At 35.1% G+C, this 72,089-nt stretch overlaps 4 protein-coding genes across 7 annotated transcripts; 2 read left to right on the forward strand and 2 right to left on the reverse strand.

Moving 5' to 3' along the window:
• Positions 1-18,687: 18,687 nt before the first annotated feature.
• Positions 18,688-21,815, forward strand: LOC114714839 (receptor-like protein EIX1). Of its 4 annotated transcripts, XM_028899616.1 has the most exons (4): positions 18,688-20,655; positions 20,770-20,828; positions 20,931-21,459; positions 21,574-21,815. In XM_028899616.1, the coding sequence occupies exons 1-3, from the start codon at positions 18,744-18,746 to the stop codon at positions 21,405-21,407; spliced, it is 2,448 nt and encodes an 815-aa protein (XP_028755449.1). In that variant the 5' UTR covers positions 18,688-18,743; the 3' UTR covers positions 21,408-21,459; positions 21,574-21,815. The 4 variants fall into 4 exon arrangements, with proteins under 4 accessions (XP_028755449.1, XP_028755447.1, XP_028755448.1 ...); XM_028899614.1 differs by having other exon boundaries at positions 18,688-20,828; XM_028899615.1 differs by having other exon boundaries at positions 20,770-21,459.
• A 7,682-nt stretch (positions 21,816-29,497) lies between these two features.
• LOC114714818 (uncharacterized) lies at positions 29,498-32,539 on the forward strand. Its single transcript, XM_028899589.1, has one exon. It carries the CDS (start codon positions 29,498-29,500, stop codon positions 32,537-32,539), a length of 3,042 nt encoding a protein of 1,013 aa, XP_028755422.1.
• Positions 32,540-46,729: 14,190 nt separating this feature from the next.
• LOC114714819 (receptor-like protein EIX2) lies at positions 46,730-49,420 on the reverse strand. Its single transcript, XM_028899590.1, has one exon. It carries the CDS (start codon positions 49,418-49,420, stop codon positions 46,730-46,732), a length of 2,691 nt encoding a protein of 896 aa, XP_028755423.1.
• Positions 49,421-68,267: 18,847 nt separating this feature from the next.
• On the reverse strand, positions 68,268-70,340 carry LOC114714838 (protein GRAVITROPIC IN THE LIGHT 1-like). Its single transcript, XM_028899612.1, has one exon. It carries the CDS (start codon positions 69,784-69,786, stop codon positions 68,383-68,385), a length of 1,404 nt encoding a protein of 467 aa, XP_028755445.1. The 5' UTR covers positions 69,787-70,340; the 3' UTR covers positions 68,268-68,382.
• Between the last annotated feature and the right edge of the window lie 1,749 nt (positions 70,341-72,089).

A 72,089-nucleotide genomic window follows, 5' to 3' on the forward strand; every position in this document is an offset into this window, starting at 1 on the left:
TAGGCCTAGAAGTATCAGAAATAGCCTAAATGAGATAGGCTACCAGACCCCTTTTTAGTAGAGGTCTTAAAGATGAGAAAGAAAGTTAAAGCAGTTTTAGGGACTAAACTGCAAAGTGAATGTTTTAAGGGGCTAAAGGGTAATCAAAGTTAGAGGCTCCAGTAAAGTCTCAAAGGCCCAGAAAGAGAAAAGAGGCTAGATACAGACCAAAGGTTAAGTTAGAAGCCTCAAAGAGATTGTTTTATGAGGTTGAGCCTAAGCAGGGGTAAAACCGTAAATTCAGAAAGTTACGGCCATCAGGGGTAAAAATGGAAAGTACTTAGAAAATTCTAAGAAAATCCCAGAAAATGGGAAATAATATTCTAAGACTCTTTTGTGAAGAGAGATGATGAAAATACCCCTGAGGTAACTTAAAAGGAATTTAGAAGTTTATGGCTCAATTTAAGATGTAGAGGTAGATTTAATTGTTTGAGTCATAAGGAAACCTCAGAAAATTATGGTAAAATGGGGATGTATGATCTAAGAGACTGTAGAAAATTATAAAATTAGTCTCATCCCTAGAAGACAAGCAAAATGGCTTTAAGAATACTTAAAAGCCAGTTGTGCCCAAAAAAGGCATTTTAAAGAATGATTTTTAAGTGGGGCTATAGGTTGAGTTATGACCTGAGAAAATTCACAGATTTTCTCTAGAATAGGAGGAATTTTATGATATTTTTGGATGAATTTTTGGAGCTCTGGACTGAATAAAATGCTCCAGTCAAATATTAAATAATTTTGTCCCCTAAATAGGAGACAAAACCAAAGAAAATATCTAAAAGCCATCATGACGATGCTGAGTCAGCATGCTGAGTCATCAAGCGTAATCATGACACCTACGAGTCATCATGCTGAGTCACCAGAAGATATTTATGGACAGCATAAAAATCAGAACGCAGTATGGGAATATTTTAGACAATCTTTTGTCTACCCATTATAGCGAAATCTCTACTGCATGACTCAGTAAGGTTAAGTAGCCTGTCAGTAGAGCTAATTATTTTTATCTATGCTCCTCTAAGGTGGCACCATATATGTACTTAATTAAGATGAGAAAATAGTGTCAGAACATGTCCTGGTGGTACAGGGTAAGTCAGGACCCGAAAAGTATCTGATATGGTGCAAGATTGGCTTGATAGGTGGAGAAATAATTAAGGAGATATTTTTGCACGAATTTCCATTTATTTTCTCCCTATTTTAATGCCATAAATGATGAAAGGACATAAAAGTGACAAGTGTACGGTTAGATGAGAAAAAGAAAATATTACGTGTACGGCTAGATGGAAGACACGTGTACGGTCGGATGCAAGGCACGTGTGCGGTCGGATTAAAGACATGTGGCTTGATGATGTAAGCATGATGTCATCATGATGAGGTAAGCATGATGTCATAGGACACTTGTCACCGTAAGATCAAAAGAGAAAATGGACGGTCCAGATCGAGCCACGTATTTTTAAGATCAACGGTCCAGATTCGGTCTGTTTTTCTATAAATACCCCCTCCCCTCCCTACCATTTCGTCCAAGCATAAGGAATCCATGGGGAAGCTCTTGCAAAATGGTTTCTAGAGAGAGAAAGAAGAGGGAGAAAGAAAGGCCAAGTGGTTCCAAGCCAGATCAAACTCTAAAACACGGTATGTGGTGGTTATAGCACCTGATTTTATGCCTATTTCGGATTAGTTACTGTGCGTATCTGATTCTGAAATTTTGCATGCTTAAAGTACACTCTGTGAGCTTTAAATCCATAGGTAGAACACTTCATTTGGATATGTGTACGATTTATGGTGATTTTTCAAAGTTAGGGTTTGAAATCTGGAAACAGTGTTGAACTTTTGGAAGAGTTTCAAGTTCCGTACAGTTCCGGTACTGTTCGGCGTAGAACTGGTTCCTGAAACTATTTTTCATTTAAATTTAACTTAAGGATCTTTCAGTGAGACTTGGAAGCACTCAATTTGGAGTTTTCTAGAATTAATTATGAATTTTCAAAGTTGAGCAAAAATTCTGGAAATTCTGCGTGAACAGTACCCGCGAAGCAAAATTTCCAGATTTGGTATTCTTGAATCTAAGGCCATCTAAAGTGGTCCTAATTGACAAGAAATGGATCTTAAGGATGGGAAATGATAAGATTTATGTTAGAAAAGTTGGAAAGAAAACCCTAAGACTAAGAGAAAGGGTTGAGGTTCAAGAAAGCTAGTCTTGAACTTTATGTAATCTAGTGGTCCTAATGGTTTGTATGATCAATGTGACTATGTTTAGGACCTTTGGAACATCCAAGAGGATGTTTGGTGATGTTGACGGAATGTCCACATGGTTGGAAAGAAGGAAACCAAAGGAAAAGCAAGGGGAAAGCCATGTTACAAGGTAGTGAACTTACCTATACTGTGTGCTTGATATGTATGCTTGCATGATGTGATTGTGTTGCCATGATGTGACTAAGCTATGATGAAATGTTTGCAAAGTTATGTTTGCAAGTTTATGTTATGTTTTGCCTTGGCAATATGTTATGGAAGCATGAAATGCTTTAGCTTACTTTCCATGGCATTCATGTGTTAATGTTATAACATGTCATGCATGTGCATTATGTCTTGCATGCTTATGGGTAGTGTTTGCTACTGAGATTCTCCCGAATCTCACCCCTCCCTAACCAACCATTTAGGTCAATCAATGACGGGCAATAATGGCATGAGAAGCAAGGAGAAGTAAGCGGAGAATTATTCTTGTTAATGGATGAGACTGTTGATAAATGTATAATTCTACTATTTTGTGAACTATGTTATGGATGCCAATGATACCATGTATTTAATTATAATATTTATGGCATGAATGAAATTGTATGAGCATGAACGGGAAAGAGTAAGGCCATGTTATGTATGCCAAAGAAATAAAAAGAATTAAAGAGATGTTAAGGGATAAAACGTAAGTCCTGGAGCAGTGAGTTTGTAGCTCCAGTTTGACCTATCAACGAGTGAGTTAGGTCATAAGATTTGGCAAGCAAAGAGATCTGATGTTTCTATTTAAAATGAGGGGTAGTTTGCCCGATTCCGATAACCGAGCAGAAAGTTATGCCTTTCCAAAGTTAGGCAAAAATACAGTAAAATCCGAAAATGACCAAATGAACAGTAACTTTTTCAAAGGAAATTGAGCTCGAATTTCAAGGCAATCAGTTCAGAAACTATTTTTCCTCAAAATTTTATCCAAAGAGCTTTCTGTAGAACTTGGAATCACTCAATTTCAATTTTTCTACAATTAGTTATGAATTTTTGAAGTTTGTCACATTTTAAGGTGACAATGAATAGTAACCCGTAAATGAAAATTTTCAAACTTGATTTTTCATCAATTGTAGCCTTCAAAAGTGATTCCAAATGCTTCCGCAAGGAAAGTTAATTGGTATAAACATAAGGTGTTACATTTTTGGTATCAGAGCAAATGGTTCTGGCAACCAGAACAAATTTTAAATTTAAAATTTTTATGCTCTGAATTTTGAGGAAAATAATTTACACTGTTCATTAATAAATTTATTTGGTCATTTGGATTACAGAAAGCTTAGGTGTTTTCTCCGAAAGAAATAGACATAGAAGAGAAGTAAGGAATGATAGAGAGTAACCTGAGAAATAGGTAGTCGTTGCTAAGAGACTCCCCCTCAGGAGAGGAATGGTTGAGCTGAAAGAGCTTGACCAAGGAATGAGTTAAAGTTGAAAGACGTCTCCAGAGGGTAATGGCTAAGAGTATGGTAAGCCAGTAAAGAATAGGAGTCTAGACCCAAATAAGGAAGCAGGGTGACAACCTAGCCTCGGGTGATTGGTTAAAGGTGCCTGACTGGAATGTCACACAACGGAGGTGTTTTAATGGTCAATGCCTGTTGTGTAATATGGTCAGTTTATGATTAGCATATGACCATAGAAATGAATGGTTAAGGGTACAGTAAGCCAGTCAGAGGTATAAGTCAATGCCCTAGTAAGGGAACTGAATGTCAACCTGTACCTTAAGTAATCGATGTGACCTCGATAGAGGCAAGGTAACAGGATGAGATGTTTGAGGTTTGTTCAAATCCCTGAATAGAGATAGAAATCCCTAAGGGATAGTGAACCAAGAGAGACAGAGATAATGATAATGAATGAAGGGTCAATGATGACCTAGGTGCCAGACCTAGATACCACACAGCAAAGTGATTAAATATTCACTGTGTAATGTGATGAGAATATGGTGATCAATACCTGACCATAAGAATAATTGGTCAAGAGGTAAAGGAAGTTAGAAAGAGTAAAGTGAGGCAAGATCCCTCTTGAGGATAGAGATGAAAGGAAATGAATAAAAACATGATAGTGGATGGTTGCATTGGAAACTAATGAACAGAGAGAGATAAGCAAGTTCCTAGTATTACCTAGAGCTCGATGATGCTTAGATACATGATAATGTTAGGGACTAAACAATATTCTTTTATGTCCCTAAGTCATCTGAGAGCGTGCAACCATGGTACATAGGCCATTAAGGAATCTAAGAGATGAGATTCCTATAGATAGATGCCATTGCCTACATGATTGAATAATCTAGTGGAGAGGCTCCCTTTAATGGGGATATGGTATTCAAGGAGTGTACCCTAGAAGAGATTGTATATAAGCGAAGTCTTGACCATGAAGTACCTCTCTAAGATTGGGAAGTGGTTCTCCAGATCAGAGTGACGCTGCTCTAGTAAGAGTAAGCTATCCTCTGAAGGAATGAAACAGAAAGCAAGTGGTTGAGTTGATGATGCTTCAATTAAAGCAATTTGTCCTCCCACAAGAAAAGTAGAAGCAGCCGAGGCAAGGCACAGGACGAACCTTACCCCAGAGAGAGAGAGTGAAACTGGTTAAGACAATAGAAGCGTGATATGCAAACAGATGCTCTTTGAGCTTAACAGGGTACTACAAGATACTGAAGGATAATGAGAATGTGATAAGTCCTCTCCCGAAGCTGTCCAAATTATTAAGAGACAGCAAGGACTGTAGAGTCCTAAGACAAGACAGGCTGGCATTGATACAATGGCAAGTTAATAAGCCCTAGAGATGAGCCAGTGCCTAGGAATTCGAAAGGCACAAAGAAAGGAAAGTGACCTAAGGAAGCTAAAACTAAGGGCTAAAGAAATATGGAAAGGCTAAGAATTCCAAGAGTTGACAGAAAGGATTGAGTAAGGCCTAAGAAGACAATACTGATATCTGTGATCAGTCTTGGGGAATAATCAGTCAAGTTACTAGCTGAGTGGAGGTGACTTATTTTATTACTCAACTCTATGGTCTAGAGTCTCCTAGAGATCCTAAGATGGTTCAGATTGATGATAGTATTCTAGGGTCATGATGGATCCTGAAAAGGCTTATGGTAGAGCGCAGTAGCTCCCAAGGTCGTGAAAGACCAAGCCTAAGAGAAAGTGTCTGAGCCATAAGGGTAAGAGTACAGTACCTCTTTGGGAAGACGATGACCAGAGATGAGTTTAAGATAGTGAAATCTCCTTCAGCGGTGGACTAATATAGAGAGAGTACCCTTGACTTGTTCCAGACACCTTTATTGTTGATTAGACTGAGCTCAATTCTGTTCTAGTTAATGAATGAAAGAAAGGAGATATGCCCTTAAAGTAAAGAGGAATGGCAAGGTATACAGCAAAGAATAGATAAAGGTTGTATTAAGAGAACCCAAAATGCCATGGTGTAGTAAAATACCATGAAGACAGGCACACTGTCATGGTATTATTATGAAAGAATGAGCCTAAAGGAGAGGAAGAAGGTGAGCAGTGGTGACAAAATGCTTAAAAGCAAAGGCCATGCTCATGAAAATGACAGAAAAGTATAGAACGACAAGTTATGTAAGTATGGAACCATGGTTGAAACCTGGAAATGAGTATAATGAAAAGTTGAAGAGGTCAAAATTTAGTATAAGTGGGGATATTCTCCTTAGTTAACCTCTCATTAAGGGTAAGAATAGAGGTTTGACTCGGAATTTCGAGGACGAAATTCTTTTGAGAGGGGGAGAATTGTAACATCCTGATTTTTAGGCCTAGAAGTATCAGAAATAGCCTAAATGAGATAGGCTACCAGACCCCTTTTTAGTAGAGGTCTTAAAGATGAGAAAGAAAGTTAAAGCAGTTTTAGGGACTAAACTGCAAAGTGAATGTTTTAAGGGGCTAAAGGGTAATCAAAGTTAGAGGCTCCAGTAAAGTCTCAAAGGCCCAGAAAGAGAAAAGAGGCTAGATACAGACCAAAGGTTAAGTTAGAAGCCTCAAAGAGATTGTTTTATGAGGTTGAGCCTAAGCAGGGGTAAAACCGTAAATTCAGAAAGTTACGGCCATCAGGGGTAAAAATGGAAAGTACTTAGAAAATTCTAAGAAAATCCCAGAAAATGGGAAATAATATTCTAAGACTCTTTTGTGAAGAGAGATGATGAAAATACCCCTGAGGTAACTTAAAAGGAATTTAGAAGTTTATGGCTCAATTTAAGATGTAGAGGTAGATTTAATTGTTTGAGTCATAAGGAAACCTCAGAAAATTATGGTAAAATGGGGATGTATGATCTAAGAGACTGTAGAAAATTATAAAATTAGTCTCATCCCTAGAAGACAAGCAAAATGGCTTTAAGAATACTTAAAAGCCAGTTGTGCCCAAAAAAGGCATTTTAAAGAATGATTTTTAAGTGGGGCTATAGGTTGAGTTATGACCTGAGAAAATTCACAGATTTTCTCTAGAATAGGAGGAATTTTATGATATTTTTGGATGAATTTTTGGAGCTCTGGACTGAATAAAATGCTCCAGTCAAATATTAAATAATTTTGTCCCCTAAATAGGAGACAAAACCAAAGAAAATATCTAAAAGCCATCATGACGATGCTGAGTCAGCATGCTGAGTCATCAAGCGTAATCATGACACCTACGAGTCATCATGCTGAGTCACCAGAAGATATTTATGGACAGCATAAAAATCAGAACGCAGTATGGGAATATTTTAGACAATCTTTTGTCTACCCATTATAGCGAAATCTCTACTGCATGACTCAGTAAGGTTAAGTAGCCTGTCAGTAGAGCTAATTATTTTTATCTATGCTCCTCTAAGGTGGCACCATATATGTACTTAATTAAGATGAGAAAATAGTGTCAGAACATGTCCTGGTGGTACAGGGTAAGTCAGGACCCGAAAAGTATCTGATATGGTGCAAGATTGGCTTGATAGGTGGAGAAATAATTAAGGAGATATTTTTGCACGAATTTCCATTTATTTTCTCCCTATTTTAATGCCATAAATGATGAAAGGACATAAAAGTGACAAGTGTACGGTTAGATGAGAAAAAGAAAATATTACGTGTACGGCTAGATGGAAGACACGTGTACGGTCGGATGCAAGGCACGTGTGCGGTCGGATTAAAGACATGTGGCTTGATGATGTAAGCATGATGTCATCATGATGAGGTAAGCATGATGTCATAGGACACTTGTCACCGTAAGATCAAAAGAGAAAATGGACGGTCCAGATCGAGCCACGTATTTTTAAGATCAACGGTCCAGATTCGGTCTGTTTTTCTATAAATACCCCCTCCCCTCCCTACCATTTCGTCCAAGCATAAGGAATCCATGGGGAAGCTCTTGCAAAATGGTTTCTAGAGAGAGAAAGAAGAGGGAGAAAGAAAGGCCAAGTGGTTCCAAGCCAGATCAAACTCTAAAACACGGTATGTGGTGGTTATAGCACCTGATTTTATGCCTATTTCGGATTAGTTACTGTGCGTATCTGATTCTGAAATTTTGCATGCTTAAAGTACACTCTGTGAGCTTTAAATCCATAGGTAGAACACTTCATTTGGATATGTGTACGATTTATGGTGATTTTTCAAAGTTAGGGTTTGAAATCTGGAAACAGTGTTGAACTTTTGGAAGAGTTTCGAGTTCCGTACATTTCCGGTACTGTTCGGCGTAGAACTGGTTCCTGAAACTATTTTTCATTTAAATTTAACTTAAGGATCTTTCAGTGAGACTTGGAAGCACTCAATTTGGAGTTTTCTAGAATTAATTATGAATTTTCAAAGTTGAGCAAAAATTCTGGAAATTCTGCGTGAACAGTACCCGCGAAGCAAAATTTCCAGATTTGGTATTCTTGAATCTAAGGCCATCTAAAGTGGTCCTAATTGACAAGAAATGGATCTTAAGGATGGGAAATGATAAGATTTATGTTAGAAAAGTTGGAAAGAAAACCCTAAGACTAAGAGAAAGGGTTGAGGTTCAAGAAAGCTAGTCTTGAACTTTATGTAATCTAGTGGTCCTAATGGTTTGTATGATCAATGTGACTATGTTTAGGACCTTTGGAACATCCAAGAGGATGTTTGGTGATGTTGACGGAATGTCCACATGGTTGGAAAGGCAAGGAAACCAAAGGAAAAGCAAGGGGAAAGCCATGTTACAAGGTAGTGAACTTACCTATACTGTGTGCTTGATATGTATGCTTGCATGATGTGATTGTGTTGCCATGATGTGACTAAGCTATGATGAAATGTTTGCAAAGTTATGTTTGCAAGTTTATGTTATGTTTTGCCTTGGCAATATGTTATGGAAGCATGAAATGCTTTAGCTTACTTTCCATGGCATTCATGTGTTAATGTTATAACATGTCATGCATGTGCATTATGTCTTGCATGCTTATGGGTAGTGTTTGCTACTGAGATTCTCCCGAATCTCACCCCTCCCTAACCAACCATTTAGGTCAATCAATGACGGGCAATAATGGCATGAGAAGCAAGGAGAAGTAAGCGGAGAATTATTCTTGTTAATGGATGAGACTGTTAATAAATGTATAATTCTACTATTTTGTGAACTATGTTATGGATGCCAATGATACCATGTATTTAATTATAATATTTATGGCATGAATGAAAGTGTATGAGCATGAACGGGAAAGAGTAAGGCCATGTTATGTATGCCAAAGAAATAAAAAGAATTAAAGAGATGTTGAGGGCTAAAACGTAAGTCCTGGAGCAGTGAGTTTGTAGCTCCAGTTTGACCTATCAACGAGTTAGTTAGGTCATAAGATTTGGCAAGCAAAGAGATCTGATGTTTCTATTTAAAATGAGGGGTAGTTTGCCCAATTCCGATAACCGAGCAGAAAGTTATGCCTTTCCAAAGTTAGGCAAAAATACAGTAAAATCCGAAAATGACCCAAATGAACAGTAACTTTTTCAAAGGAAATTGAGCTCGAATTTCAAGGCAATCAGTTCAGAAACTATTTTTCCTCAAAATTTTATCCAAAGAGCTTTCTGTAGAACTTGGAATCACTCAATTTCAATTTTTCTATAATTAGTTATGAATTTTTGAAGTTTGTCACATTTTAAGGTGACAATGAATAGTAACCCGTAAATGAAAATTTTCAAACTTGATTTTTCATCAATTGTAGCCTTCAAAAGTGATTCCAAATGCTTCCGCAAGGAAAGTTAATTGGTATAAACATAAGGTGTTACACAGGCCAAGTCATAGACCCCTGACAGGCCGCCTGACCTGTTTCCACTTTTACCCAAAATGACAGGCCTATTTGCGCTCAGTCCGCCTTCAAGAATTAGTGAAATGATGTCGTTCAAGCGAGGCAGAGAGGCTCCTTCATGGGCGCAAAACCATGCCGTTGTGTGTGCCTTTCCCCAAGGAGTCGGATTAACCTACCCGACCCAATTCGCCTTTGCGACCCGCAGCCTCTAATTTCCAGGCAACTTCTCACGGCTATTCTGACGCCGTTTTCCAGTGATTTTAATGGCAGAACGAATAGAAAATGTTAAACAATGATTTTGCTATTTGAGGAACAAAATCATAAATTCACAAGCAAATTTTTTTTTTAAATGAACGTGTTTTTCGTTTTGACAATTGAATCTAACCACCAAAACAGTCCGCGATCACTTGGGAATGAAGCATTTCATTCTCCTCTTAGGCTCGAAACTTCCCAGAGATCAATCACAATGTGAAACCGAGTGGAAAAATAAATTGAAAATTTTCTCCTTGAAACCCATAACCAAAAAAAAAAAAATTTGCTCTCCAGGAAGTTTAGTAATTTCACGGAAAAGAAAAATCGAAATTCAAATCTGAAACGGAATGAATCCAAATAATTCATTAATTTAAAACAGTTAGTCGCATATTGTCCGCAACACGTGAATTGCGAAGTCAAATTTGAGTCCGATTTCAAAAGGCACTTCAATAGTTCAATTAGAGAAAATTGCAACAAAGTTATCAAAAAAGAAGAAGAAGAAGAAGAAGAATTCTTGGTCGGCGGAGAAAACAATCACGCGATGTCGCGAAAGGTTGTTGCGTGTGAAAATCCGAAGCAAAGAGAAAGATGGCAGTGGAAATGGAGACGCGGCATTAACTGACGCGGCATTCAAAATGAAAGTCATCATTTCCCACGACGGATGGAAACGGATGGAGTATGTGTGATAGTCAATGGTTTGAAAGCCGGACCGGCTCGGACAGTCAGACCGGTCCAACCGTCACCGCTCATCTTCCCGGCTCGGTTGGGATGTTTTAACCAATGAAAAATAACCGGACCGGACTGGCCGGTTCAACTAGAAAACCAGTGAACCGGCTTCCAGTCCGGTCTGGTTTGAAGAAGGAACTGGCTTCAAATCGAACCGGAACGGACAGGAAAAAACCGGTGAAAACCGGAAAAACCTTTGTGTTGGTGGGTCACCGGTTTTCTTTTTTTTCCCTCCCCTTACCAGATCCCTTAACAGAAAAACTCCATCGCCGTCATCTTTCTGGAAAGTCGTCACTCTAACTCCTCTTCTCTTCTTGCCTGCGTTGCGATTGCTCTCAGCTTCAGCCACTTCTCATTTCATTACTGTTGCTCTTTTCTGGTAAGGCCATGCTCAAGTTGTTGCTCCCTAAGCTCCATTATTTTCTTTCATTGTCTAGACAAGTGAAAGATGGAGAAGGATGAAGAGAGTAAAGAGAAGTAAAAGAGCGGTTGAAGGAAGAAACTGGAAAGTGATTGAGATGATAGAAAGATACCATACCGTCAGTCTGCTCACTGTTGCACATTGAGAAAAGAAAAAATAATGACATCAAAAAAATTGCTGGAACATGGGAAACCACAACGGTTAATTTAAAATCCAAGCCCATACTTCCTATTTCCTGTGAATAATTTAAATGTGTAGCAGGCTAGTAGCTGTAGTCTGTAGGTGACTATGACATAGCGCTGTTCCATTTAAACTTTTTTAGAAGTGTTAGAATGATATGATTGATTGCTTGATTTTCGACGTGTGTGATCTCCCAATGCTTGGCTTGGATGATTTGAATTTTGGTGTCCTGACACTCGTGCTTTCTTATATTTTTTGAATGATTATTATTTATAAATTTTGTTTTATTTTAATATTGTGAGCTAAATTGTATTATTTTAATATGAATGGTTCGACCACGGTTAGACCACAGTCCGACCAATAACCCTTAACCCAATGTTTCGACCGGTTTAATCTCTGATCCGGTTTTTTGTTCATTGGTTTTAACCATTCAAAGGATTGGACCGCTTTAGGCCGTCTTGAACCAGCATTTGAGCCGGAATCCACATTAAAGCCAGAAGTCGGAGCGGCTTCAAGAAAACCGGACGAGTCTGAAATTTCTGTTGCTCACCACTTGCTTCGTCTTTTTTCTACCGTCAAGCCGACACATTTTCTCCCTTGTTCGTCTTTCTCCATGGGTCCATGGTGATGTTATGGCAAAAATAACAACGATGAAGAAGGAAAAAGAAAAGGCGATGGAGATGATAATAAAGACGAAGAACAAAAATTAATAAAATTTACTGATAGCATTTTCTTTTCCTTCTTTCTCCATAGATGCAAGTTGCAACCTCCATCCATGCCGTTTTAGACTTTGCGAAATTCAGTGGTCTACATTGTGGGAGCGAAGAAGAAAATAGTTGCAGAAAGTGGACAGCTCAACTGCTCAAGGGAAAGTGTTTGATTGGCTCACACAGGGAAGGGAAGAAAACTTTAAATGTTGCAGACTTGTGGTAAAACGTGTATTGACAAGACTTTGCACATTTTACTTTTGATTTTTATTTTTTATGAGTATTTTTTAAATATAAAACATGTCATATAACAAATCTCAACGTAATTATAAATGCATATTTTATAGTTGGCAAAAATAATAAACGTACATTTGATGATGATTATTATTATTTTCCAAGTCATCAACTTTTTTTTATTCTTTGACTTTTTAAATTACTATTTTTTCAACAAATAGATAACTATTTAATCACCTTAGTTTACATTATATATTTTCACCTCTTTTTTTTTAACTATATTTTCTGAATAATTTTTTAAATACATATTTTTTTTATATTTCATCACAATTACAAAAGTGACATTAAATAAATTGTAAACTAATTCTTGGTTTACTTAAAGATAAATTAGAATCAGTTTTCATTTATATTAAAATTAATTAGCGTCACATTGATAATATTTTAACTATGATGGGTTGAATTGCTACTAAAATGATGAAATTGAACTACATACTTATATTTTCAAATTATCTAACAATTTGATTTTTTATTTTTTTACACACATATGTTATCATATGTTTATATAATATTATTTTTATTTAATTATTATATTACCGGTCCAACTAGACGGTTCAACTGATCTAACCGTTTGAACCATGATCTGCTGACTTTTCCGGTTTGATATCCGGTCCGCCTTTTAAAACATAGTCAAATTTAGAGGCTTCAAGTTCCAAAGCTCCATTCATTCATAACATTAATATAATAAAGAACCTTCCCTTCGCCAACACGGCTCTCTGTACATAACAAAGGAGAAACAACATTAAAAAGAAGATTATAATTATAAAACTGCCACCTTCATATCATTTTCTACATAGTATTATCTCTGATCCTAATTATAAAATCTACTTAACTAATTTGAGGATATTAAGAAAATAAGTTAAGTTAGTTATTTGTAATAAATAGGTATTGTCTTTCCTAAAATATCTGTGTTAATCAAGTATATTAGTTAGAACTATTATTGTTAGAAAAACTATTTTAAAAAAAATATATAAATATAAAAGACAAAATAAATTAGAATCTTATATTTAGAATCAAAATAAAAATTAAATAAAATCTTATACTAAAAACTAGACATAATATAATATTATTATATGATGTGCGTCCCAGCTAGACACCCCCTCTCTCTATCACTTCCCTCTATTCTCAACACAATTGGGGGCGTGGGCCCACTCTCTCTGATCATGAAATAAAGAAACGAGATACACATGCAACGGTCCACGCGCTTTTCTTCTTTTAGAAACTAGAAAATACTGTCCCGTGCGATACGCGGGAAGAATTTACTTCAATTAGTGTAATTAATAACACTAATTTATTGTAATCTATATTATTCCCAAAAACATCAACACAACATAAAGCACTTCATCGACAGATGATGATACTGAAATTGGCTTATATTTCAATCCTTAGAGTCAGATCTTAGTAACAAAAAATAGTAGCATTGTTTCACTCAAAAAATAATAGCATTGTGACAAGTTAATTAACCATTTGAACCATACAAAAATAGTTATTTAAAAACAAAAATAATTAGGATCACTTTTTGACTCAATATAATTGCTATCTCTTTTCCAATCTCATATATCATTATATACAAATAAATTGGCGTAAGGTCTACTTTTTTTTCTTAACCTTATAATTTCATTTCTTTTCCAAAAATTTTATTTTAGAATAGCATTTTACTAAGCGATTGCACTTTTATGCAAAAGCTTAAGATTTATTTACCAGTGTGCTTTTTGTATTTGCATAAAAAAAATAAATTAATCTTGCACATAGGATAATATACTATGTATAGAAGCTAGAAATAACCTTTCCTTATGAAAAACCTATAAAAGCTTTTTTTTAAAAAAATTGTTAGTGCCATTCTCCAAAAGGATGGTCATGAAAGCAACAAAATAAAACCCAATGATCAAAGATCTTATACACAATTGAATCGGCCAAACGCCTTCAAACTCACTTAAACAACATGCTTTACATCAATAAAGATGAAATAGAAGATAAAGAGAACCGGAGTAAAAAAAAAAATGAAGAAGGTGAAGAGAAATCCTACCTTTGAACTTAGCGTAGTGATATTCTAGGTTAGATCGATGAGGAGTTCCAACAGCAATGACAAACTCAATGAGGCTGAGAAAAGTGAAGAGTAACAGAGAAAGCTCAGGAAGCATAGAAGAGTGTATGAGAAGAAAAGCAAACTTTAAAAAGGAAAGAATATAGAGAGAGAAGTGATAATGAGAGGGAAATTTCAAAATTTAAAACTTAAGTCTTCCCGCTCAAGAGAAAAGAGACGCGAAGCCACAAACAAGCTGGTACTATTCATAGAGTTGTATCATTACTGTTTATAGAACAGTAAAAACAGAGTAGAGCCGAAGTGAATTTGTGAATGGCTTGGCTTGCCTTTGATTTTTATTTAGTAGTTATATTGATGATGCCAACATACTAATGGACAAAGATACCCCATTCAATTTACCCAATCCCCTGTACCCACCCCGCAGCACTGTAGAATTAATATCCAACACCCCCCATTCAATTAAGACTTACCGATTCGTCCATCAAGTTTGATCTCCCCCTCCCCCCTTTCTTTCTCTCTCTTTCCATTATCAAGCCTAAAATTATATTCATCTGATTCTAAATATATATTTAATTACATTATAAAATAAATTTTATTTTTCTGATTCTAATATAACACCCTTATACACACTACAAAAAATATCTTATATTTAGAACCGGAGGAATATTATCATATTTAAATTTTAATAACTATATTTTGTTGAATTATAATACTGCCTCAACCAGTCCTTCTATTCCCATATACAATTGAAGGTAATCTAGTTTAAAATGTTATCATGTATTGAGCACGTCTATCAACGGTGATTCGAATATGAATTCATCACGTCTGTAAGAAATTAACCCATTTTGCTAAATTTAATGAGACTTGTGAGGGACACAAAGTCACCCAACTCCCAATTTTAAATACCTCACCCCATGAACTCCCTCGTGTCCTTTCCCTCACTTCTCAACCCTGTGGAATTTTCTAAAGTAAGGATACAAAATTTTTGTTCTGCTTAAGAGTGCTTTTAAAGTATAATCCAAACATCCTCTATAGCTTCACAATTGTTAGGTTCACCATTCTTTATCCATATGCATGAGAAATACTTGGCTGCGCCAATAATTCAGCTTCTTTTTGATATTTTAAAAGTAAATTGATGCATAATAATAATACCACCCCGGAATATAGAGACAATAAGAGTCACATGGACGTTAATAAGGATCCAGTTTGGGGTCCTACACTGGACAACCAGCTTATACTTAAATATGTAATTATAATTATCTACATGTGAGCAAAGATTAATTATAACCACATATTTAATTATAAATGATGTTTTTAAATCTTTATGTAATGATTTGTCTATTAAAACAATTTAGAATGCATGTACAAGTAAGGACGCTGTGACGACTTCTAAATTCTACATGTGCATCACAAAGACATCAAATCATTGTGTATATTGATTGTACATTTAACCAAAATTTGATATTTTAAGTCCACAAGTGATTGATTATGCACACAACTCATGTATGAGGATGATGTGACTACTCCCACTACTAGAAAAAAGACATTTAACGACGTAAAATAACAATAGTTAAGAAGAAAAACGCCATGAAAAAAAACGTGGTGGCATTTTTGTAAATAAGTGAATTGACGCTTCACTTTTTACGGCGGTTTTCTTAATAACCGCAGTGAAAAGCTTTAACATAAACCGCGATAGGGTTCAGTTTTACTCATTTTTACAGTTTCATATCAGTGCGCCGTGGTCCCCCTCTGTCCCACCACCAACAAACTGCCATTACCCCCTCTTTCCTGCTATTTAAACTACTCCATTTAGCTTGTGGTGTCTTGCCGCCGCCCACCGCATTTCAACGCCCATCTTCTTGCATTTGAATCGTCTCTACTGAGTGAGTATCCTCTTCTTTCATTCTTTTCAATTTTTCTTGGTTTCTTGCAAGTTTTGACCATAAAAATCTATTATATTTCAAATGGGTTTGTTAGTTTTACATTGTGGTTGTCTTGCATTGTTGATTTTGCGTTTTTTATGTGCTTGAGGTGTTGATTGGTAGCATTTGATATGAAAAAATCTCAATTCCTTTCTATATACGGTATTAGAAATATGTTTAAATGTTTGAAGTTGATTAGTTTTGAAGTTTTTTATTCTTTTTAATAATTTTTTGATATTTATTTTGGATTTTTGGTATTTTTTAAATAAATTTGAGAATTTAGTAATAAATAATCTGTTCAGTGTTTTGTAAATTTTTTTTTTATGAATTTTGATTGATGATAAAGTGTTGTTTAAAATTTCATTGTAAATAGATATCATTTGTGTTTCCGTTTTGGACTCAAAAGTTTTATCTTTAAGAATCTTTATTCATTGAATTGGTTTGAAATTGAAGTTTTATTTTTGTTTTATTTGTTATATTTCTTCAAATTAATCCTATCTTTAATTTGTTTTATTACATTGTTAAGTTGGTTTGGTTGATTAATTTGAGAGAACTTGAATGAAAATGAAGAGAAAACATCACTAGAAGAAAATGCGAAAATTGCTGAGAGGACTTTTCTTTATCTTGATTTTGTGAGAAACAGCTGCGATGAAAACATTGTTTTCTTGAATTAAATTTGAATTGAAAGTAAGCATAATGGAAAAGAGTATATAGTTTCCAACTACATTTATTTGCTTAATTTTCTCTGCTTTTTCTCCATCTGGCTATTCATCCAGGTGGGATCATATCAACGTGAGGGAGGTCCCCTAATCTCAAATAAATTTAAGAAAATTAAAACAAACACGTGAATATAATTCTAGCTAATGTATTTTTTATATTTAATTTAATGAATAGATTATCTAAACTGTCTTTTGTAATGTATAGCAAAAGGGAAGTTGATGATAATTTAAAAAAATATGAACTCTTGGTTTATCATCATATATTTACGTAGTTGATTACTTGTCATATTTTATGCTTCAATAATTTAACTAGCGTAAGCTTCACTTCCTCGAACTTCATTGTTTGAGTCAAAGTCACTGCATGGATAAGAATGAAAAGCTACATATTCAATTTGTTTTGTTATGTTGATCATTCTACGCCACCTGTGCCATGGTTTTTACCAATAATTTTCATATAATATAAAAAACTACGCACACTGAATTAAAATAGATCTAGAATAAATTGAAATATAATTACCTTGAAGCAAGCTTTAATGCCTTGGAAGCATAAGATGAAGAAGATGTTGGAGAGAATAACAATCCAATGGAGCCAAGTGTCATTCATTTTCATAAAGCCTTGGGCAACACACACACACACACACGTGTGTGTGTGTGTGTGTAATTGTGACGATGTCAAATTTCTGCATATCAAACTTAAATAAGAGATACTTTTAAAAAAAAATACTTAGTTGAATATTCAGACCTATTACGGTCTATTCAACTTGATCCAGTTCCAATTGATTAAAGTACATAAATAATTACTTAATATGCAATGAGTTCAATATATAAATAAAATATGGTCAATAAATTAATACTAATTCACAAAACAATTCCAATATACACCCCCTAAAAAAGAAAGAAATAAAAAGTTAAAAATGATATGAGTTTTATTCTGACAAAACGATCTCCGTAGAGTCATTTAAGTTTATTTGTCTGTGAAGATATTAAAATTGAAAATGCGATGCATAATTCTTACCAAACATGACTATTGTGTCCATTGTATATATTTAATCATAAAAGTTTTTTAATAATAAGTGAGTATCATGGACCTATTATCATTTTTTGCACTCAAACTTGTTATTGTTTACAACTCACTTCTCATAAGACTTTTGATAATTATAATTAGGAAAGGTGGATCTCTCTATATTTATCAATCCAAGTCTTTGTTTCTCACTATCTTCATATGGTTAATTTCCTTAACATATTCCCTGTCAATTAGTACGTGGTGAGTCAGCAGGGCGGCGTCACGCTTGCAAACTTTGTCTAATAGTCAGTAGTAGACTTGGAAAATAATGAACCAACACAAGCCAATTAAAAAAGAACAAGTAGTGTTGGCAAACAGAAAAAAGCAAGTAGTAAAGCTTAGTTAGCACGCTAATTAAAAAGAAGCGTCAGACACGAATGGTCTAGAATTTAGACGCGTCTATTTTACTTCAGAGCTATCTATGATACCACCTCCGGCGCGCTCAGTACGCTCAATATAAGGGCCAGATAATTAATTTAAAAAGATTAAAAAATTTAGTCAAGTTAGTTATGTGTAACAAATGTGTGTTGACTTCTTTAAATTATCCTTATTTAATCATGTATATTGAAACTATATTTAGGTAGAAATATTTTACAATCAAATGGGTATTTTTGAGAACACATTATAAATTTGAGAGACAAAGTAAATTGATGTCTTATATTTAGAACGACTAACTAGCTCTTATATTTAGGACAGAAGGCAGTATCGTCTGAATAAAAGGAACCAAGAAAAATGAGTGAAGATAAATAGAATAGTCGCCACAGAATATCAAAGGTGAAATCTAGGCCTATAAATAGCTACAACTGGGGGAAATCCATCCCACACATCAAACCATACACCGTGAGTGATCATGGAAACCTCATTCTCCTATAGCTATATTGCTAATCTTTGGCTTCTATGTTTCCTAATGTCTGCGTTCATGCTCCCCAAAGGCATGTTCACTTTGAGGGGGCAATGCAACGAAAAAGACCGCCACCTTCTCTTAAACTTCAAACACACTCTTGTTGATCCCTCGACCATCCTCTCCGATTGGACCCGTGAGCGAGATTGCTGTGAATGGGCCGGAGTTCGGTGCGACAACACTACCGGCAGAGTCGTTGAGCTTAGTCTCCCTTGTTCTCCAGAATCCTCCCCCCCTGATGGCTGTGATGATGAGAAATCACACTGTCTAACAGGTGACCTCAACCTATCATTGCTTCAACTTGAGTTTCTAAATTACTTGGATTTGAGCAACAATGACTTCCAAGCTATCGTTCAAAAAGGTTCTGAGGATGTGACAAATTGTGATAACATGCCTTTTGTTCATCATCCTCATTCATGTGAAAATTCTTCCAATCTTCATTATCTCGATTTATCTGAAAATGAGAATCTTTATATTGACAATATTCACTGGCTTTCTCGTGTTTCCTCCCTGAAATATCTTTCCCTCGGTGGCATTGATCTTCAGAAAGAAATAGATTGGCTCCAGTTAGCAACTCTCCTTCCATCGCTTACAGAGTTACACTTGGACGGTTGTTCCCTAAGAAACATCAATCCATCTCTCCCGTTTGTCAATTTTACTTCCCTTGAAGTTCTTGACCTTCCTTTTAATGCTTTTAGCACCCAATTCTTGCCTCACTGGTTATTTAACCTTAGTGATCTCACAGTTGTCGACTTGCGCTATAATCATTTTCAAGGCCAACTCCCAAAGAGTTTATTGAATCTTCGAAATATAAAAGAATTGTTATTGACAGACAATAAACTCAGTGGATTGATTCCAGGTTGGCTTGGCCAACTTGAATATCTACAAGTACTTGGTTTCGCTGGAAATATGTTTTGTGGTCCTATTCCGTCAACTCTGGGAAATCTGTCATCCCTGATTGTCTTGGATGTTCGCTCAAACTACTTGAATGATAGTGTTCCAGAAAGTCTCGGACAGCTCTTGAAGTTGGAGCTGTTGAGTTTGGGTGATAATCATTTGACGGGGCATTTGACCGATAGAATTTTTGCCAATCTCTCGAATTTGGAGTACCTTTCCATGGGATCTCCCGGCTTAATCTTTGACTTTCATTCCCTTTGGGTTCCTCCATTTCAACTTGAAGAACTTATTTTGACAAACATGACGGGTCCTAAACTTCCTCCTTGGATATATACACAAACTTCCCTAATAAGTTTAGAGATTGGCTCCTCAAGAATTTCATTTGAACCTAAAGACAAGTTTTGGGGCTTTGCAACCCAGTTGGCAAAACTAGAATTACATGATAACTGGGTTAAGGGGGACATGTCAAACGTGTTACTAGACAACAGATGGATAATTTTAGATTCAAATAAATTTGAAAGTGGTCTCCCTCGATTATCACCAAATGTTGTCCTTTTCAGTGCAAGTGACAGCTCTTTTCAAGGATCCCTTTCTCCACTGTTGTGCCAAAAAATGAATGGGAACAGCCAGTTAAGGTATATAGACTTATCCAATAATTCTTTATCTGGGGAATTGACTGATTGTTGGATGAAATGGAAGTCATTGGTTATTGTTAAGCTCAGCAACAATAATCTAACAGGCACAATTCCACCATCATTGAGTTTTCTGTCTAACCTTACAATTTTGCAGCTCGACAAAAATGTCTTATTTGGAAAGATACCTTTTTCGCTGAAAAATTGTCAAAATCTACAGATCCTTGATCTGGAGGAAAATAAACTCTCGGGATCTATACCAAATTGGATAGGGCACAATGTAAAGGTTCTCCTCCTAAGATCTAACCAACTCAGTGGAACGATTCCGTTACGAATATGCCAATTGTTCTCTCTCACAATATTGGATCTTGCAGACAATAAAATATCAGGTTCAATACCTACATGCCTACATAATATGACGGCCATGGCTTTTCCTCCATCTTCAATTACTCGCATGCCCTCCTTTTGCTTCACGGCTCTAAGCGATACTCTTGTGTTTGTAGACAGTGTCATGTTGCATGCAAAAGGGCAAGGATTGATCTACAAAAAACACTTGCAATTGGTGCGTGCTATTGATCTTTCGAGTAATAATATGTCTGGAACAATACCTCCAGGGTTATTTAGCCTCAATCAATTGCAATTTTTGAATTTATCTCATAATCAGTTTGAAGGGAACATACCGAGAGAGATTGGAGGCTTGAAACAATTAGAGTCTCTTGATCTCGCAAGCAATCGGCTTTCGGGTGAAATTCCTCCAAGTTTGGCTCAATTAACTTTTCTGGGAACCTTAAACCTTTCCTTCAACAATTTCTCTGGAAAGATCCCATCAGGGACTCAACTTCAAGGGTTTGATCCACAGTGCTATGCTGGGAATTCTGAATTATGCGGAGCTCCACTTCAAAAGAACTGCACAGACCAACAAGACATGGAACCCATTGAAGGAAATAACAGTCAAGGAGATGAATTTCTACCTTCATTTTACATTGGGTTGGGAGTTGGATTTGCCACCGCTTTCTGGGGAGTCAATGTTGCTATTTTCTTTAATAGGAATGTTAGGCATTCCTACTTCAGATTCCTCTATTACATCAGAGATGAACTTTATGTTACAATGGTCCTCAGGATGAACTGTTTCCGTCGTTAAATACCTACCTGGCATTGTGGTGAGTGAAACAAACTTATGATTTAAGTTTTGACTAAGTTTTTTAAATGTTGTATATTTATACATTCATCTTCTATTCTGATGACATACATTTACATCACAAAATAACTATAACAAGAAGACGTGCTTTGGATTATATATTTTGCAGGTACTTCGTATGCATGTTTCAGTAAGTCCTCATCAAGAGTGTTTAAGACTGAACATTGCAAGGGAGGACGATGTGATGCTATTGAAGGCATATTACAAGTGAAGTTCTTAGTTTTGAGTGTTACTTTAAAATCGTGTAATAAATATATATATATTTCCATTTTCTGCATAAAATTTGTATCCTTAATAAGTATGTGTCCTTAAATAAAGACGAAATTAAAATATTTCTTTTAGTAAGCAAAAGGAAATGGCCTAAAGTTGTTATATTTATCACTTTTAAAGGAAATTAAGCACTGCGATCAAGTCCTGTTATTCCCCGTAACCTTTGCTGATTTTTCTTTGATTAAAAATAAAAATTGATTATTTTATCCCTCTCTTATCATTAATACATAGACAAAAAACATATAAATAATTTTTAGCGTTTGAAATTTTGTGTGTGTGAAGAAATTTGAAACACTGTAAAATTATTTATATCTTTGTTGTCGTTGATGTCAAAAATTAATTATAAGAGATGAGAGATCACTTGTGAAGGGTAAAATAATCAATTTTTTTATTAAAGAGGGCCATTCTGGTTATTTAACAATATTCAAAAATTTTTAATGAGACTTTATGTCTTGGTCACGAATTTGTTAAAAGTATATGCCTGAATTTGGATTTGAGTATTTCGGTTAGATTTAATTAGGACTCCTTTTTCATTAAAATGGTCCTATATAAAAAAAAAAAGGACAATTATGTTAGAAGACGGAGGGATTATTAACACAGCATTTAAAATGAAAGGCATCGCTGCGGGCCCTGGGATGATTTTCTTTTCCTTTTTTTTTTTTTGTGCTGATGAAAAATTCATGTTGTTTTAAGCTTTTGAGAATCAACTTACCTAAATTTTTTGTAACAAAAAAATTATGTTGCTCCGGCGGTCAGGGCCGGGTTTTGGTCTTCTTGAACTACGCTCTTTGATAAGGTTTGATCTATGTCTAATTCAAGCCAGACATTTATATTAATGTTTAATTGAGCCATTACCGTTGGCCCAAAAAAAAAAAAAACAACGAGCCGTCATTATTTGAGTAAAAGTTAATACCTTACTGTTAGACGCACGTTTAATCCCAAATTAAACGTTTTGTTTTAATTTTACACTAACGCTGTACTCTTAGCTTGTTAGGATGTTCAAATGTGAGTATACTTGAGTTGATTGCGGAACTGTCCGGAAAGTATCACATCGAATAGATTAGATTTGATAAATAATATATAAGGAAGTAAAAGGACCCCAAGACCGGCTTTGCATTTGTGGGTGAAGGAGATCACTGATATTTATGGAGGATGAGTTGTGAATTTTATTTATTTATTATTTTCAAGTTGATCAGCTATCCACACACTCCTGTCTCTTTGAGCCTAGCTTGCTGATCTCTACGCAAAATCTTCGCTAACTTTGTGTCTTCAACCAAGGCTCTAGAGGACTTTTTTTCTTTTTTGTTTGAACGAACATTTTCAGCAAAGGGAAGATATTTGTTGGCTGATGTTTTTAATTTATCCTTGCAGCTTTTGTTGCCATCAATTTATGCTTGTAGTATATTTTACTATTTATGCCGTAATATCTAAAGCATTCGATAATCATTTTTTATTTTCCTACTTTTAATTATTTGATTTGTTACACATGTGAATAATATATATACGTATATATCACAGTATCATGGTGTTCTTATATCCAATATATGTGGATTAAAGTGGATTATATTGGTTTGTCGAGCACTAAACACATTGACTTGACCTGTCAAATAAGGACCATTCTCAGGGGCGTGGAAAAGGATATTTTAAAGAGTAATGAGTAATATTGATGGCTCGAAGTCAACAAGTATTCTCTTTCCCATTATCTTTATTTGCTTAATTTTATCAGCTTTTTCTCCGTCTGACTAGTCAACAAGGTGGGCTCATAATGTAGGGGAGTCACTAATCTCAAATAAATTTAACAAAATCAAAGAAAAAACAGGAGAAAACAATTCTACATAACGTATATTTTTATATATAATTTAATGAATAAATTATGCTACCGTTCTTTCAAAGTAGACAGCAAAAGGGTGGTTGAGGGTAATTAAAAATTTATGAAGTCTTGGTTTATCATATATTTATGTTCTTGATTATATGTCGTGTTTTATGCTTCAATTTAATAAATCAGCGTAAGTTTCCCGTCCAGGACTTCACTATTCGAGTCAAAGTCACTACAAATAATGTAAGAATGGAAAGCTGTGTTACAAATTTCACAAATATAGTTTGACGTTTTGTAAGTTTTACAAGTCGACGCCTCTATGTGCACACAATTTCTGCATTTAATTATCCATTTGGTTTAATGATTTAAGGTTACTAATTGTAGCGTTAAATTAAATATATTATTTATTTAATTACAACCATAAAAAGTATTATATTATGATATTGTTTTCAAAGCCAATTAAGTGATAGTAATAATTGCATGACCATCAAATTAAATTGATGATTAAATGGGGATGGATAAATTGCACATGGAGAAATGTACGTATTGGGAAAAAAAATGCGGAGAGAATCCGATTTTTTCAGGAAGCTAATAACGCAACGTCCAGTTCCCTCTTCTTGATGGGTCAAGAAAATTTGTTTTGTCCATTTGATCATTCTGCGCACTCGTGTCATGGTTAATAATTTTCATATAATATCAAAGCCCACACTGAATTAAAATAGAACTAGAATGAGTTTAAATAATTTCATTGAAGCAAGCTTTTATCCATTGTAAGGATAAGATGAAGAAAATGTTGGAGAGAAACAACCCAATTGAGCCAAGATACAACTTCAGATAAGTTTGATATTAAGAGCTCATTATTTTTGGTTTTTATAGTTTGATTGACTTTTAGTTTTGGTTACATCCCTCTAATTTTAAATTGTGATTTTTGGTTCTTGTAGTTTCATAAGGACTAAGTTTGAGTTAATGCAATTAAGTATATGCACCAAAACCAAAACTCATCTATTCCTTGTACTTTTAACAAGTTTCGATTTTAGTCCTTATAGTGATTAAAAGTTAACTTCATTAAATTTAGACTAAGTCTATATGATATTATAGGGACCAAAAATCATGATTTAAAACCAAGAAACTAAAATCAAAATTCGATCAAAATGTAATGATCCTTTAATTATCTACCAACCATATGCTTATGTTGGCAACCATTCTTCAAAGTTTGTGATAGAATGCTTACAAAATTTTATTTATCATAACAATAGCTTGTTGAACCATAGTAATAGATTACGTAGCTATAATCAACATGTCAAATTAAAAAGCTGAAATAACAACTAAAATAATAAATGACAAATTGATTGATCTCCAGGACGTGGCAGGGAGTCAACTTTGCTATTAGGTGATTTCTAGAAATATCAATATGGAGCATGATTACAAAATTTTTAGTCCTAGTGTTCCTTTTCACTTAATTTCCTTAAACTTTTCCCTATCAACTAGGCCATGGTGATTTAGCCCCCAAAAAAAAAAAAAAACTAGAGCATGGTGGAGAGTTAACATTTTCATGCGGTCAGCACTCAGTAGACCTAAAAGAAAAATAATGAGCGAAGACAAGTGATTCTTTTTCTTTTTTTTTGGAATAAGCCAAGTCAATTAAAATATCTCGTTTTTGGAATTAGACAAACCAATTAAAATAGAGGAAGTAAGAAGCGTCAAACACGAAAAGTAATGAATGATAGTATTTTCAGAAAACAATAAGAAAAAATTAATTGATAGTTGAAACTTCAAATGGAGATGCAGCATTAATTAACTCTGCATTCAAAATGAAAGTTATGAGAACTTTATTGGAGTAATTTATAAATATTTCTGTAAGTGTTTTCCAAGTTTGGAAGCATACACACGAACTTTGTGGAGCTCCACTTCCAAGGAATTGCAGAGACGAACAAGATGTGTAACCCTTGAAGGAAATGACAGTCAAGAAGATGAGTGTTTATCTTCCTTCTACATTGGATTGGGAGGTGAATTTGCCACAGCGTTCTAGGGAGTTTGTGTTGCCATTTTCTTCAACAGAAATTTCAGGCATTCTTATTTCATATTCCTCTACCGTATTAGAGATAAACTTTATGTCATAATGGTCCTCCGGACAAGCCGTTTCTGTTGAAGATCTAATCGTGGTGAAAAAAAAACTTGTGATATAAGTTTTGACTAATTATATGTGAAAAAATCTCAATAAAAGACAGTTGAAATACCTAAATTCAAATTAAAACCTATACTTTTAATAAATTCCCAATTAGGACATGAGTCCTAATTTAGGATTTTTTAATGTTGTTAAATGACCAGAATGCCTCTCTTTAATTAAAGTAAAAAATTGATTATTTTACTCCCCAAGTGATCACTCCCTCTTTTGATTATTTTTAGGATCAAAAAACACATAAAAATGTTATAGTATTTAAATTTGTATATATATAACTAAAATCTTCAAAAATATTTTAATAAAATATTTTAATTACAATATTTAATATTATGTTCTTATAATTTATGTTAGTTTTATTTATTTAAGCTAACGTTGGATCCCAACTCAAAAAGGTAATTTGTAATCACTTAATATAAAATATTTCTTGTAATTAAGATATTTCAAAATCTTAGAAATAAATATTTATATCCTGAAAATATAAAATATTTATTTAAAGGGTACTTATATTGTAATCTAAAATGTTTTATTGAAATATTTTTAAAGGCTTTAATTATATATGCAAATTTTAAATATTATAAATTAATTATGTGCTTTTAGTCCCAAAAAATAATCATAAGAGAAAAGAAAAATATATTGTCATTTGCCTTTTAAGTGTAGTCAATTGCTATTAAAATATAGTAAACAAGGCTGATTTAAAATTTTAAATTTCAGAAGATAGAGGGAGACTAAGCTCAATGACTCTATCAGAGTATTAGTGGTGTTGTCCCGGTGAAGTCCAGTTCATTCACCACAATATAATCTGGCTCATATAAGACCAACTAGAGAGGATGGCAGATGGATCAACCATGGTGTGCTTGAAGTTTCGGACTCAGGAGGAGAAGATAGTCTCTTTCTCATTACAATGAGAGGTATCCATTCTCACTCAAAGAGGCATATGGTTTGATGGGAAGTGATGGATCACCAGCAATGACAGATATTTATACACAACTTTGGGAAATAGTAGTAGTAATGTTTATTAGCGTACTAAACAAGCTTTTTGCCCCCTCTTGTAATTGGCTCTTGTCTTGCTGCAATGTCCCAAATAAAATAACACGACAATTATCACAAATTCTTCATAATGATCTTCATATCTAAGATTGGCCAATCCTCAGGTGTTCAAAATACAGAAGAAAAGTGGAGAAACGAAAATGGAAAATGACAGAAGCTGAAATTAGAGGGGAAAGGAATCCATTCAGAAGGAGGTTTTTAATTGAAGATTTCCTTATTAATTAGCTGGTGGGTCCCGCGATCAACATGTTGTTTTCTTACTGCCAACTTCATTTGAACAATAATGGCATCTTCACGCAGCACGCCCTTGCATGGAATTGGCCAAACTCAATCCATAAATTTGTGGTACGAAATGAACCATTAATGGCAGCAAAAGGAAGAATAAGAATGCTTTCATATGATCTCGTCATCACTTTACGATATTCCACATTAATAATTTGGTCTAAACCAAGGCAAATATTGTCACATCATCACCATTATTATTTGCCTTCGCTTAATGCAAGCATATTATTTCTTCCTTTTGTGCTTCGAACCACACACTGTAGCTTCATTTTTTCCCCTATTATTATGACTGCTGGGTTTGCTGAATCCTGATATTCGATGATGCAGTTAATGAATTGAATGGGATCTTCAGGCTATTTTAAAGAGTTTTCATATGCTCAATGACTTTGTAGCCAACAGCATGAAAACTCTTCGTTAGTGGGAAGTTTTAAGTTTGATTCCATTTTTTTTTTTCATAAACGATTAAGCTCTTAATGAGGAAAATGATGATGAAAAATTATTAACAACGGATTTAACAACGGATTTTTCTATTTTAATTTTAAAAAGCTGTCTCTAAATTCGTCTTTAGTTTGGTAAATTTCAAATAAAACTATACGAATCTTTGTTAAAATATTTTGAGATAGATCCACAGAATTTTTTTTTGGATGTTCTTTAATTTGTTAGAGAGGAAACTCAGGCTATTTTCAAAATTGTCTCTGAGGTTTTTTCGGTTGCGTGAAGAGTTTTGGAATTGCAAGACATGCCCTTGCAATTATTTGTAATTCTCCACACAGGTTATATCTATTGTCATTCCTCCCTTGATCCCAAGACCGTGCAAAAATTATTGACACATTCGTTGCTGAAGAGTGATTCAAAATATTTTCTTAATTCTTGTAAATTGATTAAAATGGTCCTGTTAAAAAAGAGAGAGTAAAATACCCTGACCACCCTTCTATTTTATCTCAATTATAGAAACCTCCCCTCTATTTTATAAACATATATAAACCTCCCTTATAATAAATGTATGCTCCACAAACCTCCCTCTTATATTTAATATTCAATTCCAATTCATCTAAATTGTTAGTTAACCGTTAACTTTAACTTTAAATTATTTTTTTATCAAAATGCCCCTTTTTTTTAACTTAGTAATTATTTAGACATTTATATTTTTCAAAAAAAATATTTTTTATAAAATCAACAATAATTGTATTACGTATATTTTTAAAATTTCTAATATGTTATAAAATTTATTAATTTTGAAAGATTTTAAATTGTAAGAACATATTTCAAATACATAGTTTTTGTTTATCATAAAGCTTAAATAATATAAGTTTGAAAGATTTTATGAATTATTTAAATTTATAATTCAATTTTTAAACACATCTTTGTTACAAAAATTTAAAAACATGTTTAGACAAAGTGTGTGTGTGTGTGTGTGTGTATATATATATTTATTAAAAGAATTAGTTAAATTTTTAATCAAGTCTTTTATGTTTGCCTTAAGTGAATGAAATTCATGTAACTGTAAAAATATAATTTAAGAATTTATCAGAATAAAGGGTAAAATAGTAAGTAAAATTTATTTTAATATAAATTTCAGTTAAAAATAATATTTTTAGAATATTCCTAATAGTATTGAATAACTGGACTAAATTGTATATTTTTAAAATAGAAGGGAGGTTTGTATAAAACTAAAATGATAGTCAAAGTATTTTACTCAAAAAAATAAACCGGACGGAGAATTATTAATTAGTTCAGGATATATAGTTTTTGACAATTTGAATGTTGAAGGTGAATATAAATATATTGAATATATAAATTATGTGTCGTTTTATATGCGCAATTATAATATCGGTTTTGGAGTCGACGCGCTTAATATCTTTTGCCGGGAAAAACAACACCCCATACCTCATTGTACATCTCCAAAGCCCAAGCCCATTCAAATAGAATCCGGCCTATTTTGCCCTTCCTCACCGCCCACGCCTTCGTAAATGTCTCACAAAATAATGATAACTAAATATAAGCAGTTTGTTAGCAAGTGATTTGTAAATATGTTATGAGCCCATCCACCACGGATGATCCAAGCCCAAGAGATGAAGAAAGACCGGTGAGACGTAGTGTAAGGGTGAAAAGGAAAACGTGGAAGTTGAGGGAAATCGAGGAAACGGAGGCAATATAATAAGACAAATTCGGTTAGATGAGGGTGTGGAATATTTTCGGATTGCTCTCTTCCTCTGTGATTCTCTCTCTCTCTCATCTTTCTCTCTCTCTTGTCTGGTGTCCGTCTTACTGTTCATTTTGCATGTCCTTCTCCCTTGCTATTGTAACTCTGCCATTTCTATCAGAATTATCAGTTGAATATACAGAGTACTTTTCATCGTATCATTTGTTAGTCTGTGCACTATATTTGACGTTCCACCGATTACTTACGTAACATTTGGTGCTTTCATTGAGAGCATGGCGGAGAATACGCGAATGAAAGAGATACAAGCCGAACAGAAGAAAGCGAGTGAGTTCATGGAAGAAGCTAAGGGTAAGTTCGCGCGAATGGAAAGTCTGTTCGAGATAGTATTACAGTCTTTGGATGAGCTGAAACGAGACAAGAATCAGGCTGGGTCAGGGTCGACGTCGATGCACGAACCATCGGCAACTCATGAACACTCTGCAAACCCGACGGTTCACACCTTTACAACGGTCACCGGAAGGCAAATGAAGCTAGATTTTCCCCGGTTCGACGGAAAGGATGCTCTGGACTGGATTTTCAGGGCGGAGCGATTTTTTAAATATTATGAGATCCAGGAATCACAGCGATTAATCATAGCCGCGATACATTTCGATGGAGAAGTTCTACCTTGGTTTCAGATGCTAGAAAGGTCACATCGGGTGCCTATTTGGAATGCTCTGGTGCAAGCTATTGAAGAGCAATTCGGACCCTCGCAATTCGACAGTGCACGGGGTCAGTTATTCAAACTGACACATCAGGGTCCACTGGAAGATTATAATAACAAGTTTATCGCCTTATCCAACAGAACTCAGGAAATACCGGAAGCCGCATTGTTGGATTGTTATCTGGGGGGGTTAAAACCTGAGCTGAAGAAAGATGTGCTCGTGCAAAGACCCACCATAGTGCACAAGGCCATGGCTCTGGCTAGACTATTCCATGATGCGACAGTCTTCGGGTTCACACCATCTAAAACAAAGACTACCTCGGGCGCCGGGAGAAATTCAACCAGGAATTTTAGCGCATCGTCGACAGGAACCTCCACGAACTACACAGGGGGAAAAGCCAATTTGCCACCCTTATTACCTACCCCGAATATGCCTCCTATCAAGAAAATCACACCAGCAGAGATGCAAATTAGAAGAGAGAAGGGATTATGTTACACCTGTGATGAAAAATTCTCTCCAAGTCACCGTTGCCCGAATAAACAATTAATGATGCTTCAGTCGGAAGAGGAGGCGCATGAAGATTCTAAATACATGGTGGGGGAGGAACAGGGAGAGGCAGAAGTGACCCTGCATCATTTATCCCTGTACGCACTGAGAGGGACACACGGTCCTGCCACGATTCGCTTTAATGGATCTATATTGGGAACCAACATGCAGATCCTGTTAGATGGAGGAAGCTCGGACACGTTCATACACCCCAGGATGGTACATCATCTTAAGCTGCCCATAGAGATAGCAAAGGAAATTCGCGTGCTGGGGGGATTCGGCAGGATACTCAGAACCAATGAAACAGTAGTACAAGTACCGGTACAGATTTGTGGGCACACTCTGGCCATTACTATGTACGTGCTGCTGGTAGTAGGAGTGGATATGATCATGGGAGCAGACTGGTTGGAAACCTTGGGACCACACGTTGCAGATTATAGCTCATCTACCATCAAATTTCTCGAGAATGGCAGTTTTGTAACCCTGAAGGGATTTCGAGGACCACCAGTGATTCAAGCACAGTTGCATCACTTAACCCGAATCTGTAGTATGGACTCGATTGCGGAATGTTTCATGCTCAAACCGGTGCATGCAACAGCCACTACATCGGAGAGTACCATTCCGGATGATTTGAACGAAGTCTTGGAGCAATTCAAAACCATCTTTGACAAGCCCAATGGCTTACCCCCGGACAGAGGACACAAACACCGAATAGAGTTGTTACCAGGGGTCAAACCGATCAAGGTTCGGCCCTATCGCTACTCGGTATCCCAGAAGGCAGAGATTGAACGACTAGTGACAGAACTACTGGATGAAGGACTCATTCAACATAGTCACAGCCCGTTTTCCGCACCGGTGATTTTAGTTAAAAAGAAAGATGGTACTTGGAGGTTTTGCGTAGACTATCGTGCTCTGAACAATGCTACGGTCAAGGATGCTTTTCCCATGCCCATAGTAGATGAACTATTGGATGAACTGCATGGCTCTGCCATTTATTCCAAGCTGGACTTACGATCCGGGTACCACCAGATCCTGATGCATGAAGAGGACATAGAAAAAACAGCTTTCCGCACCCATCAAGGCCTATATGAGTGGAAGGTGATGCCCTTCGGACTAACGAATGCCCCAGCAACCTTCCAAGCATTGATGAATTCGATTTTCCAACCATTCCTGAGACAATTTGTGTTGATATTCTTCGACGACATATTGGTCTATAGCAACTCCTGGGAGCAGCACTTGGCGCATCTTAGGGAGGTGTTAGCAACACTACATAAGCACCGTCTGTTTGAGAAGCGATCGAAATGTGCGTTCGGTCAGCGACGAATAGAATATTTGGGGCACATTGTATCAGCAAGGGGGGTAGAGATGGACCCTTCGAAGGTGCAGGCAGTTCAGGACTGGCCGACGCCGACCACAGTCTCGCAGCTTAGGGGATTCCTCGGATTGAGTGGGTACTATCGCCGGTTTATTCAGGGATATGCCCAATTGGCAGGCCCATTGACTCAGTTATTAACTAAAGATGGGTTCCATTGGAATTCAGAAGCCCACGAAGCCTTCAGCAAGTTGAAACAGGCTTTGGTCCAAGCTCCTTTGTTGGCTTTACCTGATTTTGCTGAACCTTTTGTACTAGAAACGGACGCGTCAGGGATAGGCATTGGCGCCATCTTGAGTCAACGCAACCACCCCATAGCTTATTTTTCGAAGAAGCTATCTCCACGTCGACAGGCACAGTCAACTTATGTGCGGGAATTATATGCGATCACAGAGGCCGTAGCGAAATTTCGACATTATTTATTCAGTCACACTTTCGTGATTCGAACGGATCATGCCAGTCTGAAGCATATTGGTGAACAGACCATTCAAACCCCTGAACAGGAAGCGTGCCTTCCCAAATTGTTAGGGTACCGTTTCACGATTGAATACAAGCCGGGCAAACAGAACCAAGCTGCGGATGCATTGTCACGAGCCACATGCATGACCTTAGTAAGTATTCAGGATGAGTTAATGAATGAGATTTTTCGGCGTGCGGTGACATCCCCTGCTTTGCAAACCATTCGGTCTTAATTAAACTCCGAACCAGTACGGTCACGAGGGTACCATTTGAAGCACGATCATTTGTACTGGAGAGGTCGATTAGTAGTTCCGTGGGACCAACCAGAGTTAATCACCAAACTCCTGGACTATTTTCATTCTTCCATTATTGGGGGACACTCTGGTTTCCTTCGTACTTTCCACCGAGTGGCTAGTCTTTTCTTTTGGCCGCGAATGCGGCTGGACATCAAGGATTATATTCGACGATGTGGGGTGTGCCAGCAAGTAAAGACGTCACAGCTCCACCCAGCTGGGTTACTTCACCCGCTACCTATTCCCGACAAAATTTGGGAGGACATCGCAATGGATTTTATCACGTCATTACCCGTTATTAAAGGACTCAGCGTGATAATGGTGGTCATCGATCGTTTATCTAAATACGGCCATTTCATTCCCTTGCCTGCGAACTTCAGTGCCAGTCATGTAGCAGAAGCCTTTCTTCAACATGTGATTCGGTTACATGGGATGCCGAAGAGCATTGTGTCGGACAGAGACAAGGTGTTTACCAGCGCCTTTTGGCGGCACCTGATGCGTTTACAGGGGGCCCAACTCTGTTTTAGCTCTGCCTACCACCCCTAATCGGACGGTCAGTCAGAGGCTCTGAATAAGTGTTTGGAACAATACCTGCGGTGCTTTGTGTTTGACTACCCCCGATAGTGGTTATCCTACTTACCATGGGCAGAATTCTGGTACAATACGGCTTATCATTCCGCAACGGGCATGACACCCTTCAAGGTGGTCTACGGGAGGGACCCTCCTCCAGTGCTGTCGCATTCATCCTTCGAAGATACGCCATTTGACGTTTACCGCCAACTAGAACAACGGGATGAAGTACTGGTAATTCTGAAAGCTAACCTCCGTAAGGCTCAAGAGAGGATGAAGCATTTTGCTGATATGAAGAGAGTTGACCGGGAATATCAAGTGGGTGACTGGGTACTTGTCAAGTTGCAACCATACCGTCAGCATTCGGTACAACTGAGGAAGTTTCAGAAATTAGCGTTACGTTACTTTGGTCCCTTCCAGATTGAATGACGTGTGGGTGCAGTAGCGTATCAACTACAATTACCCCCATCAGCTCGTATTCACCCAGTGTTTCACGTATCTAGTCTGAAGCCTTTCTTAGGTGATCAAACTGGGGTTTCGTATTTGCCGCTACCCCTTCGTACACTACCGGAGGGGCCTATGGATGAACCTCTGGGGGTTGACGATTTTCATGTGTTGCAATAGGGCACGGACCGTGTTGAGCAATGCTTGGTTCGTTGGGCAAGTTCAAATACTCGCACCTGTGAGAATGTTTCAGACATGCATGCACGTTATCCTCTTTTCAACCTTGAGGACAAGGTTATTTCTAAAGGAGGGGGTAATGTTATGAGCCCATCCACCACGGATGATCCAAGCCCAAGAGATGAAGAAAGACCGGTGAGACGTAGTGTAAGGGTGAAAAGGAAAACGTGGAAGTTGAGGGAAATCGAGGAAACGGAGGCAATATAATAAGACAAATTCGGTTAGATGAGGGTGTGGAATATTTTCGGATTGCTCTCTTCCTCTGTGATTCTCTCTCTCATCTTTCTCTCTCTCTTGTCTGGTGTCCGTCTTACTGTTCATTTTGCATGTCCTTCTCCCTTGCTATTGTAACTCTGCCATTTCTATCAGAATTATCAGTTGAATATACAGAGTACTTTTCATCGTATCATTTGTTAGTCTGTGCACTATATTTGACGTTCCACCGATTACTTACGTAACAAAATATTTCTGTAAGGACTTTTAAAGGAGATGTCCTAACTATGATGAGCCTTGAGACTCAACTCATCTAAATGTTTTTGTGGCAAGAAAAAAAATGTGTTGACTTCTTAATTAGTTAAGTAGAGTCTTGACTCTTGAGTTTTCATTCAGACTAGATATATATCTTGTTTATTTTGTCATTATTTACACTTGATTCCCCTTTTTCTTCCAAGGCAAACTCCCTCGATTATCACCAAATATTGTGATGTTCACTGCAGCACATAACTCTTTCCTAGGACCTATCTCTCTATTGTTGTGTCAAAAAGTGAATGGGAGAAGCCGATCATAGTATTTGGACCTGTCTGATAATCTTTTTGTCTGGAGTGCTTACAAATTGTTGGATACATTGGAAATCACTGGTTTTGGTCAACCTAGGTGGAAATAATCTAATAGGCACAATCCCCTCATCAATTAGTTTGTTGTCTAACCTTGGCTCTTTGTATCTTAATAAGAATAATTTATTTGGAGAAATACCTTCGTCATTGGTAAATTGCCCGAAGTTGCAGGTCCTTGATGTAGGTGAAAATAAATTATCCAGATTCTTAATGAATCGGATGCTGAAAAATGCAAAGATTCTTCTACTAAGATCTAATCAACTAAGTGAAAGTATACCACCCCAAATATGTCAATTGGCTTCTCTTATAATATTGGATTTGAAGACAACAAATTATCAAGTTCATTACCTATTTGTCTGCAAAATCCGATAGCCATGACTTTCCCCAATTCTTCTAATAATGGGGTTTACAGCTTTTGCATTAGAACTCCAGGCTTGACTTATGTAATCGATGCTAGGTTGCATTGCATACAAAAAACCGAGAATCAAAGTTTGACAAAAACTCGAAGTTCTTGTATGCTATTGATCTGTCAACTAATAGTATCTCTGGATCAATACCTCTAGAAATATTTAACCTTACTAGATTGCAATCTTTGAACTTATCCCATAATCAACTTGACGGAAACATACCAAATGAGATCAGCAAATTAAAAAATTTGGAGTCTCTTAATCTCTCAAGAAATCAACTATCATGTGAAATTCCTCCAAGTATGGCTACATTATCTTTTCTGGAGGCCTTGAACCTCTCCTTCAACAATTTCACTGGGAAGATTCCATCAGGATCTCAACTTCAAGGGTTTGATGCACAAAGCTATATTGGGAATTCTAAATTATGTGGGGCTCCACTTCCAAAGAACTGCACGAACAAACAAGATGGCGAACCCGTTAAAGGAAATGACAGTCAAAAAGATGAATTTCTATCTTCATTTTACTTTGGGTTGGGAGTTGGATTTGCAACGGCCTTTTGGAGAGTATGTGTGCTATTTTCTTCAACAAGAATTTTAGTCACTCTTACTTTAGGTTTCTCTATCACATCAGAGACAAACTTTATATTATATTGGTCATCAGGATGAACCATTTCTGTTGTTAAAGACCCAATTGGCATTGTGGTGAGTGAAACAAACTTATTTTAAGTTTTGACCAAGTTCTTTTAAATGTTATATATTTCCCTTTTCTTAATATATTCTAGAACTATACATTTCTATTTTGATCAGAAATATTTACACACAAAATCACCAAGACATGCTTTGGATTTTACAAATTTAATATTTTGAGATGTAATACACTTGTAATTATGTTAAATTTACATATTATGCAGGTTCTTACTATGTGATGTATTATGCAGGTTCTTGCTAAGTAATGTCTTATGCGGGTCCTTGGTATGTAATGTATGTTTCAGTAAGTCTGCAGTCTGCTCATCAAGTCTTTTAGATTGAGGGTTCATTTGGAATGGCAGTGGAAAAAGTAGCTTATTTCCAATCTGACTTTTAGAAAAGTAAGATTGGGTAGAGTGAATTGTGTTTGAATTGGAGTTTAAAAAAGTTAGTTTGTAAAAGTAAGATTGGTAACAAGTTGTTTAGATTATGATTAAGTAAAAGTAAGTTTGTTTGTAAAATTACCAAAATGGGTATGAGTTTTAATAAATAATAAAACATAATTTTAAAAAAATAATTTTACATAATACAATGAATTTAAATTAATTTATAATATGAATAGGAGGGAGTAATACATATGTTCACGTATGCGTGTGTGTATATTACGTTTACATATGATAAAATATTAAGAAAACCGTTAATAAAAAAAAGTTATTTATCATATGATAACTTTTCAGCAAATTGTGTTATTAAAAAATTTGAAAATGCACAAAATCAACGTATGAGGGAGAAGAGCCAGAAGGCAAATTTGGTATTAAATTTGCAATAAATGTTTCCGTGACCTTTTACCAAAGCAAACGCACAAATCCATAAGTTATAAGCATCTCTCCCCACCTTATGCTTTTCAGCGGCTTTTGACTTATAAGCTAAATAAGCTAAAAGCTAATCCAAACAGGGGATTTCAACTATAAGTAAGATTGGATCAGGTTTAAGCACGTTTTGGGCCCAGAAACACTGATCCAAACATACACTGACATTGCAAGGGTGGACAAGGAGATGATATTAATAATTGAAGGCATATTACAAGTGAAGTGAAATTTTTAGTTTGTGTGTTACTTTAAAGCCGTGTAAGATATGTTATAGTTACATTTTACGCATAAAACTTGTATCCTTAATTAATAAGCATATGTGTCCTTAAATAAAGAGGAAATCAAAATATAGTTTTTTTGAAGAGCAAGAGGAAATGGCCTGAAGTTTTTTATATGGCTAAAGGATACTTTTGGTCCTTTAAGTTTACATGATGTTTCATTTTAGTCCTTTAAGTTTAGAAAGTGTATTTTTGATCCTTTAATTTTAACACCGTTAATGTTGCTAACAGAAAATGCCAACTCAACAAATTTAAATGCTGACTCGTCAATTAAATAATGACATGTTAATCTTTAATTTAAAAGATATGTAAATTGAAAAATAATTAAAAACCTAAAGAAAGCGTCATCAACATCAAATCTTTCATTCATCTAAATTTGCAATATCGAAAACCCTACCATCTACTCTATATCTCTCTGCAGATATTTTTTACGAAATCAATAGCTTTCCTCGTCTGCAAACATAAACCTGGTGAGTATATTCCCTTTTTTTTTTTTCAATATGTTACAATACAAATGAATATTTTGACCTCGTAGTGGTCCTCTTTTCTTCTACCCATGCGACATAGTGCAGTTCGCATTCATCCTTGATACAATACGGTTTGCGACCATCCTTGCATAGTGAGTCCCTTTTTGTTTCCTTCTTCGCTCTTTTTGTTTTATCTTTTCTCCTGAATTCTTGTACTAATTACCAAGCAAGTACAAAAATCACACAGAAAGCTATATTTTTTTTTTGACCGAATACACAGAAAGCTATATTAATACATACCTTACCGCATAGTCATGGATAGCCTAGAATATGAATGTCCTTTGCCAAAGAAAAGATTTGTTTGGCATATGAAAATTCCCCATCTGATAGAGTAATAGTGCCTATAAATTGGGTTGGATAAATGTTTGACATTTATAATAAAATGAAAAATAGCATTGCATAATTTGACAGGACCTTAAAAGAATGGTTCAATTGCATTAGATCTGTAGCTTCAATTGCACATTGAAAGAATGACAAAATACATGCATTATGCTTCAAATATACCTATGATCAAAATTCTTTTTCATTGTTCTGAATTCTTACTCTATTATGCGATTTGAACTTTTATGTGCAGATTCACAAGTTTGAGTCAAAGATGGGAAACAATTCTGATGAAGATAGTGCTTTGAATATTGACTTTAGTGATAGTGAAGAAGAAGTGGATGAAGATGACATTGAGGAGTTCAATCTACAATGTAGAGAAAATTCAAATGAAGAGCATGTGAGTGAAGACTTAGAAAGTCTTGATGACAAGGAAGAAGCTAGAGATGAAAATGAAAGAGGAGATGGATACATTAAGAATAGGTTTCCAATGCATAAATTGCTAAAAAATATGAGTGAATACAAATGGGAGGCAGGAACCCTTTACAACACCGGAGAGGATTTTAAACAAGCCATAGTCTCATATGCTGTGCAGCTGGAAAAGGGCTTAAGTTTATTAAAAATGATAAGGAAAGGATTAGAGTAAGGTGCAAGCCGGACTGTGAATGGAAGGCATATTGTGCAAAGCTAAAGGGAGAAAAGACATGGCAATTAAGGATGATCAATGACAAGCATACATGCAACAGGGAGGTGAATAATAAATTGCTAAAATCCAAATGGCTTAGTAGGAGTATTGAGAAAACTGTGAAAGAAAATCCCAAGTATAAATTGAAAGATATTATTGAAAGATCTAAGAGAAAGTGGAATGTAAAAGTTTCAAAGACGGTGGCTTCTAGAGCAAAGAAAGAAGCATTAAACCACCTTCACGGGTCTTTTCAGGAACAATTTCGAAGGTTGTATGATTATTGTCATGAGCTAAAAAGGTCCAATCCTCACTCCACGGTGTTGTTAAAAGTAGATAGGCCAACTGACTATGATGCAGAGCTTGATGCTCTAATGCCATCTAGAAACATGCTCCCCAGATTTGGAAGGCTATATATATGCTTTGAGGCTTGCAAGAAGAGCTTTTTTACTTGTAGACCAATTATTGGGTTGGATGGATGCTTTCTTAAGGGACCATATAAATGCCAATTATTGGCTGCAATTGGGAGAGATCCTAATGAGCAAATGCTTCCTATTGCTATTGCTATTGTAGAGGCAGAGACCAAAGATTCTTGGACATGGTTTCTATCTAATCTAATTGAAGACCTCGGTGGGACAAATAAGTGTAAATCCTATACCTTTATTACAGACCAACAAAAGGTAAGTTTTATTTTTTATCTACTTTTTTAACTTTGTTAATCAAACATATATCATATAAAATTAATATTATAATTGTTTATAGGGTCTTTTACCAACATTTGATGAGCTCCTACCTGGGGTGGATCATTGATTTTGCGTTCGGCACCTATATAACAACTTTAGAAAGCGATTCCCAGGAACAAATTTGAAAGAAAAGATGTGGAAAGCAGCAAAAGCTACCTATCCACAAGCATAGGAACGAGCAATGAAGGATATTCAAAAAATTAATGAAGATGCATATAAGTACCTCATCAAAATTCCTCCCAGATTCTGGAGTAAGTCTCGATTTTCCTTTGAACCAAAGTGCGATGTATTGGTAAATAATATGAGTGAAGCTTTTAATTATGTCATTATTGATGCAAGAGAAAAACCAATTTTGTCAATGTTGGAGGATATAAGGACTTATTTCATGAATAGGTGGGCTACTAATAGAATTAAGATGAATAGCTTTCAAGGTTCTATTCTTCCAAATATTAAAAAGAGATTAGAAAGGGAGGCTAATGATAGTAGCAGATGGTTACCTACTTGGGCTAGAGATGAAAAGTTTGAGGTTTGTGATGGACATGAGAGATTTGCAATTGATCTAAAAGTTAAAGAATGTGATTGTAGAAAATGGTCATTAACTGGCATCCCTTGTGCTCACAGCATAAGTTGCATTTATTGGTGGTCAAGGAAACCAGAAGATTATGTACCCATTTATTATCGGAAAGAGGCTTATCAAGCATGTTATGAGCCTATCATTTTTCCTACAAATGGAACCAACTTATGGACAACAACAGAATATCCAGATATACTTCCACCTCTATATAGAAGACCTATTGGCAGGCCACCAAAAGCAAGAAAAAGGGATCCAAATGAAGAAAAGAAAGGAAAATCTAAGATGACTAGAACTGGTTCTACAGCAAAATGTTCAATTTGTGGTACTGTGGGCCATAACAAAAGAAGTTGCAAGGATTCAAGAAACATTAAAAGCCATGACATTCAAACCAATGCAAACATCACTCAACCTAGTATATTGAGTGCTTCGATTAACGCACAAACAAGTATGCAGTCAAGTGAGGTAAAATTGATCAAGTCAATTTTATAAACTTTGATATATCTATGATCATTATTTTAGTAGTAACTTAAACTTTGATGTAGGGAGCACCATGTGAATCATCAACTCACGAATCAGTGACTTGGATGAATATATAGATGGGACAGGTACAATTTTTGTCAATTGATTTACAAACTTTAATAGTATATAAACATAATGTGATTTGACCAAATGTTTTAATGTAGGAGACCCTAAGTCATCATTCTACACAAATATCTTGGCAAAATGTGCCATCATGGTATAGTCCCAGTTCCCATCTCATACAAAAGCCAAAGAACAAAAGCAAAATGACAACGGCAAGCAAAAGCCAGGCAACAACACCAAGCCAATCAATTGATGCAGCATCAATTCAACCAAATGTTATGACCTAAAGCATTTGTTCTTTTTACTTTTATCTCTAAAGAAGATCATGTTTTTATTAATTTGGATTTATTTTACATCTACACTTTAGTTAATTTCTTATTCAAAGTGAATTTAAAATTTATCGTTTTCTTGCATCATGCAATTGACATGAAGTATTTTTAAAATGTATAAGGCCAACAATTTAAATTTATTCAAGGGGCCAACAATTTCGTTGTGTACTGTCATTTCATTTCAAGTTCTTGTATGTTTTAAAACATTGTGTTAGAATAACTAAAGGAAATTGTGGTTGTTGCTTCATATAAGAGTCTAAGACAGTTTCAAACTTTTTTTTAACATGACTTAGTACATCATAATACGAAGATCTTATCTCTAGATCACACAAATAATAAACAATATAATGCCGCCCCTATCCATTATTCACAATTTGAATCATTAATAATTAATTCTCAAATATATATATATATTCAGATCATTCACACATCAAAGAACAATACGCTTCAATTATAGTAATCCATCAGGGGGGAAAACACAATAGATGGGGCCTGAATAACTTGATGATCCTTGTGCCTTAAAGAACAGCAGTAAAAGCAAAAAGGGGTTGCCATTGCAACCGAGACAATACATGTTACACTTGCTCTTGGCAGCAGTAAAAAAAAATTTCAAAGAGACGAAGATCTGTGAGAAAAGAGTATATTATACTAGTTTAAGAAGTGAATATGTGCGGCCACCGACGAGGTTATGGAAGGAGTAATGGCAGAAAAAGACAGTGGGAATTAAGTTGAATACAAATATGTGAAAAAGGCAAGTAACAATAACAACATACGGATATGTGAAAAAGGCAAGAAACAAGCAAGCTTTTTTTGGGGGGGGGGAGACAAAACAGAGAGCAAGCTTTTTTAGTGAATCAGATAATAACTATGATGATTATCAGAAATGGAAGCAGAAAATGGGTTCTACTTATGGATTTAGCAAATTCCACAAAGCAATGCTTCTACCATAGTTATATCTTTAAATACTACACTTCTATTTTGTTCATTGTGATGGTATGATGAGTTTCGCCCCCTCACTTTTACTGAAACCCAGTGATTACTTACATCGCTGAAGTTGTTGGGGTCGCTGCCTCCTTGCCGGTTAACTATGTCAGCAACTAATCTTGTGTCTCCATTTAGCTATCAGAGTGCCCCAAAAAATCTTCCAGCTTCGGTTCCCCATCATTATGGTTTTGGGGGCTCGCTATCTCTTCACTTGGGTTTTGTCGGTGGTTCATCGTTTTGCTTGCTACTTCAGATTTGCCCAGTCGATGAAAAAACCAAACCAAATCCTCAACAATTTTCTCTGGTGAGCTTTAGGTGAAGGAAATATTGAAGAATGGGGTAAGTACCTTTAGTTGTAGCGGTGGCAGATGTGGGTTGGAGAGGTAGAGAGGCCATGGTTGAAAGAGAAGAAGAGGGAGCATTTCAATACGCAGGTTTATTTTCACTTTTTAATGTAAAATATTAAAATAAAAAAATTGAATTTTTTTTGCCAGAAAAAATTTAAAATTTTATATATGCTTTGTCAACAATACACAGTCAGCAATTAAATTTGATTACTCAGCATTTTTTGTTAGCTACATTAACGGTGTAAAGTTAAAGGACTAAAAATACACTTTCTAAACTTAAAGGACCAAAATGAAACCTCATGTAAACTTAAAGGACTAAAAGTATCCTTTAGCCTTTTTATATTGACTTGAAAGGGAGTTTTGGATGGCCAGCGTCCAACGCGCTGCCATCGGACTCCTAGTGTATATATATTTTGAATTGAAAAGTGTAATCATTACAAACCAACAAAGCAACTTAAAATGAGTAAGCTCTCATCCCCGTCCATCTCTACCTAGAAAAGGCGGAGGGTGGCCGAAAGTACAAAACGGAATGTTCAAATTATGAGAAGTCTTAGCTAGGAGGTTAGCACTGGAGAGGTCTTTCCTATAAACCAAAAAAGGCAAGACCTGCCAATCCCTATTTAGAAGCAATCTATATTGTCATGAAAAGGGTGATCGCATCGCGGCCTCGCGAAACCAAATTGAAAGTAGACATCAAGGAAAGAGTGTTATCGTAGACATAATATTGAATATGATGCTTGCAATCCATTTATTCATTGGAACATCATTAGTTATGCCGAATTTTTGGGTAACAAAATCTCTTCTGTTGTCAATTTAGTGGAAATAAGTAGTCAATCAAAATAATATATATTGGATTTAGTACACAAATATGTATTTAAAAAAAACAGAGAGAGAGAGAGAGAGAGAGACAAAGCTAATGAGGAGATCTTTTCCCAATTCAACTTTGGTCACATTCAATTGGGTGGGACTTGGGAGAAAAGTCTACATGACATGGACCTCATTTATTTTTTGCAAACGGCGTTGATTAGGAGGAATTTTTTTAGATAAAAAACCATATTCATCATCATTTCGAATTGAAGAGTTTTAGGTGAACAACAATAGATGACAAAATAAAAAGAGAAACACTGAAATACGTGGACCCACTTTAAATTGAAGTGATCTTTGTCAAAATATATATATTTATATAGTCACAAAGTAAACAGCAGAGTCGAAAATTCCTCAAGAAAGATATATAGCATTGAATATGATGCTTCCAGTCCATTTATTCATAGGAACATAATTAATTAATTATGCTGATTCACTGGGGAAGCAAAATATATTGTCAATATGGTAAAATATTTAGATGGTAAGAAGTAAAGTCCACACAAGACATATATATATTTATCTTTTGAGAAACTATTTATTGATTATGCAGATTTTTATTCAGATCGATAAGCAGCGAAGTTATTTTCAAGGCAGATATCAAAGAAAAAGAGTTTTTAATGAACAATAAAATACATGAAGAGAAACTAATTAAAGAGAGGAAAACTGACATGTGGCCAGTTTGAAGTGATGTTTACGTAGAAAAAATTGTCACAAATTTAAGAGCAATGTGGAAAAGTCCTCTGGAAGTAGAAATAACGTTAAATATGATTGTGACACAAGAAATGTCTATGAGGATATAGGGAAACAGTTTCAATGCGTAGCCGCAAGGACCTCATTACAAATTTAAGATCAATGTGGAAAAAATTGTACAAATTTAAGGGCAATGTGGAAAAGTCCTCAAGAAGTAGAAATAACGTTTAATATGATTGTGACACAAGAAATGTCTATAAGATATGGGGAACGAGTTTCAGTACTGCGTGGAGGCAAGGAGCTCATCACCGCGACGCACCGTTTCATTGAAGTTAGGAATGAACTTAACCGTTCGATGATGAGCGATCTAATTGCACATAGAAATTTTGAAGGTCTAAGCCGTTTCAATCCTCTCTCTTCGTTCCCCATTCTTCTTCAGCATCGTCTTCATGTGCAAGTAAATACCTAATCAAGTGATTGGAGAAATGAAAGAGGGAGGAAGGAACCAGGGCACAACATCACCGTGTGCGGCATGCAAGCTGCTTCAAAGAAGACGTGCTACTGACTGCGTCTTCGCTCCTTATTTCCTAGCTAATGAACCCCACAAGTAAGCTAATTAAGGTCCCGTTGGGTACAAAACATTAAAAATGATGAGTAAAATTATGATTGAGATTAAAAAAAATGTTAAAAGAGTGTTTAGTATAAATAATTGTTTTTTACTTAGAATTGGCCAAATCAATATATGTGGGATTGCCTAATCTTATGCAGCAAAAAATCACTCATATGAAACACTTTTTATGCTTTTTCTCAATCCCAACCCTAATTCTTACCTTTCATTTTCAGTATTTCGGATCAAAAGGGGATCTAAATGTTCACAAAGTTTTGGAGCCAATAATGTCAACAAGATGCTTCAGCAGGTGCCTATAAAGAGTGGGTTTAGAGGATTTTGCTTGATAGTTTGGGACTTCTCTGACTCGAAAAATTCATTGTCCTGATCTGTTAGAGACATTTTTGCTGCTCCTGCTGAAGCTGGGGTAGTCGACATTGGTAATCTTCTTCAAAGAAGAAGAGAAGCAAAAATTTGGAACTTGCTCATTATTTAAAAAGAAAAAAGAAAAAGAAGAACTTGTCTTGAATGGAGGGAACTTCCTTGACTTTATCCCACAGAACGACGTCGCTTGGCAATTGAATGGGGGGAGCTCATTCTTGACTTTATTAAAACGGTGCGCATAAATGATGAGCTCTTGGTGCTCATCATCATGCTTAGCACCAAAATTTATTCCTGGGATCAGATATAGGCCTAGCGTTATAATATGATCCTTCTGACGCGACTTATTTATTTGCTTAAGAAAACGTTGATTATGCTGAATTTTTCAGGTAAAAAAATAGATTTCCTAACTAAATTGAAAGTGCACATCAAAGAAAGGGGTATTTTGTGAAAAATGTGGGAAATAAAGAAGAGAAAAACTGACATGCACCCCCTTTGAAACGATGTTTTAACTGAAGGAAAAAGAAAACAAGAAGAAAAATCTATAATCACAAAGGGCAAAGTGGAAAAATCCTCGAGTCAATACATAGAAACATAATATCGAACATGATACTTGCAAGTCCATTTATATCATTAATTATGCAGAATTTTCGAAAATAAAAAAATCTATTGTAAATTTAAACAAAAATAGACCGCACAGATGAGGATCGAGTCTGGTAATTAATATAAGAGATAATTGAATGATTAATTTAGTTTTAAATATAAGATCTCAATTACTTTTACATCAAATATTTATCCATTTGACTCTCAAGTAATCCTTATAGGCTATTGGTAATTACACATGTTAAGGAGTTTTCATGAAAGGATAATTTCAATGCACATGATTGATAGAGTATTTTAAAAAAGACAATATCAATTTATTGCAAATAACTAAACAAAAATAACCCATAGAGATAAGTACTGGGTCAGGTCATTAATATAAGAGAGAACTGAAAATTTAATTTAGTTTTAAATATAAGATCTCAATTTACTTTGTCTTAAATATTTATCCATTTTGCCCTCAAGTAATCCTTATATGCTATTGGTGATTATACATGTTAAGAAGTTTTCATGAAAAGATAATTTCTATGCACACAATTCATGGGGATATTTTAGAAAACACAATATCAATTTATTACAAATAACTAATTTAACTAATTTTTTAATATTCACAAATTAGTCATCTAACTTTTATATTAATTACTTATTTATTGTCAATTTAATATTGAATAGGTTCCTCTGCTATCCATTCTATTCGATTGAAAGCTATCTTGCAAATGTATGCCAATTTTTTAAAAGAGCTACAACGCTCACAATTTCTTGTCACTCGGTGGGCTGTAAGATGTTTAAAGTATTTCATGACGTGCAACATGAAGAGTAATATTTATCTATGATTTTCTTTCTTCCCCTCTTTCTTTACTAGTATTTCTTTCTTTGGCGTCAGAAGCTTAACAAAAAGGTTTCAATATAAATCGACAGATTTTAATTAAAGTACTTGTGCTTTATATTCAAGACTATACACTTCTCTATACTTCTGACATAATTGTCACTGTGTGATTGGTCATATTACCTTATTCATCATGTGTTTGGATGGAGAGAAGATTAAAAATAATCCATGATACTTCAACAAGATGGTACGGCAAGAGATTTATAATGGAGGGTTTTTCGTGAATTCATTCTTTTTAATACATCAATAGTACTTTAATCTAATGTCAATTAACATTGCATAACAAAGTAAAACCGAGACCTTTAGCAAAACAAAAAGTACAAACTACTCGTAATTAATACATCGATAGTAGTACATGTCTTTAGCAGCGGCCACTGGGTCGATTCTCGCAAAGTTGGGTCAAAGACCTGAACTTGAAGTATGCGTAGCAAGAGCCTGCAATATGCATAAGTTAACGATAATTGCAAACGTATGCACTGTAACTCTAAACACGTATAGAATCTCTGTCTCTTGCTGTCATAGCTATTTTGCCATAATATCATGTAATAATTTGGGGTTAGAACTGAAAATGAAACTCTGCAATTTTATATGAACTTGAAAATATATATATATAAATTTAAAAGTATATTACGTAAAAACATAAGTCAGCGTTTGTTTCACTTACCAGATAGTCCCCACAAGTCTTTCGATCAATGGTTACGATTTATCATGAGAACCGCCATGACATAAAGTTTGTCTCTAATAAAATACAAGAATGTGAAGTAAGAATGCCTGAAATTTCTATTGAGAAATATGGCACCGCAAACTCCCCAAAAAGCCACAGCAAATCCAACTCCCAACCCAATGTAGAAGAAAGACAGAAATTCATCATCTTGGTTGTCAGATTCTATGTTGGAATTCTTGTCTTCATCGTCAGTGCAATTCTTTTGAAGTGGAGGTCCGCATAGATCAGGATTCCCAATATAACTTTGTGCATCAAACCCCTGAAGTTGAGTGCCTAATGGGATCTTTCCAATAAAATTGTTGAAGGAGAGGTTCAAGACTGCTAGAAAAGACAATTTGGCCATACTTTGGGGAATTTCACCTGAAAGTCGATTATTTGCAAGATCGACAGACTCCAATTGTTTCATGTTGCCAATCTCTTTTGGTATGTTTCCCTCAAATTGATTATGAGACAAATTCAAAGATTGTAATCCCGTGAGAGCAAAAATTTCTAGAGGTATTGTCCCGGACATCATATTACTTGATAGATCAACAGAACGTACCAAATTCAAGTTTCGTTTATAGCTCAATCCTTGGCCTTTCATGTGTAACAAAACCTCGTCTCTCACTATGAAAGTGTAATTGAGAGTTCTAGAGCAGTAGTTTAGAACTCCACTATATGAAGAATTAGGGGAAACCATGGCCGCCATGTTTTCTAGGCAAGTTGGGATTGAACCTGATATTTTGTTGTCCGCCAAATCCAATATTATGAGGGAAGTTAACTGGCATATTTGTGGGGGGATATTTCCGTGGAGTTGATTAGATCTCAATCTGATAACCTTAGTTTTGTCCCCAATCCAACTTGGTATGTGTCCTGAAAATTTGTTTTCCCCTAAATCAATGACTTGCAGGAGTTGGCTATTTTTCAGTGACAAAGGTATCTCTCCAAATAAGTTATTTTTATTGAGATGCAAAAATGTAAGGTTAGACAATAAACTCATTGATGGAGGTATTCTACCTCTTAGATTATTGCCACCGAGCTTAAGCACAACCAATGATTTCCAATTCATCCAACAATCTGGCAGTTCCCCAGATAACAAATTATTTGACATATCCAGAGACTTTAATTTGGTTCTCCCCTTTATTCTTTGACACACTAACGGAGAAATAGATCCTCGTAAGTAGTTGTTTGCTATACTGAATTGGACAACATTTCGTGATAACTGAGGAACGTTGCCTTTCAATTTGTTTGAATCCAAATTTATGATTGTAGAGTCCAGTAACACATTAGACATTTCTCCATCAATTGTGTTATCCTCTAAGTGTAAGTATGCTAGTTGGGTCGCAAATTTCCAAAAGTTGTCTTGAGACTCGAAAGAAATTCTTGAATATTTAATTCCTAAGCTGCTTAGACGTTTTTGCTTGTATATCCACGCAGGAAGTTCAGGACCCCTCATGTGGTCCAAGTGAATAGTTTCAAGTTGGAAAGGCGGAGCCCAAAGAGGATCAAAGTCAAAGATCAAGCCTGGTGATCCCAAGAAAAGCAACTTCAGATTTGAGAGTGTGTCGAAATTTCTTTCCGACACATGCCCCGTCAAGTTATTATCACTTAAATCTAGTTCCTCCAAATTCAAGAGTTGTCCAAGACTTGTAGGAAGAGCACCACTCAAGTGATTAGACCTGACAATAAAGGTTTTCAACGATGAGAGATTTCCCAAAGTTGAAGGAACGGGGCCAGAAAAGAAATTTTCACTAAGATCGAGAAGTTGTAAATGTTGAAGTTGTCCTAACCAGTCGGGAATTGGCCCGCTGAGTCTATTGTCCCCCACAGACAATTCTTGTGTTTTCTGGAGGTTCAATAAACCCTCTGGGAATCCCCCTCCGAAATAATTTGAGCGTAGGTTGAGAACAGTGACGCCACTAAGATTGAACAACCAGTTGGGAAAGAAGTCAGAGCTAAATTCATTACTAGTGAGCATAAGAACCTCAAGCGAAGTAAAATTGATAAACTGGAGAGATGGATTTATGTTTCTAAGCTGACAACTTTCAAAATATAGCTCTGTGAGGGCAGGAAGTAGAGTTGCTAATTGAAGCCAGTCAAGTTTTCCTTGAAGATTAATGCCACTGAGGTCAAGATATTCCAAGGAGGGAACACGAGAAAGCCAATGAAGATTATCAAAGTGAAGATCTTCATTATTGGATAAATTGAGATAGTGAAGATTGGAAGAATTTTGGCGTTCAACCAGAGATAGGTTGTTAGAGTTTGTGGTATCCACATGATCATTTCCGACGATAGCACGGAAGTCATGATTGCTCAAATCCAAGTAATTAAGAAACTCAAGCTGATCAAGCAAAGATAGGTGGAGCTCACCTGTGAGACAGTGAGATCTCGTCTCTCCACAATCACCATAAAAAGATTGCAAAGGACAAGGAAGACTGAGCTCGATGACTCTGCCGCTGGTGTTGTCACACCGAACTCCTTCCCATTCACAACAATCTCGCTCGTCGGACCAGGTGGAGAGGATGGCTGACGGATCGACAAGGGTGCGTTTGAAGTTTAGGAGAACTTGGTGGTCTCTTTCATTGCACTGCATCGCGCCTTTGCGGAGCGTGATTGAAAATATCAGGAACCATAGGAGCACAAGATTAGAAATACGGGAGGCCAATGAGGTATCCATTATTACTTGAGATAGAGCCACCAATTGTGGCATGCATATATATATATATATATATATATATATTATATGGCTGCAACATGTAGCGAGTTTAATGCTTATCTCTATGGTATATACCATGACACGTGGTAGCAAATGGCTGAATGGATGGCTTTTGAAAAGTTGAGTCAACTTTATCCGTCAAACAGCAGGACTATTCAAATTATGGTAGTGGGAGGAGAGGATCTTGTATCCTTCCCTTGCCATCTTCCTCCGCTCTCCTCTTTTTCCTTTTCTTTTTTTTTTCCTCGTCATTAAATCAATATTTGAATGGTACATGATTTTCAATATATGACTTTAATCTATTTTAGCAAACAAGCGGGAGGTCAAGGGTTTGAACTACCACTTCTTCACAAATTTATTCAAATAATTACATTAAAGCAAGCTTTTATCCACAAAAAGGGAAGTTGCTTGGATAGGATTAGGCGCCGTGGCGGATTTAGACAGGCATTGCAGCGTCTTATGCAGAATGCCTCTCATTCTTTTCTGTCTTAGAGGCCGCAGTAGATTGCTTTAGGCCCCACGACGGATGATGCATTTTTTATCTCCTTCACTTAGTTCTTCCATCTGTGCTTGCTTTGCGTCCCTGATCTTCCTCTAATTAGCCAAAATAGGTTAAATATTTCTTCCTATCATTTATCTTCCAGCTCTCGCTGCTTCCTACACCAAGAATCTCAGAAGCATTGCACAAATAATTCCCAAATGTTAGCACAAATCAAGCTTCACATTTTCAAGTCATATTTTCCAGCTTTAAGGGAATAACCCTCCACAATTAGGTTCCAAAACCGGCAAAAGATTGTTGAAATAAGCTAAATTGGTAGGAATTTTGAGAGATTATCAATGACTCGAAATCAACAAGTCTTCTCTTTCCCATTATCTTTACGTGCTTAATTTTCTCAGCTTTGTCTCCATCTGACTAGTCAAGCAAGGTGGGATCATAATGTAGGGGAAATCACTAATCTCAAATAAAATTAAAAAAATTAAAGAAAAAACAGGAGAAAACAATTCTCCATAATGTATTTTTTTTATTTATAATTTAATGAATAAATTATGCTAACTTTCTTTTAAAGTGGATAGCAAAAGGAAGGTCGACGATAATTAAAAACCTATGAAGTCTCAGTTTATCATATATTTATATGCCTGATTATATGTCGTGTTTTATGCTTCAATTTAATACATCAGCGCAAGTTTTACGTCCAGGACCTCACTGTTCGAGTCAACGTCACTACAAATAATATAAAAATGGAAAGCCATGTTACAAATTCCACAAATACTAAATGACGAATTGATTGATCTCTAGAAATATGGATGCTTTATAAAAAGTACTATAATGTATTGGCGATCGCTGGTTAAAAAAAAAAAAAAAGTATTGGCGATCGACTGATGTCATGCATTACATCATCAAGACAAGCTCAATCTAAACATGGATGTTGCTTTGGATTTCTGAAAATCCACATAAATTGAAAGAATTTTTTTTAAAAAAATTATGTTACAAAATGGAGGTATTATTATTAATATTAAAAAATTACTATTCATGAAGAATTCTTGACGGCAAAAAAGATTAATATAATTTTTATTCATCAGGTTTGTTTTCATTTTGGTTTTAATTTTTTTCAGTTTCAAAATATGGGTTTTGATAATTCAGGTTTCATTTTATTTAAAATATTAATTCCTATAATCCAATAAAAATTTGGACTATTTTGTCTCTTAAGGGACCAAAACTTATGATTTGAAACTTGAAGAACTAAAACAAAAATGAGAACAACTTTCACGACAAAAAATTATTAATCCAAAAAAAAAATACATGAAGTCTTGGTGCAGAAAACAGTCACTCGAAGTCGCGAAAGGCTGTTACGTGTGAAAATGTTGCAGGAAAGAGAAAGGTGATAGTTGAAAATCCGTAGCTCTATTCGCGCACAACACAATTTCTCCATTTAATTATTCATCTGATTTAATGATTTAAGATCGCTCATTGTAGCGTTAAATTAAATATACTATTTATTTAATTACTACCATAAAAAAGTATTGTTTTTTTAGCTGAAATTTTAAAAAAAAATTGTACATGGAGAAATGTACGTATTGAGGAAAAATGTGGAGAGAATCTAAATTTGCCAGGAAGACTAATAACGCAACAGGTCCCTGTTCTTGATGGGTCAAGACAGTTTGTTTTGTCTTTTTGATCATTCTGCGCACTCGTGTCATGGTTAATAATTTTCATATAATATCAAACAATACCCACACCGAATTAAAACAGAGCTAGAATGGGTTGGAATAATTACACTGAAGCAAGCTTTCATCCATTGTAAGCAAAAGATAGAGAAAATGTTGGAGAGAAACAACCCACTTGGGCCAAGATACAACTTCCTAAAGTTCGATCCTAAGAGCTCATTATTATTAGTGTTTACGTACAATTTGATTGAATGAATTGTAGTTTTGGTTACGTTTTTCTAATTGTAAATTGTGATTTTTAATTCTAGTTCATAAGGATTTAATTTGAGTTGATGGCATTAAGTATATGCACCAAAACCAAAATTCATCTGTTTCCTATACTTTTAATAAGTTTTAATTTTAGTCTTTATACTAACTAAAAGTTAAAGTATTAAATTTAGACTAGGTACATATGATATTATAGGGACCAAAAATCATGGTTTAAAATTATAGAGACTAAAAGTAAATTTTAATTAAATTGTAAGGATCGTATAATGGTACTAACCCTTATTTATACTATCTACTGAGTATAAGCTCATGTTAGTAACAGGATTAGAACAACAATACGCGTGCCATTCTTCAAATTTTTCAATGGAATGCTTAGAAAATTTTATTTATCACAACAATAGCTTGTTGAATCATAGTAGCAGATTACCTGGCTATAATCAGCCTGTCAAATTAAAACGCTGAAATAACAACTAAAAGAATAAATGACAAATTGATTGATCTCTAGAAATAATATCAATACGGAGCATGACTACAAAATTTTTAATCCAAGTGTTCCTTTTCTCTATCTTCATATGCTTAATTTCCTTAACCTTTTCCCGATCAACTAGGACATGGTGGGGATTCGACTTTGCGGTGTAGTCAGCGGACCTACAAGAAAAATAATGAACCAGGACAAGTCATTCTTTCCTCGGAATGAAACAAGTCCATTAAAATACTAGCTCTCTGATTCTTAATATAGGAATTGGTTGACCAATTTAAGTAAATTTAAAAAATTAGTTAAGTTAGTTATTTGTAATAAATATATTTTGTCTTTCCTAAAATATCTTTACTAATTATATATATTAGCTAAAACTACTATTTAATGAAACCTCTAACATATACAATTATTATGAGTATTTTCAAAAAAAGTAAATAAATATGAGATAAAATTGATTAAAGTCTTGTACTTAGAACTAAATTAAAAATTAAACTAATTTTTATATTAAGCACAGAAACTAATATTTTTTTGATAAAGATAAATCAATTCAAATAGAGGAAGTACAGAAGGGTCAAACACGGAAAGTAATGAATGATAGTAGTTTTTTTTTTACCGGCAATGAATGATAGTAGTTTAAAGAAGACAAGAAGAAAAAATTAATTAAAAGGAGTGGATGAAATGGTTTAGACGTGTCTATTCTATCAGAGCTGTCTACGGAGTGCATTCGAAAAACTATTCGCCTCCTATAGGCTGAACAAAAGGATCTGATAAATCACCAGATTACTTTTGCCAATAGTTTTTTTCCAATAACAAGTAACAATATTAATTTATTTTTTTATCCTAACGAATTAGTTAACTATGCCCTATAGATATACTCCTCTGGTCCTTAATGTAAAACCCATTTAACTAATTTGATTAGATTAAGGAAGTTAGGTAAGTTAGTTAATTATAAGAAAAGTAACACATTTTTCCTAAAACACTATAATCATCTTTTTTAATACCTCTTCTCCCTCTTCTATTTGATTATGGTTAAGGGAGTATCTATAGGGGTAATTTGGAGAAAATTGATAAATATGATAAATGGGTCTTATATTTAGGACCAAAACTAACTCAAAAATTGGGTCCTATATTAAGGACCGGAGGAGTATATATTTAAAGATCATATGAAGTATTTTCTTTAGATCTACATACTCCCTCTGGTCTCATTTAATTTATATAATCAAGTAAAAATGCATTCAGCCTGACCAAAAAAAAAAAATACATTCAACACTTTGAAATATTTTTTAAGTGTATTCAGTGTGGTGCTTTTGGCTCAAAAAAAAAAAGCATTTTTGTGGTGCTCCTAAAATATTTTTTTGGTGTAATTTTACAATTAGTAATTTAGCGTGTTACATATATAAAAAAAAAATTTAAGTGTTTGATGCACATAAAAAAAATACTTTTAGAAGTTAGATATACTAAAACATAATTTAGGATGCTTAGTGCACTTAAAAAAATATTTTAACGTACTAGATGTAACACAAATATTTAAGATATTGGATGTACCTAAAAAAATATTACTTCAAAATAAGTGTTGATTCACCTAAACTTTTTGTAAGTTAATTCCAACACTTTTCTTTGATACCCAAAAAATATCATAAAATTCATTAACTCTATCTAAAACTAACTATGTTTCCTATTTTACTCATACTAAATACATCATTAAAAAAAGTTTCCTGCTTTCCCACGTTAACATTGAATAAGGATAAAAAATCATAATAAGTAATCAATGGGATGCTTTATAAAAAGTACTATGATGCATTTACATTACAATTTACATTCACTTTATTTGGCGATCCACTCGTGTCATGCATTACGTCATCAGGACAAACTCAATCTAAACAAATTTTTTTAAAAAAAATTATGTTACAAAATGGAGGGATGATTATTAATATTAAAAAATAATTATTCATATATGAAGAATTCTTGCTGGCAAAAAAAAAAAAAGAATTCTTGGTTGGCGGAGAAAACAACCATCACGCGAAGTAGCGAAAGGTTGTTGCGTGTGAAAATCTGGAAGGAAAGAGACAGGTGGTAGTTGCAATGGGGACGCAGCATTAACCAACTCGGCATTCCAAATGAAAGTCTTCATTTTTACTGTTTAACTATGATTCAATTTGTCCAAATGCATGCACAACAATAACCTTAAACCCAAATTGCCTTGTGTAAAAGGCCAAGAATATTGATCAATTCACAATACGTAGTACATACTCCCTCCATTTTTTTTTTATAAGAAGTAATTAATTAAATCATATTAATAAAAAGAATTAGTTAAAATTGGTTAGAAACAATAAACATGTGAAAACTGTAACTTTTTCTCAAAAAATACTCTTATATATAAAGAAAAGAGAATATAAGAGAGAGAATAAGGAACTTATTAAAATAAAAAATTATGAAAAGGAGAGAATGTGTGCTGGACAAATGTTTTAGGGCATTCTAACAATAAATGTATTAATATTAAAATGAGAAATTAACAAAGAAAATTTAAAATATCTTCTAATTGTCTATCTTCGATTTGTAATTATATAAATACGTCGTAGTTGTTTCTTGTAAAAAAAAAATTAGGGAGTATAGATCTATCAATTAATAATATGTGTGGATATATACCTCCACAAATATTTATTTACCTTCCTTGAAGTGCAATCTAGTGATATGTTTCTTTTTACTCAATTTTAAAATTTTTTTATATAGATGTATAATTTTACCCTTTATTTATTATTGTGTTGATTTTTTTTGCATGAGATATAATGTATATTAGATATGGATAAAGTTAGAAAGTTATTAAATTTTAAATGAGGGTTAATAAAATTTAAAGTTTTTCTTGATTTATGTGAAATATATTAGAAGTACTTTATAAATAGGAACAAAGGAGCAAGTTAAAGCTTACGATTGATTGAATAGCTCTCCATTCTTATATGCGACGAGACTTTAACTCGGACAATGAAGTCCTTTGAAGTGAAGCTTACGCTAATTAGATTGAAGCATGTTTCAGTAATTTAATTGGGAAAATGTTGATGGAAAATTATTAACAACGGATTTAAGGATGGATTGTGCTGTTTTTTTTTTTCCCTTTTGGTATACTGGATTATGCTGTTTTAATTTTAAAAAATCTGTGTAGATTCTTCTTTGGTCTGGCAAATTTCAAAAAAAAAAAATTATTTCAAAAAAATTATTTCAACCTTTGTTAAATTAATTGGAGACAGATCCAGCCATTTTTTTTTTTTTGGGTGTTGGGGGACGGGGGTTCCTTTAAATACAGACGAAACTCAGGCCATGTTCGCCAACCTTTAAAACGGTCCCATATTAACAAAAACTGACGGAGAATTATTAATTATTTAGACATTGAGAGCCTATTTTTTAGCGTCTGTTCTGGGAAATCACATTTTTTTAGATTTAGCATTTAAATTAAGAATTAAGAAATGTAATTAAAATCATAAAAAAAAAAAAAAGAAATGTAATTAACAGGTACACTAAACTACCGTATTATCAAATTTACCCTTAGATTCATGATTTAAAACAATTTCACATTAGTTATAAATGAGAGGGTAATAAGAAAAATGTTAATAAATGTTGCTTCATATTTCAGAAAAGATATAAAAATTGAAACAATTTTTTTAAAAAAAATATTCCCTCCGGTTCAAAATATAGGAAAAACTTTGTTAGAAGGGCTTGATTTTTTTTATAAGATACATTTTAATTTTGTCTAAATATTTAATGAGATTTTTTTCAATATTTTTCTTTATATATTCTCTTTTTTTTAATGCATTTATTGCATCTTTTACTTATTCTCTCCATTTATAAGGGCATATTTGAAGAAAAAATATGTGCCTTACATATTTATTGTTTTAAATTGATTTTTATTGATTTCTTGATAAATGTAAATCAATCAAATTTATTTTATGTTTTGCATTGAAGGGAGTATATTAAAAATGAAAGTATCAGTCTTTATAGCTAATTCATCGTAACTAACAAATGATAATTAACTTATTAAATCTGTTCTATATTAATTTTTTTTCAACTTTACTCATGTTAACTAATATAGTCAAGACGAGAGGAAAAATACAATGAGTTACATTTAAATACAAATTTTATAGATAACATTAATAAATTTATCCTCTTTATAGGGTAGAGAGAAAATTTTTTCATATAAATATACAATTTTAAGCTTTATTTTTTATTGTGTTAACTTTGTTTTCATGCGGTATAACATATATTAAATAAAAATAAAGTTATAAAGTTATTAAATTTTAAATGAGAGTTAAAAAATTTAAAAATTTTTTTAATTTCTGTAAAACATGTTAGTGACTTATAAGAGTCAGAACGAAATTAACTGCTCATCGTTGTTTTCAATTTGAAAGCAACTTATAGAATCATAGCGCACGAAGAATTATTGGTCGGTGGATAAAAGTAAAGCAATGACGAGGAAATTTGTTTGCGTGTGCACATTCAGTTGGCATGTGTGTGGACATTTTGTAAGTAGTCGCTGCGGGCCCTGGGATGATTTCTTTCTTTCTTTCTTTCTTTGTTTTTTAATTTTTTTTGCTGATGAAAACTTTATGGAAAAAATAATCTTTTCATTTTTACATTTAAACTCGGCTACCATTTTGCTTTCAAACTATGACTTACTCAGTGCGATTCAGTTTTTAATAATTAAAAAAACCTGAATCTTTTTATATTTTTTAAATATTATTAATTTTGTCTTAAAATTTAGCAATTTTAAGTCATGCACAAGCCAGATCCTCTCAAAATCCTCCTCCTTTTTTCCCCCCTTCCTTTTCAGAGTTCCTTCTTCATCCTTATTGGTTAGAGCATTTATAAATGTAGAGTTGTAAACTGCGCTGCCTTGTTTGTTAATCTCTGCATAATTTTCTAAAAGTTTACAACGCAGAGATAGCAATCATGAAGGAAAAAGAAAAAAAACCATTTGATGTCAGGGATTATGTCATGAAGACAAAACACTAATTATTGTGATGGAATACATCAAAGACAAACTCAATCGGGGCATATAAATGGTGGGGGGGGTGTCATTTGTGACAATATCTTCACACAGGAAACCACGCCTGATTCAGACATTATGGGAACCTTATTCTTCTCCTATACTGCTAATGTCTTGCTGCTATGCTGTCTTATAATCTTTGAAGGCACAAGCAGCTTGAGAACTATCTGCAATGAAAGAGATCGCTATCTTCTCCTAAACTTCAAACACACCGTTGCAGATCCGTCTGCCCTCCTCTCTACATGGTCTGATGATCGAGATTGCTGTCAGTGGAAAGGTGTTCACTGTGATAACGCCACCGGCAGAGTCATCAAGCTCAGTCTCCCATGCTCCCCACAATCCGGTGCTTCCGGTGATTGTGGAGAGGACAAATCGAAGTACTGTCTTGCAGGTGAACTCCACCTATCTTTGTTGCAGCTTGAGTTTCTAAATCACTTGGATTTGAGCTATCATGACTTCCGTGCTATTATCCAAAACGATTATGTGGATATCTCAGGCTCTAACAACCTATCTGTGGCTGAACACCATTATTTCTATGCAAATTCTTCCAATCTTCGTCATCTTGATTTATCATATAATGAGGATCTCCACTTTGACAGTCTTGATTGGCTTTCACGTGTTCCCTACTTGAAATATCTTGACTTCAGTGGCATTAAGCTTCGAGGGAGAGTTGAATGGAAAAAATTAGCAACCCTTGTTCCTTTCCTTACTGAGCTGCACTTGGATAGTTGTCGGCTTTCAGACATTAGTCCATCTCTCCGCTATGTCAATTTTACTTCACTTGAAGTTCTTAGCCTTTATGATAATGCTTTTAGCTCTCAATTCATTCCAGATTGGTTATTCAATCTTAGTGATGCCACTACTATTAACTTGAGCCGAATCACTTTCAAGGCCAACTCCCAAAGAGATTATTAAGTCTTCGAAAAATAAAAGAGTTGTATTTGTTTGAGAACAAATTCACTGGACAAATTCCAGATTGGTTAGGCCAGCTTGAACATTTACAATATTTTTATGTTGCCAACAATTCCTTTTCTGGTCCAGTTTCATCAAGTTTAGGAAATATCACATCCTTGATTATTTTGGATGTCAGTTCAAATTACTTAAATGGAAGTTTGCCAGAAGGACTGGGGCAACTCTTCAACTTGGAGGAACTATATTTTGGTGATAACAACTTGACAGGGTATGTGTCTGAAAAAATTTTTGCCAACCTGTCAAATTTGAATAGCCTGGTTTAATCTTTGACTTCGATTCCCAATGGGTTCCTCCTTTTCAGCTTTATTGGCTTCATTTGGATCACATGGTAGGCTCTAAACTCCCCACATGGATATATACGCAAACATCGCTTTTCAGGTTAACAATTGTCTACTCAATAATTTCATTTGAACCTCAAGACAAGTTTTGGGACTTTGTAGCACGAGTGCCATACGTAAGATTACAATATAACACAATTCATGGGGAGATGTCTAACGTGTTGCTAAACTCTACTTCCATAAATCTGAGTTCAAACAAAATCAAAAGCAACCTCCCTCGATTATCACAAAATGTTGTGATGTTCAATGCGGCACAGAACAATTTCCAAGGGTCTATCTCTCCATTATTGTGTCAAAAAGTGAATGGGACAAGCCAATTACAGTATTTGGACCTGTCTAGTAATCTTTTGTCTGGAGGGCTTACAAATTGTTGGATGCATTGGAAATCAGTTGTTCTTGTCAAGCTAGATGGCAATAACCTAACGGGCATAATCCCTCCATCAATTAGTTTGTTGTCTAACCTTATGGTTTTGCATCTCAATAAAAATAATTTATTTGGAGAGATACCTTTGTCTCTGATAAATTGCCGAAAACTGCAAATCTTTGATGTAGGAGAAAACAAATTATCTGGATCCTTAATGAACTGGACGGGGCAAAATGTAAAGATTATTCGACTGAGATCCAATCAACTGAGTGGAAGTATACCACCCCAAATATGCCAATTGGCTTCCCTTACGATATTGGATTTTGCAGACAACAAAATATCAGGTTCATTACCTATTTGTCTCCAAAATTTGACAGCCATGGCTTTCCGTAATTCTTTAGATAATGGGGTTTACAGATTATGCTTGAGAACTCCAACAGGTTTAACTTATAGATTCCTTGACAATGTTATGGTGCATATAAAAGGCCAAGGATTGATTTATGATGAAAGCCTGAAGTTCTTGCATGCTTTTGATCTATCAAGTAATAACATCTCCGGATCAATACCTCCAGAAATATTTAGCCTGGCTGGATTACAATCTTTGAACTTATCTCATAATCAACTTGAGGGAAACATACCAAATGAGATCAGCAACCTGAACAACTTGGAGTCCCTTGATCTCTCAAGCAACAAACTTTCGAGTGAAACTCCTCAAGGCATGGCTAAATTATCTTTTCTGGGAACCTTGAACCTCTCCTTCAATAATTTCACCGGGGAGATTCCATCAGGAACTCAACTTCGAGGGTTTGATGCACAGAGCTATATTGGGAATTCTGAATTATGTGGGGCTCCACTTCTAAAGAATTGCAAGAAACAAGATGACGAACCCATTGAAGGAAATGACAATCAAAAAGATGAATTTCTATCTTCATTCTACTTTGGGTTGGGAGTTGGATTTGCAACGGCTTTTTGGGGAGTCTGTGTTGCCATTTTCTTCAACAGAAATTTCAGGCATTGTTACTTCAGATTCTTCTATCACATCAGAGACAAACTTTATGTCATAGTGGTCCTCAGGATGAACCATTCCCGTCGTTGAAGACTTAGTTGGCTTTGTGGTGAGTGAAAAACAATTTCTTATTTTTAAGTTTTGTCTAAGTTCTTTTAAATGTTATAATATATTCTGGAACTATGAATATCTTATATTATGATCACAAATATATACATCACAAAATCACCATGACATGCTTTGGATTTTATAAATTTAATATTTTGGAGATGTGATACACTTGTAATGATGTTAAGTTTAGATAATATGCAGGTTCTTGCTGCGTAATGCATGTTCCCGTAAGTCTGCTCATCAAGTCTTTTAGACTGAACATTGCAAGGTAGGATGAAGTGATGATATTGATAATTGATGAAGGCATATTACCAGTGAAGTGAAGTTTTTAGTTTGTGTTACTTTAAAGCCGTGTAATAGACATAGTTCTATTTTCTGCATACAATTTGTATCCTCAATAAGTACATGTGTCCTTAGCTAAAGTGGAAATTAAAATATTTCTTTTCAAAAAAACAAGAGAAAATTGAATGACCTAAAGTTTTTATATTGACTTGAAAGGGAGTTTTAAATGGCCAACGCTGCTGCGGTACTCTTATCAAGGCACATATGCTTATTTTAAGTATTTATAAATATTTTTACGTAAGTTGAGATGAAATTTTTATCACATACTTACCTCTTATTCTAATTGAAATGTTTTATACTTAGAAAGTAAATAAACGCATATAATTCCTTCTATGGAGGTGACAAGTCACATGGACGCCAAGCATCTAGCCAACTTACACAAGTAGCCATGAAATTGAAATATCACATCAAGATTCGTGCAACAGCAAGCACTTCAAAACATTTTCATTTAGCAACGGATGAGAATTATTGAACCCTTAATTAGAAAAATGATGATGATAAAATGGGTTAAAAAGTCTGTCGCTAAATTCATCTTTGGTTTGGCAAATTTCAAATAAAATTATCTGAACTTTTTGTCAAATTAGTTCGAGATCCCATCAGAGTTTTTTCTTATTTCTTTCTTTTGGGTTCCTTTCACTTTATGAAACTTGAAATTTCGCATTAATTAAATCACGAAGGAATAACAAACAAAGCTGCTACGCTTGGTCTGCACACCCTGCAGAGGTATCTTCTTTTTGGGTTGGGACCAATACGTTATGCCAAAGCATCTTATTGTGGGAAAACCTAATCACTTTGCAAAACAGGGGATAAGAAAAAGGGGCCACTATCATGCATTGATGCAAAATAGAACTAAGCCCGTTGGCCCAAAAAAATAAAATTAAGCCCAACATCAGTTGCAATTGTAACGGGCCCAGTTGACAGCTGGAAATCAATTATTCATTTTTTTTGGGCCAACAGAAATTAATTATGCCTTTTTTTGGGCCAACGGAAATTAATTTTCTTTTCTTTTTTTTCAAGTAAAAGGGGAAAGAATAGTTAGCGCCGCGCTCACTGCGTGGCTGCGAAAATTAGTTATTCATGCCCTGGAATGGCCTCCTCACTTCAGCATCGTCCAGTGTCTTCGACGCAGAAAACCAGGACCCAAACTTTGCCCAGACTAGCGTCTTTCATTAAAGGTATCACCATTTAACATCTGATCATCAGAACAACTAAACATTGCAAGAAGGAAAACTGGACCCCAAAATCTACATCCTCAGTACCCTCACGACTTTTGAATTTTTTGGAGGCGGCTCTCTATTCTAGCTCGACATCTTCCTCACACCAACCTGAGCTGGGGGTGTCAGCTGTCCTTCGAGAGTTTGAGTGTTGCCACAACTGCGCCTTAATCTTGGAGCTCTTCTCAAATATTTTTTGTAGATTTTTTTATCATTAGATTCTACATCAAACGAGTGATATTTTGGTATCCTATTATAAAAATAGTTTAGTTTTTAATTTTTAATAATTTTTCAAAGATTTAACATTTCCAATGGTTTGATTTCTTTTTAACTTAGAGTATTAAACCTTTAAAAATCATAAAAAAATTGAAAACTAAACAATTTTTACAAATAAAATGTTAAAATATCACTTATTTTATGTAGAATAATTAAAAAACCGTAAAAAAAAAATTTGGAAAGAGCCTCAAAATTAAAAAGGAGCTAAGGGGCAGACCCATGGGGCAGCTGGCACTCCAACCCTACGAACCTTGTTACAATGGAGTTACTTCGAAAGGGACATTTATTTCCCTATCTACTATATCAGAGGCCATGAAGCCTTACCTGAGCTTTCTGCACTTCGGCCTCTGTAGTACCAGCATCTTCTTTTGCTTCTTTTTCCTGAAATCTTCTACGCAGTTGGATTTTGGGGATCAGCTGCTCCATCTTTGTTGCCTTCTCTACTACCCTTCAATTTTCTCCTACTTCCTAAATATTTTTTTCTTGTTTTTTTTTATCATTGCACCCTATACAAAATGAGTGAAATTTTGATATCTCGTGTGTCAAAAAAAAAATGGTGTTGTTTTCTATTTTTTATGATTTTTCTACCATTCTTTTTTTATTTTTTTCCTGTGAACAAAGGTGCAAAGCCCAATAACAAAAGCAAACAAGCTCTACTAGCTAAACATGTTTGGGAAACCTAAAACCATGGTTTCAGAAGCACTTTTCCGCAAAACGAGGTAATCTCTTCCACATATTTACTTCGTAATCCGTAAAAGCACTTCTGAAACCATAGTTTGGTTTCTATCCAAACACCCCCTAAGTATTTCTAGCCCATCAATATCTTGCTGGACAATTATCTGGACCTCTTTTGGCTGTGTCTTCCAGAAGGCTCTTTTGGTCTTCAGGTACGCAGTCAATCCCGCAAGTTTATCTGCGCGTCTGTTGCCTTCCCTACAGACGTGTTTTACCTCAACTTGCCAGTCACGCCTTCATAACTCTTGCAACTGTTTAGACAAAAGATAATGTCCATTAACCAATCCTCCTGTCTGCACTGCATCTACTACGATTTTTGCGTCACATTCAAGTTCAATTCTGTTCAGTTCCAGCTCCCAGCATAGTTTAAGTCCTTCTATGACTCCCCACAATTCCGCTTCTATTGCACCACAAGTACCGAGATCGATGGAATAACCTCGTGGCCATTCTCCCCCATCTCCCCTTGTGACTCCTCCACACCCTGCCCTCCCGTTTTCAGATTTCGTTCCATCAGAGTTCAGTTTTCGCCAACCTTTCCTCGGTCGTGTCCACTTCACAATGACCTATTCCTCTTTTCCATCGTCCGAGCTGTCTTCAATCCACCTTCTGGTATAGTGATCTAAATGTTGCCAAATAAGATCCGTAGCATTATTGGGTAGTTCAATTTCAGGATTATGGACAAACTGGTTGCGCCACTTCCAGTTAAACCAGCAACCAATTGCGAACATCTCTGGCCATCTTGTGTCTTTATCAGTTCTGCCTCTATAAGTTAAATTGTGTTTCAGCCAGGTATGCCACTGCTTCCGGAAGAACGTACTTGATAAGCTACCCTCCATATAGCTTGGGCATAAGGGCAATCTCGGAGGGCACGCAATTGGTCCTCTATATTTGTGTTACATATGCTGCAGGTACTAGCGCCTCCATCCCATTTTTCTACCATTCTTTTTTACCAGAACTTTTCTGCAAATTCTGCAGTCTCTATATATATATTGCCCTGTACAAACCTTTTCTTCTCATGGCAATGGGCTAACTAAAGTCTCTATAATGCTTTAATGACTCTTCACAAAGAATGAATAATGGAATGGCAAGAACCTTAATTATATTCTGACTCGAATGAAGACGAAGTCAATGTATAAGAGGAAGTAAAGTAAAGCTTAGTAAGCTTAATGAAAAAGGATAACTATCAAAACACATGACACGACATGTGTCTGAAAGAAGCCACGCCAAACTCTCAAAGTTAACCCTTCTTTCCAGGGGATCCCCCAACATGATATTTGACTTCGATCTCTTTAATTGGGTCCCTCCTTTTCAGCCTCAACAAGGGAGACTGAGCTCAATGACTCTATCAATGGTGTTAGTCACAGTGAAGTCGAGTTCATTCACCGCAATATAATCTGGCTTATATCAAACCAGCTAGGGAGGATGGCAGATGGATCAACCATCGTGTGCTTGAAGTTTAGGAGGAGGAGATGGTGGTCTTTTTCATTACAGTGAGGTATCCATTCTCTTTCAAAGTTACATGGTTTGATGGGGAGTGATGGATCAGCACCAATGACAGATATTTATATACAGCTTTGGGAAAAATAGTAGTAGTAATGTTTGATTAGCGTACTAAATAAGCTTTTTGCTTCCTCTTTTAATTGTCTCTTGTCTTGTTGAAATGTCCCTAATGAAATAATACGACACTTATCGCAAATACAAGATTCTTCATAATAACCTTCATGGCTAAGATTAGCCAATCCTCGGGTGTTCACAATACAGAAGAAAAGTGCAGAAACGGAAATGGAAAATGACAGAAGCTGAAATTAGCAGGGAAAGGAATCCATTGGGAAGGAGGTTTTTATTTGAAAACTTCCTTAATTAGCTGGTGGGTCCCACAACTAACATGCTGTTTTCTTATTGTCAACTTCATTTGAACGACAAGGGCATCTTCATTATTGCTTTGGACGCAGCACGACGTTGCATGGAATTGGCAAAACTCGATCCATAAATTTGTTTGTACGTAATGAACCATTAATAGCAGCAAAAGGAAGAATGAGAATGCTTTCATATGGTCTCGTCATCACTTCACTTTACGATATTTCACATTAATAATGTGGTGTAAACCAAGGCAAATATTGTCACATCATCACCATTATTATTTGCTTTTGCTTGACGCTTGCATATTAATTATTTCTTCTTTTTATGTTTCCAACCACATATCAGTAGCTTCATTTTTTCCCCCATTATTATATGCTGCTGGGTTTGCTGAATCCTGATGTTCGATGATGCAGTTAATGACTTGAATGGGATCTCCGGGCTATTTTAAAGAGGTTTCATCTGGTCAATGAACTTATAAGCCAACAGAATGTAAACTCTTCATTAGTGGGAAGTTTCAAGTTTGATTCCATCTGTAATCTCAATCTTAGGACGTGGAACGGTTTAGGTGCTCATCACACCCCAAATTCATTAGATATTGAGGATTCAGATTTAAATTTTTTAATTAATTATTTAAAATGAAAAATCTTTTTTTTGGAAAAATAATGATTAAGAGATTATTTTTATTTTTAGATTATATAACCAACAAAATAAATGTCTTTCCAAAAAAAAATGTATCTGGATAGTTTAAATCTGATAAGAACCCAAACTCATTCCATCAAGACATTAGTTTATATGGGAAGAATTTCAGTAAACCGTCTTAATAGCTATTTTATATCAATTAACCCTCAAAACATTCAAAAATTTCAATCAACCCTCTTGGAGAAAAATAAAATTAAAATTTAAAGATAAAAATACAATAATTCTCATCCTTTTTATTTTTGTAAAAAAAAACAGTAATACCCTTAAAAAAACAAATTTGAGGTTGGAGGTCTGGCTACTGGTATTAATGTGTCCGGCACCGAAGGTTGGAGCTCCGGTGGGTGATTCATCCTCACTGATCCCATTACTATCTTATGGGCCTTACTTGTGATAGCTTCTTTTCCAAAGCCCTCTCACTCATTATATTCCTATTAGTATACTTATAGGCTTCTTTGGGCTCTTTTCTTCTCCCTCAATAGGTTTGGGTTCTTTTTCTTTCCCCAATTTTATTTAGGCTTGGATCACGTTCATTCCTTTTCCGGGAACTTCTGATTGGATTTGGACTCGCCTGGACTCCCCCTCCCTCACTACTTTTCTCACTCCTCTTGCCTTTGCACCAAAAAAAAGAAAAATTCCGCGTAGCAATCATTTACTTCCCTCCATTTTATTATAACTATCACAAAAATATTTTTTTCATTCCTCAATAAGTGTCATTTTCACATTTTAAAAAGGTATCAAATGATATATTTCTCATTTCTTCTTGTTAATATACTCATTATTAGTAAAATTTATAAAGCACTATCGACATATTTCATTTGAACTAAAAAAAAAACTAAAACTTTATTAGTTTTATCTTAAAATTTAGTAACTTTTTAACTTTAAATCTATTTAACATATGTTTCCTAAAAGGATAACAGTCTAAAGAAAATAAATTAAGAATAAAACTACATATTCATACTGTAATAAAATTACCAAGGTGCCTCTATATATCAAGGACAGAGACAATTACTAGAGACATTTTAAGAAAGTAATAGATTGATTTTACAAAAGTTTAGATTATTTAATGATTTTTTAATCTATATTAAAAAAATACCCCTCTAGCCTTTAATATAGGACATAATTTGAGAGTTGATATTGATTCTATATATAAGACCTATTTTACATGTTTATTTATTTTTTTAAATTAATCTTATCAATATTTTTCTAATAATAATCAAATAAAAGAGAAAGAATTAAAGAAAATGATTAGAATGTTTTGGTAAAAAAAAAATTATATTAACTAACTAACAAGTATCATTAATTTATTCAAATTAGTTAATTAAGTTTAAATTAAGAACAGATGAATACTACTGTTATCATAGCACTTACAATGAAACAGATGGAAACGGATGGAGTATGTGTGACAGTCAAATCTACAGGCTTCCAAGTTCCAAAGCTCCACTCATTCATAACATTAATATAATAAAGAACCTTCCCTTCGCCAACATGCCTCTTTAGAGATAACAAAAGAGAAACAACATTAAAAAGAGGATTATAATTATAATTATAAAACTGCCACCTTCATATCATTTTCTACATGGTAGCATTATTATATGATGATGCCATGCCTGGTAAAAGATGCGTCCCAGCTAGACACCCCCTCTCTCTATCACTTCCCTCTGTTTTCAACACAACTGGGGGCGTGGGCCCACTCTCTCTGATCATAAAATAAAGAAAAGAGCTACATATGCAACGGTCCACGCGCTTTTCTTCTTTTCAAAATGCCAACATGCTAACGGACAAGGATGCCCCATTCAAATTACCCAATCCCCTGTCCCCACCCTGCAACACAATAATGTCTTATAATCCAACTCTACCCATTCAATGGAGACTTGCTGATACGTCCATAGGTTTGATTCTCTCTCTATATTATGAAGCTTATAATTATATTTTTCTGTCCTAGATATAATATCCAATTACATTACTCCTCCGTTTCTTATTATAAGATACAAATAACTAAAGTACGATGATAAAAAAACAGTTAAAATTAGTTATGAACAATTAATGTGTAAAAAGTATAATTTTTTTCTAAAAATGCCCTCATTAATAAGGAGAGAGAACATGAGAGAAAACAATTAAATTATTAAAGAAAGAAATGGGAGAGTGTGAGTTGGAGATAATAAATATGGGTAAAATAGAAAATCAACACAAAAAAGTAGAGACAACTTTTAAGTATCTCTTATATATAGAAACATGTCATAAACATCAAATGTCTCTTGTAATAAGAAACGGAGGAAGTACAAAATAAATTTTATATTTAAAACTAAAAAAAAATACGTCTATCAAATTTAAATTTTAATAACTATGTTTTGTTAAATTATACTGCTGCCTCAACCGGTCCTTATATAAAATTGAAGATAACCTAGCTTAAGACATCATCGGGTACTAAACTAAATGAGCATATATGAAGAATTAGCTCATCCCATTAGATCCCAATTTTTAAATACCTCACTCCATGCACTCCCTCATGCCGTTTCCCCCACTTCTCAAGCCTATGGAATTTTCTAAAGTAAGGATACAACATTTTTGTTCTGCTCAAGAGTGCTTTTAGAGCATAATCCAAACGTCCTCTAGCTTCACAATTGTTAGGTTCACCATTTTTTTATCCATATGCATGAGAAATACTTGGCTGTGCCAATAATTCAGCTTTCTTTTAATATTTTAAAAGTAAATTGATGCATAATAATAATACCCCCCAGGAATATAGAGACAATAAGAGTCACATGGACGTTAATAAGGATCCGGTTTGGAGTCCTCCACTGCACAACCAGCTCATACAAGAAGCCAATAAAAACTCATCAAAATCGGAGTAACAGTAAATCAATCCTACCTTCTATAACACCTACCTGAGTTTTCATTGGCCTGAGTATTCCTTCGTGCTTTAACCATGCGACCCCGCTTTGACATACTTGTCCCTTCATAATTAAACCTAATTTACAATTCTTCTACCTAATAATAATATGGAGCCACTTGCAGAGACCAATGGCTTCTCGTGTCTCTCCAGCGGCCATTACCTTTGCTTCATGGAATTGTGCTCTTTTTCACCTTGGATTGGGACTGTGAGAGGTAGACTTGGCACTGTATAATAGTTTTACCAATCTTGAAACCTGGTACCACCGTGAATGCCACTTGTGGGTATGATTCCACGGTCTGGTCTGACTCTGAAGAGACGAATATCTCGTCGTTTATGCTTTCCATGTACACATCAGAGTACCTGCATCCCTTCCTTAATTGAAAGATTGAAGCTTGCGGCTCAAAAGAGAAGGCCAAGCAATGCAAGAGCCAAACCTTCTTCGCCATCTCAGCAAAAGATGAAAAGAAGCCAGTGTTGGGAAATTCTCCTGCATTCAAAAGGTTTCTCTGGTTCAGATCACCGAAGATCGATGATTCCATCTTTGGATGAATAAGTCGCAGGTACTTGATCCGGCAGAACTTTGCAAATGGAGACCTTGGCTTCTCAGCTAGATATTCTTTTGCTCTGATGGATTTCAGTTCATTGAATCTCAGGAAGAACACCTGTCGTAGGCTGTTTCTTTCCGGCAATGACTCATTTGGAAGGGAGAAATTAGGAAACTGAAAAGAGTCAAACATTTCCCTGCAAACAAATGACTCAATTGCATAACACTTGTGGTCCTCTTTCAAGTACACTACATTCTTTTCAATAGCACCCGCAGCAGCATCAATATCCCAACCAGCAGATCTCATCTCATCCACAATTAACCGAACAAAGTTTCGAATGGACCTGACTGTCTGGCGAAGGACTGTAATAAAATGGCTAGAATTTAGTCCTGATATATGAAGATTATCAAGCACAGATAATGACCCGCTTTGATTCAATCTCTTCTCCATTGACCTGTTCTGCTCAATAGCTTCCTGCAACTTCTCCTTAAGAAACACAATCTCAGATTCCTTGAGCCGAACCTGAGACTCTAACTTCTTTCCCATAATGTCATAAGTCTTTATAACACTATGAAGCTCCTTCAATTCAGCCTCCAGCATTGCTGCCTCTGGTGAAGGATCAAATTGCTTTTTCAAGTAACACTGCTTTATCTCAGACAAGTTCTTTAACTCAGAGACTAGCAATTGATCCGCAGCTTGAACACCTTCAGGCTCATATGGCGACTGAGCATACTGAAGTTGAGCATATGCAGCTTTAACAGATGAAATGCTAGCAAACAGTTTTGCAAGCAGAGCTTCCATCGCTGCTCTTTCATGAAATTCTTCATCTTCCTCATCAAAAGACTGAGACCAGTTCAAAACCTTATCAATACCTCCTTCATCTTTAAGATCTCTATCTGCTTTAACACTCTTCAGTCCATCAGCCGGAGCAATTCCAGTCAGGGTTCGAAGATGAAGAACCTTGGCAATAGTTCGAGCTAGTTTCTTCTTGCTTGGCGTCACAGCCAATGGCTGGACCGACTCCATCAGCAGAAAATTACCCAAGTATGCAAAGTGGTGTAGTATTTGTGAAATGGGTTTGTGCCTGTGTTTGAAAAGAGTGACAAGAGAACAATAAAGTTAGAAGATGATGGTGATCTCCATAATGAACGTGCCCCAGAAAAGGAAAAAGCAACATGCTTTAACACTTAGATCGAGGCCCCTGATGAAGGATTGGAATTTCATTTTGTTCTTCATCTATTAAAGTTTTGAGTCTGTCTGCTTTCCGCAGGGTATAAAGTTGTCACGGCGGATTTAGTAGACAAGGAAGCGAAAATAACATATAAAATGCATCAAAAGTTCAAAGTTCAATGTTCATTTCAGGAATATTAATCATCTTTCCAAAAATGACTAGTTTTAGGAAGAAAATTTAAATCAGAAACAAGAACTCAACATCAAGCAAGGTATAGAAAAGAAGATTCAGTGAGTGAATCAAGCCAGCAAGTAGCAACTGTGATAAAAATGAGATCTTCAAAAAAGGAATAGCTCAATACAGTGTAAACACAGTATCAAGCACAATTACTTTTTCCTGATTTAACATGTTGGTCAGCTCTTGTTGAGCATGCTAAAGTTTCGCTACCCAGAGCATAATCAGAACCTTTTTCCTAATAAATTTAATTGAACGGGAAATTGAGGTGGGAAATTTTTTTTTTTTTGGTATGATGATTATTAAAGTAATCATGACTAAAGATAATCATTATCAATATAAATCCTAATTTATGTCCCATGTGTTACCGAAGAAGCAAGGTCTACCGCCAGATCTACAACTTCAGAAATGGTGGAAAACAAGAGGAGAAATACTGGAAGGTTAAAAAATACATTAGCGTGTTATTTACAATTATTATAAGTACATATTACGATAATAAATCTGATTTTAACAAAGAAAAAAGTCTTATTGTTATGATTCATAACTCTTAGGATTCCCTGAGGTCCTGATTCAAGATCTAGAAAGATCTGGCTTTAGCAGCCTGAGCCCACGTTGGGACCCACCAAAGTGAATACCTGACATGAAGCTTTTAACTTCACTACCAGACAATGTGAAAAATGAGATCGTCATAAAATATTTTACCTCTCATAACAGATAATTCCTTCATAACATTTCATGTTTGATTATGCTACATAATGCCTAAATGTTTCATGGTTCTAGCACTAGAGATGTGAGTAGTTAGTAAGAAGTTGCTTTATCTTTTGAAATTACAGTAAGGATATCTCTTGCTTTACTTATCTTACGACTGTGTGAGTGTATAAAATAAAATAACATATCATGTTTGTACTAGAAAGAAAATATTGTCTTGTTAGCATAATTATGTTTTTCACGTGACGACTGACGAGGATCACCAAGTCATAAAGCACTTAGGCCGTGTGCAACAGTATAATAACAGTATGACATCATCTTTTCACTCAACTTGATATTTTGCTCTCAAATTAACATAAACAACTGTCATGACAATCAAATGAGTTTTCATAAATTACTGTCATTTCAAAACCAACAAGGACAAACATCCAAATGACTATGATTAAGAGTCAAGACAATAATGTAAGACCTTAAAAAAGTACATTAATGGGCACTGAAGCCTCAGAAACATGAACCAAGTTCAGCTTAAAACCAGACTAGTAAAAGAAGTAGATAACGGGCCTGTTTGAGAGGTCTTGAGAAATTCCTTATAAACATGTTTCTTACGTCTAAATTACCACTAAAAAGCTATTTTTAAAAAATGTTCCTATCTTGTATTCCGTAAATTACTACTAAAAAGCTATTATAAAACTGTTCCAAACGGAACAACATAGTACTGACCAATTTTATACTAGAAAGATGCTAAATGCTCTGTGTTCGTACTGGAAGAGAGCTATTCCATCTAGAACGCCAGAGATATATAAAAAAATGACAGGAAAATGAATGATTAACTGGAGAATATTAGAGGCGCAAGCCATTGATTTAAAAATATCAAGAAAGAAAATTGCTGTACCTTGAGAGATATGCCAAGAAATCGAGCAATTAATCTTTCAAGTTCATATCATTGTAAACGTAAATCTCAAGGAAACAGAGTAAAAACTGCGACCTTTAAAAGCCCTGCAACCGAACACACCATAGTAAGAAAAACACCCAAGAACAAGCCCAGAAAACAGAAAAAGATCTCCCCTTTCCCCCAAACGGTAAAAACAACAAAACAAGACTGAAAAGCCAAAGCAATGAGTACCCCAACCAGCTCACGGAAACCAACAAGAACCCCCCAAAAAATACCTTCAAGCATTAGAAAGAAATCGACGACGACGAAAAGCTATACAAAAAG

The sequence above is a fragment of the Neltuma alba genome, unplaced genomic scaffold, assembly GCF_004799145.2.
Source record: "Neltuma alba isolate B1F8T4 unplaced genomic scaffold, ASM479914v2 tig00011543_pilon, whole genome shotgun sequence".
Classification (NCBI taxonomy): domain Eukaryota; kingdom Viridiplantae; phylum Streptophyta; class Magnoliopsida; order Fabales; family Fabaceae; genus Neltuma; species Neltuma alba.

Excerpts from the sequence above, each read along its gene's own strand:
- LOC114714839 (XM_028899613.1), top strand. The coding sequence starts at position 18,744 with ATGTCTGCGTTCATGCTCCCCAAAGGCATGTTCACTTTGAGGGGGCAA.
- LOC114714818 (XM_028899589.1), top strand. The coding sequence starts at position 29,498 with ATGGCGGAGAATACGCGAATGAAAGAGATACAAGCCGAACAGAAGAAA.
- LOC114714819 (XM_028899590.1), bottom strand. The coding sequence starts at position 49,420 with ATGGATACCTCATTGGCCTCCCGTATTTCTAATCTTGTGCTCCTATGG.
- LOC114714838 (XM_028899612.1), bottom strand. The coding sequence starts at position 69,786 with ATGGAGTCGGTCCAGCCATTGGCTGTGACGCCAAGCAAGAAGAAACTA.